Below are 70,169 nucleotides of genomic sequence, written 5' to 3' on the forward strand. Positions count from 1 at the left end.
GGAAGTGGGGGCTATGGAGGGAGAAGTCAATATTGAGCTTCTTCCTATTTACCATGGGCTTCACTGTATAAATAGGAGAGGATGAGAGCCCAGAGGTAACAGAACAGCTTCAGGTTACCGAAGTAACAATGTTAAGGAAACTCTTATCTCAGTCATGCATAAATACCCAGTGATGTGGCAGAAGACACCAGAGCAGATGCAGAGAACCATTTTGTGAATGGACTGGATTATTTAATAACATTACCTTACTGCAGAGAAAGGATTGTTAAAAAAAAAAAAAAAAAAGCCTTTGAGACAGTTTCTTAGCTTTTTAATTGTTGTTTCTTTCTAGTGGTCTTTGTAAGAGTGTAGAAGCATTCCTTCTTTGATAATGTTAAATTTGTAAGTTTCAGGTGACATGTGAAACCTTTTTTAAGATTTTTCTCAACGTTTTGAAAAGCTACTAGCCAGGATCATGGTGTTATAAGACATAACATTTTTCCTTTAAAAAAAATTTAAGTCCATGTGTAGAGTTAAGAAGCTGTTGTACATTTACGATTTAATACAATAATTCTAAAGGAAAAAAAAAAGAGAGATATACGGGAACCGGGAACCATCTATACTTTCCACTCAGTTTCAGGATAAAACTGCTCTAAAAAATTAAGTTTATTAATTAAATAAAAAAAAAAAAGGAAAGGAAAAGCCAGTTGTCTTTTGGAAACCATACAATTAAGGGAAAAAGAAATGGCAGGGGAGAGATTTTAAGATCCTGCAAGATTAAAGAATTTTTTGAAACATTCAAAGGATGCAAAAGCCCTTCCTCCTCAATTTCCTGCTCCCCACCCCAAAACAAGACACCCAGTAAAGAAACTATGTTTTGGGGACTTCCCTGGCGGTCCAGTGGTTAAGACTCCGTGCTTCCATTGAAGGCGACGCGGGTTCGATCCCTGGTCTGGGAAATAAGATCCCACATGCCGTGTGGCGCAGCCAAAAAAAAAAAAAGAAAGAAAGAAACTATGTTTGTTACATTGAAAGAAGATGTTCTTAAACTAGGACTCATAAAATTAACCTCAGACTGCCGGTCCTGCCCCCCAAAATGTAGTGACATAAGCAAATCTTCATCTACACACACAAAAAAATTCAGCTAATGAAATCCCCACACATAAAAGAAGAAAGGACAGGGAGGGGCAGAAGAAAAGGAAAACCTCAAATCATAATTTCCTAACTGGGGTTCTACAAGATAATTAAGCCCTACTGAGAGGGATTTTGGTAACTGTTCACTTAATTTTCCTAGGGATAGTATGTAGATACTATCATTCTAGTTATACATAAGGAAAGTAAATTTATTATATACTACGCATGCCTTAGTGCATTATGGCATACTGTGCTTATGGAATGTGCCTGAAAAGAATACTCCAAACTGAACTCAATATGCTTAAACAAATATTTGATGTTATTTTTTAAATGCCTTGAATCAGAAAGTGAAAACTCAAGAAGGAAAACATACCAAAAGCAGAAAAAATGAAACAAGATTTAACTCAGTAAAGAAATAAAAACAAGACTATAATAGAAATGAAAGTAAATTACAATGCCCCCAAAATGATAAAGTCAAATGAAAAATGTAATAGGCATTAAAGAAAAGCAGGAAAATAATCTAAGAGAATGAAAGTGAGATAAAGAAAGAAACAAAACAGGACAGAGAAGTACCTGAAATGGAAGAAAAAGAGGAAACCTTTCAGGGAAAGACCCCTGCCCAATATCCTCTGCTTTAGCCTCTGCCTGAAGTACCTAGATACTAGTATCATTTCCTGAGCTGTCTTACAGATGTTAAAACGCCCACCAAATGGAAAACGTTAACTACTTGCTGACCATGAGCACACAGCCCCCACAGGCCTACTAGAGGCTAAGAACTGAAAACGTTCACCCCTGTGACACTGCCCTGTTACCTCACCATCAACCAAAGAACTATGCATGAGCTGACCACATACCCTGGGACTCCTCTCCCTCACCTTGCCTTTAAAAGGGTTTTCCTGAAACCCACTGGGGAGTTCAGGTATTTTGAGTACTAGCTGTCCTGGACTCCTTGCTTGGTGCCCTGCAATAAACGCTGCACTTTCTTTCACCATAACCTGGTGTCAACAGATTGGCTTTACTGCGTGCAGGGGGATGGACCCAAGTTTGGTTCGGTAACACTGTAATTCAAGAAAACTTTCCAGAAATAAAAGGAAATCTGAACTGCATGTTAACAGGGTCTCCAGATACTAGGGAAAATTGGCCCACAGCATTAAACTCCTAGAGATACCCTAGTAAAATTATTAGACTTTAAGATAAAGAAAAGATTTCTCAGTCTCCAGTCCAAAATTTTTTTAAATTAAAAGAAAACTTACAAGAGAAAGAGCATGAATTAGACTGGCATCAAATATCTTAAAAACAATGTACCAAGCAACATATCAGTGGAACAGCATTTTCCAAAAACTGTAGAAAAGAAAATGTAAGGTAAAGATTTTCTAACCAAAGACAATAGGAAAATAGTTTGAAACAGGTAACAGGTCAGGGAATTCTGTATCCTTGAGCAACCAAAACAGGATTCAGAAAACTTTAGCAAAAAGATTAATGATAAACATTTTAAAATAATTACAGTATGGATATAAGAATAAAACAAAGATGAAGATGATGAGGGTTGAAGAATATGTGATACATTCTGAAAAGTAGAAATAATGCAGCTTAAAAGGAGAAGGGATCAGAAGAGGAAAGAACAAGTCCTGACTGTTGTATAGTGAACAGGTGGCAGTTAAAGAATTCCATTAAAAAGGATAAACTTCTTAATAAAATATTAAATAAAATCCCAAGAATTACAAGAATTTTAAAAGTTGTAAGTAAAGGGTAATCAATAGAACAAAAATATATACCTTTCTAAGTTTAAATAGAAATTTCAAAAATAAAAGAGCAAAAAAAACAACACATCATGAAAAGAAACTAAAAGATATGCAAAGAGACATGGATTAAAAATACACTAACACACACTACTCCCAATACAAAGCAGATCAAGAGGACCAAAAAATAAAGTTCAGAAGAATAAACATAATCAAGAAGGTATGGCAAATATTAGAGATATCAAACTTTACACCCTGTAAATAGAGACTAATCTGTTTTTCAGGCACACATGAAAAATGTATGAAGACTCATCATATATTTGATCACAAAGAAATAAGTTCTACAAAAGAAAAAAATCAGATAATAACAGCCTCTGATCAAAAGATATAAAACTAGAAATAACTCCTCCTAGAAGAACTGTTTTCTTTCAAAATCAATGCTATGAAGCAATTTATGAAGCTTCTGGCCTACACATGCTTTGAAGATTTGGTAGAATTCCCCTGTGAAACCATGTTGGTCTGATGCATTTTTGTGGCTTGGTTCTTTGATAAGTTTCTCTATTCTTTTCTTCAAAATTAGTTCTTGGATAAGACAACTCAACAGTATAAAGATAACAGTTCACCCTAATTTATAATTTTAAAACACCCCAGTATTACATAAAAAGCTTCTTGTGGAGCCAGACAAGTTGGTACTCAAATTCATGTGGAAAATCTTATAAGAATACTCAGAAAACAACATGCAAAAAGAAAAGCTACAAGGTGCGATTAGCCCCACCAGACATTTAAACATACTATAAGTCTCTCTAGTTAAAAACAAGGTTCTTTTATGGCATATGCATAGATAATTACTCTGATGTAGGGGTCAGCAAGCTTCTGTAAAGGATGAGAGGTGAATATTTCAAGCTTTGCAAGCCTCACAGTTTCTGTCACAACTACCTGACTCTTCTGTTGTAGCACAAATGCAGCCATAGACGATAAGTAAATAAACAAGTGGGGCTGTGATCCAATATAACATTACTTACAAAAATAGGGCTGGGTTTGGCCAGAGGGCCATAGTTTGCCACATCCTGGCCTAATGGAATAGAATGTTCAGAAACAGACCCAGGTAAATATGGAAATTTAGTACATGATAAAAGTGGCTTCTCAAATCACTAGGGAACTTCAATGTTGTGTTGGTTTCTGCTGTACAGCAAAGTGATTCAGTTATACATGTGTAATACATTCTTTTTTATATTCTTTTCCATTATGGTTTAATCATAGGATATTGAATATAGTTCCCTGTGCTATATAGTAGAACCTTGTTGTTTATGCATTCTATATTAGTTTGCATTTGCTAAACTGCAGAACTTTTAAATAAGTGCTGGGACAACTGGTCAGCCATTTGGAAAATGATAAAATTAGAACACTGGAAAAAATATTTACAACGTATGTCACAGGTAAAAGGACTTATATACCTAAATTTTTCTTTTAAATTGAGGGGGATAAAAATTACCAAACTCCCAATAGGAAAATGAGGAAAGGACATGGACAAACCTTATAAAAGATATAAAAACAACCCTTAAATAAGAAAAGATGTTTAGACTTACTCATAATTAAAGAGATGCAAATTAAAGCTATACATTTCTCACCTAACACTGGCAAATATTCACAAGTATGACAAGACATACTGTCAGTAAAAGAGTAAGGAAACAGGCACTCTCATATACTTCTGGTGGGAAGGCAAATGTGTACAACCCTTCTGGAGGAGAATTTGGCAATATCTAACAAAACTACATAAGTAGCTTGACGTTTTGATCCGGCATTACCTTTGATCCTATAACAACCTTTTTGTTTGTTCGTTTTTGGTTTTTTGGGGGTTTTTGTTTTGAATTTTATTTTATTTATTCTTTTTATACAGCAGGTTCTAATTAGTTATCTTTTTTATACATATTAGTGTATATATGTCAATCCCAATTTCCCAATTCACCCCTTTTGATCCAATAACACATTTCTAGGAATTTTCCCTGAAGATACACTATAATTAAACACTATGAAAACACATAAGCACAAGATAAACATATGCACTGGAGCCCTGTTTGTAATTAAAAAAAACAAAAACAAAAACAACCTGCATGCTCATACGTAAGATTCTAGCCGAATATACTATGGTGTATCAACACACAGTATGCAGCCTTATGCAAGAATAAGAAAGGCCTCTATGAGCTAATTCAGAGTAATTTTCAGGGTACATTTTTAGGTGAAAAAAAGCAAAGTGCAAAATAGTATCTACCTATATATTACCCTTTGTATAAGAAATAAACAGAAATAAGAAAATATACATGTGTGTACCTGTTCTTTAGTGCATAAAGAAACCCAGGAAGGATAAACCAGAAACTTAAAAAATTGGTTACCCAATGGAAACAGGATGGAAAGAACAGAGGAATGGGAACAGGACAGAAAGGATGACCATTCTGTATTGTTTTTACTCTTAGAACCGCAATACATGCTTTATATACTCAAAAAAATAAAATCAACAACGACTGGGAGAGAGAGATGGAATATCAACAGAAACAAACGAACCTAAATATATTTCAATTGAATAACATAATCATACTTAATGGTGAGGAAAAAATTAACCCAAGTGACTCTGGAACTCAGCAGTTAGAATATATAGCCAAAAACAAAAGTTAATTGTAAAGAAATATTCAGTATGGTTAGTAAATTTATTTTTCAGTGATATAGGTAAGCAATTCTAAAACTACTGAATATGCATTCTAGAACTGAACAAGTGAGTAAATATACTGTGGAAAACAGGAGTCATTTTTTCTCACTGTTAGAGAAGGGAGTTACAAATATGAAAAGGGCTACCTTAGAAAACTAGAATGAAATCTGTAAGACTGGACTAGTACTATCACTGTGAACTCGTGGTTTTTTAATACATAGAAAAGGAGGGAGTTTTTTTCACAGAGACAAAATTATACATATATTACCTAACACTGTTGGCTGAGAGAGCCTATAGAAGCAATGACATCCCAATAGCACTAAGCACACTTACCAACTAGATCTAAATACCATTCTTCACAAAAAGAAACCAAGGCTCCTTACAGAATTGACTAATTCCAGGGCTGACTATGGGAAAACACAAGATGAGCCTGGAAAATTTTTTTTTGCCCCAGAAAGCAAGAAGTGCTTAAAGAATTATGAGGACAGATCAAAAGGATACAGGACCCAGCTTGAAAGGGCATACAATGGCCAAGCTCTGAACAATCTGACCATCAAAATACATAATCATAATAACAGATTATAACCCACTGAAAAAAATAAGAAACCACAAGTCTATAAGTGAATAAACTGAAATTCTAATGAAAAGAGGACATTTATACAGTTTCAAAGTACCGCTCCACAAAATACTCAATTACAGAGAGAAAAAGGGTAACTTTATAGTGAAGAAAGCTCCCAGATACCACCTTCCTCAAATAATCAAGATGACCACCATTAGTAACAAGAGAAATCAAAATCATTTACTACCTAATAAGATGCAAAGAAAAAGAACACAGCGTCACTTCTGTGATATTCCTTTCAAAGATGTATAAACTAAATTTAATCATAAGGAAAGACAAACCTACATTGACAGACATACTACAAAATAACTGATCTGTAATCTTCAAAAGTGCCAAGGTCACAGAAGTCCAGGAAAGCCTGAGAAACTGTTCCAGATTGAAAGAAACTAAAGTATGACAACTAAAGGCGGCTTATCATTCTGAACTGGATACCTTTGCTACAAAGGACATTATTGGACCTTTGATGAAACTCAAGAGACTGAGGATGTATGTAATGTAATGTATCCAATGTTAATTTACTGATTTGATTCTCATATTATGATTATGTAGAACATCCTCCTTTGTAAGAAATATACACTAAAACACTAGAACATGACGGAGCATTCAGTCAGCTTTACTTTCACATAGTTTGAGAAACAAAAAGTTCTTAGTACTGTACTTACAATTGAGCTCAAGACTGTCTCAAAATCAATAAAAATAAATCCTTCAATGGCTGGTTTGCAATAACTAATACCAACACTTCAAACTGTGGGATCATAACCCTAGGAAAAAATTGTGCTGAAATGTTTTGTGCCTTTTTCACCACCACTGTCAGATGATTTTAGTAAACATCTCAAACCAGTACTGACTGAGGACACTACAGGCTCAGTGTCTTCCCCAAGCCATTCACTACTAGTTGACAGTTAGGGATTCATCCATCCGTCTCTTTCCTGCGAACTCTACCAGATCCGTCTGGGCAATGTTTCTTTTGGCAAAGTTTTTACTTTGAAATTAATTAGGTGATGGTTTCTTCTGGTTACCATTACTCTAATCCTTAATTTTTCATTTCCTGTTGTCTTATAGATGAAGGATTTAACATTTGCATTTGCCTTTTACTCCGAATTTTAAAAGATGGAAGCATGCTATAATATAAGAGATTTTACAAGGACTTCAGTAAGCGACTCCTGGTTTTCTAAAGGGAGAATGGGGTAGAAAGAACTTTCCTTTACTGGGGTAAACAGTTTTCATATGCCATCTATCTACAAAGATTGGCAGCTGGTTCTTTGTACTACTGGGTCATAGCACAGTGCATGGCACACAGCAGGCAGTCAGTAAAAATGTACAAAATGTATTATGGGTGATTCTATACTTTCTGTATTTTCTGAATAACCTCATCTAAACTGAATAATCTCAATTTTGAATTCAGTCAGAGCACCCAGGCAATTCAATAAGAAGGCACATGTTGGAAAATGTCTCTCAAGTCCTTTATTCTTGGCCAAGCATATCCAGTATTATTAGATCTTATTTTAGTAGGCCATGCCTTAGCTGACTCAACATATACTAAAATTGCTCAGAGAGGAGAGCTGCCATTTGTGAAGAGGCCTGTGAATTTAGAGTATTCGACTGAATCACACAAATCAGCCTTGTTAAATTTTTTTAGAATAATAATGTTCAATCCCAGTGAGGGTACAATGATATGCAAAACCCTCTGGAAAATAATTTGACAGGATATATACAGTACATCTCCTAGGAATATATCCTAGGTAATTAAAAATGACAGCAAAAAATTATGCAAAAAGATGGAGATTTGTTTTTAATAATTAAAAGTGAAGAGTTTAAGCACCCAGCAAAACGTTAAATTATGAGCTGTTCATGAAATATGGTAATTTCAAATTATGAGAAATTTTTAATGATAGGAAAACATTAACACAATAATTCTGAATAAGTGTACAAAGCACGTAAATAAAATAAAGCATATAAAGTTATATATATAATCATATATATACATAATTCTCAACTATGTAAAGCATATGCAAAGATTAAAAACTCAAAGACAATATGCCAAAATACTAAGAATGGCACTCCCTAAATTGAGGATTATTTCTGATTTTTCTTTCCACTTTTATCCCAACATTCTACAATACGCATGTACTGCTTTTATAATCAGAAAAGATTTTTTAAGCAAAACAACAATACAATAAGCTATCCTTCAGAGAAAAATCAATTTTTACTCAAGGAACTCCCTTCAACTCACTTGAATACCTGGATTCAAAGAACTCAGAGAACTAAGTCAAAAGTAGTTCTGGCTGTGACAGCAAATACCACTACCCCATATAATCCCGACAAAGCTTAGAGACAGCCATTCCTTCACACTCCAGTTTATTCTGTCTGTCCAGGAACTATTTTAGAAACAGGTGAATTTGTCATTCAGTGAACAGTAAGACGTGACCGACCCTTTTCTCATGGAACTTGGGATTCCGATGGGGGGAAAAGACAACAGACAGGAGGAAAAAAACAAACATGGAATGTAATTTCAGGCAGTGCTAAGTGCTATGAAGAAAAAATAAAGTAGGGTAAAGGAACACAGTGAAAAGCAGGAAGCTATTTTAGATTGGGTGGCCAGAGAAGGCCTCTAAAGGAGAGATATTTGATCATGTACGCTACTGGTGTAACAACATAAGTAGCATTCCTATTGCGTAATTGTCCTAGAAAACCCTATTTACAACTTAAAATACAGATAATCGTCTCTATGAAAATAGTTTCCACTTTATGAGGCAATAAGGTATATTGGAACCAGAGAGACTAGGTTTAAATCCTGGCTTTGCCACTTAGTAGGTGTGTGCCCTTAGGCAAGTCGCAAGCTTTCTTTCTCAGTTTCCTCATGTATAAAACAGACATAACAAAACCTAGTTCATAAAATTTGTTCAGAGGATTAAAAAAGACAATATATGGGAAAGGGCTTAGTAATGTGTCTAGCGTAAGTGTTAACTGTGAGTTCCCTACACACTTATGGTTCTTCCACAAAATGAGTACTATGTACTGAATGACTCTTTATGAAGAATCATTACTGAAGCATTTCATTATTGCAAGTAGACACATATCATATTTTTATCTTCCCATACCATGGACTCCAAAGTCCAAATCACCTCTGACTAAATGGTTATTAGATATTGGTGATATAAATGATATTGTCTTGATAAGACTGGTATCATTTTTACTAATGTCACACTCACCTTTTCTTTCTTCATTTGGTCATGGACTACCTCTGCTCCCATTTGTATCCCTAACTCCAAAGATTGGCCTCTTTTCAGTCACAGTTGTAATGGTTAATTTTATGTGTCAGCTTGGCCACAACAAACTTGGCCAGTTGTGTGGTCAAGCTTTAGTCTACATGTTGCTGTGAAGGTATTTTGTAGATGTCATTAACATTTATAATCAGTAGACTTTGAGTAAAGCAGATTACCCTCCAAAACGCAGGTGGGGCCTCATGTAGTAAGTTGAAGGCCTTAAGAGCAAAGATGCTGCCTCAAGACTGTAAAAGATAAATCTTGCCTGCATTTCTGCTTCTCTGCTACACAAATTTCAAATTTGCCAGTCCCCACAATCATGTGAGCCAATTCTCTAAAATTATCCATCTATCTATCTACTACTGGTTCTGTCTCTCTGGAGAACCCTAATACACTGGTCAACCTTAGAGTTGGTCCCCCTGCTTCCTCTCTTCATTCTATTATCTATACAGCAGCCAGAGGTCCTATTAACACATTAGTCAGATAAATTACACCTCTTGTCAAAATTCTCTAATGACTTCCCATTTCATGCAGAATAAAAGCCCCAACCCTTGGGATGCCCTACCCCCCGCCCCCACTTTCTCCACAGCACTTCTTACTACCTAAAATACCATGTGTTTTACTTATTTTCTTTCTTTTCCCACTAAAATTTAGGTTCTAAGACAGAGTGGCTTTTCGTCTATTTTGTGCACTCCTGTATTCCCAGCCCCTACAATAATCCCTGGTACACAGTAGGAGAATCATAAATATTTGTTGCTTGAAGAATAAGCAAATGAGTAAACAAAGTGTGATTTTTTAAATGTATTCTTTGGGCTTTCCTATGTTTTCCAGTTTTCTACACTGGGCATTTATTTGTACTATCATATACTGAGATAATGATACTGAGATAGTATACTATCCATATGCTGAGAATAATATAAATTAGAATAACCTTTTTGGTGGAGGATAGGTCAATGTTTTTGGGGGGTTTTATTTATTTATTTATTTATTTATTTTATTTTTGGCTGCGTTGGGTCTTCGTTGCTGCGCACGGGCTTTCTCTGGTTGCGGCGAGCAGGGACTACTCTTCATTGAGGTACATGGGCTTCTCACTGCGGTGACTTCTCATGTTGCAGAGCACAGGCTCTAGGCACGCGGGCTTCAGCAGTTGTGGCACGCAGGCTCCGTAGTTGTGGCACGCAAGCTCTAGAGCACACGGTCAGTAGTTATGGCACATGGGCTTAGTTGCTCCGCGGCATGTGGGATCTTCCCCAGCCAGGGCTCAAACCCTTGTCCCCAGCATTGGCAGGCAGATTCTTAACCACTGTGCCACCAGGGAAGCCCTCGGTCAATGTTTAAAAGCCTTAAGAAAGTTCATATCCTTTGACTCAGAATTTCTCCAATGAATAATACAACCTAAGAAATAAGTATAGACTAAAATTTAATAACCTTAATGTCCATGAGTAGGAGAATGATTAAATTATTGTACATCCAGACAATTAAACTCTACATAGTTATTTATTAAAAATGTAGACCTAAGTTTACTAATGTGAATCATATAGGTAAAAATGGGGTTTAATTCAGTATACATAGAATATAAGCCTATTTATAAACCAAACTAAACAAAACACACACATATACACACATACAAAAAAATGTCAAGAAGAAAAAACAATGAATGGGCACTAAAATGAAGTGAGATTATGGCTGAATGATTAATTTCTTCTTTATACTTCTCTACTGTCCAAAATTTTTGCAGTGAAAAAGTGTTACTTTCATAAACAGAATAAAAATAAATCAACAGAAATACATAAAACCAGAATTCTTACAAGCAATAAAAGTCTGTAGTATGAGGTATATTGTGTCATTTTTGTTGAAAAAGTAAAAAGGCATTTTTTTTAATGCGGTCTAAATCCCATTTACCCACCTCCCTATCCTCAAATTACGTATACTGTTAAACCTTACTCAACACGCACACTACGTTATCCATCACGCACATTGTTTTGGAAACCATAAATTAAAAGTGTTAGTAGGGCTTCCCTGGTGGTGCAGTGGTTGAGAGTCCGCCTGCCGATGCAGGGGACATGGGTTTGTGCCCCGGTCCGGGAGGATCCCACATGCCGCAGAGCGGCTAGGCCCATGAGCCATGGCCGCTGAGCCTGCGTGTCCGGAGCCTGTGCTCCGCAATGGGAGAGGCCACAACAGTGAGAAGCCCGCGTACCGCAAAAAAAAAAAAAAAAAAAAAAAAAGTGTTAGTAAAATAAGGCGTAGTTTTCATTTTCCCATAGCAGAGGCTCTGTTCCATGGAAAATATATGTGATTTCTTGAGTGCCTAAAAATATGTATATGATCAATGAAATTAATAAAGTGCTATTTCTTGAGGGCTAGTACTATATGCCAGGCATTGTGCTATCATTAAAACTTTCTCCAGGGCTTCCCTGGTGGCGCAGCGGTTGAGAATCCTCCTGCCAATGCAGGGGACACGGGTTCGAGCCCTGGTCTGGGAGGATCCCACATGCCGTGGAGCAACTGGGCCCGTGAACCACAAGTACTGAGGCCTGCGCGTCTGGAGCCTGTGCTCCTCAACAAGAGAGGCCGCAATAGTGAGAGGCCCGCGCATCACGATGAAGAGTGGCCCCCGCTTGCCGCAACTAGAGAAAGCCCTCACGCAGAAACGAGGACCCAACACAGCCAAAAAAACAAACAAACAAAAAAAACAAAAACAACTTTCTCCAAAATATGAATTTACTTGTTGCTTCAAATTCTGAGATCACCAAGTCACCCTATATTCAGAAAATATGACATGGAAATCACTAAAAAAAAAAAACCAAAAAAACACCCAAGAATTTCAATTCACAGTAAAAACAGGAAACACCATTTCTTTAGAAAAATGCTAAAATGAATCTTTCTGGTTGGCACTTTGAACCTTTGAACTTTCAAAGCTTATCATCATTAACAGGACACTTTGAAACCAGCATTATGTATGAAAGACAGCATGATACACCATGGACCATGACAAGCCTAAAGAGCTTAATAACTGATGATGATACTAGAGAAGTAAAGAAGAACAAAAGCTTGAAAGAGATTTCTGTGAGTGGGCATCATCAGATACAAGGAAATGAAACATGAGCATATGATCTCAAACCAATGGGGGAAAAGCTAGATCAGTAAATAGTATGCAGAAAACAGTGTGGCCATTTAGAAAGAATGTGGATCCCTGATTCATAGCATATACCAAAATAAATTACAGAGAAACGGAAAGATTTAAATATAAAACATAAAGCCAGGGCTTCCCTGGTGGCGAAGTGGTTGAGAGTCCGCCTGCCGATGCAGGGGACACGGGTTCGTGGCCCGGTCTGGGAGGATCCCACATGCCGTGGAGCGGCTAGGCCCGTGAGCCAGGGCTGCTGGGCCTGAGCATCCGGAGCCTGTGCTCCACAACGGTAAAGGCCACAACAGTGAGAGGCCCAGGTACCGCAAAAAAAAACAAACATAAAACCATAAACCACTAGAAGAATGGTAAAGGAAAAGAATGACTACAGATGGCCAAGAGGCACATGAAAAGATGCTCAACAATGCTAATTATTAGAGAAATGCAAATGAAAACTACAATGAGGTACCACCTCACATTGGTCAGAATGGCCATCATTAAAAAGTCTACAGATAACAAATGCTGGAAAGGGTGTGGAGAAAAGGGAACCCTCCTACACTGTTGGTGGGAATGTAAGTTGGTGCAGTCACTATGAAAAACAGTATGGGAGGTTCCTCAGAAAACTAAAAACAGAGTTACCATATGATCCAGCAATCCCACTCCTGGGCATATAACTGGACAAAACTAATTCAAAAAGATACATGCACCCCTATGATCATAGCAGCACTATTCACAATAGCCAAGACATGGAAACAACCTAAATGTCCATCGACAGATGAATGGATTAAGAATATGTGGTACATATATACAATGGAATACTATTCAGCCATAAAGAAGAACGAAATAATGCCATTAGCAGCAACATGGATGGACATAGAGATGATCATACTAAGTGAAGTAAGTCAAAAAGAGAAAGACAAATACCATATGATATCACTTACATGTGGAATCTAAAATATGTCACAAATGAATCTATCTATGAAACAGTAACAGACTCACAGACATAGAGAACAGACTTGTGGTTACCAAGGGGGACGGGGTTGGGGGAGGGATGCACTGAGAGTTTGGGATTGGTAGATGCAAACTATTACATACATAATGACTCCTGGGCATATAACTGGACAAAACTAATTCAAAAAGATACATGCACCCCTATGATCATAGCAGCACTATTCACAATAGCCAAGACATGGAAACAACCTAAATGTCCATCGACAGATGAATGGATTAAGAATATGTGGTACATATATACAATGGAATACTATTCAGCCATAAAGAAGAACGAAATAATGCCATTAGCAGCAACATGGATGGACATAGAGATGATCATACTAAGTGAAGTAAGTCAAAAAGAGAAAGACAAATACCATATGATATCACTTACATGTGGAATCTAAAATATGTCACAAATGAATCTATCTATGAAACAGTAACAGACTCACAGACATAGAGAACAGACTTGTGGTTACCAAGGGGGACGGGGTTGGGGGAGGGATGCACTGAGAGTTTGGGATTGGTAGATGCAAACTATTACATACATAATGGATAAACAACACGGTCCTACTGTATAGCACAGGGAACTATGTTCAATATCTTGGGATAAACCATAATGTAAAAGAGTATAAAAAAGAATGTATAAATGTGTATCACTGAGTCACTCTGCTGTACAGCAGAAATTAACACATTATAAATCAACTGTACTTCAATAAAAAATACATTAAAAAAAGAAAAAAGAATAAGTATGATTATATAAAAAGTAAAAATTTCTTTCAAAACCTTCTTCAAAGCACAAAGCATTATAAACAAAACTGAAAGGCAAATGTCAAACTAGGGAAAACACTTGCAATAAATGACAGAGTTACTGTATTTAATATATAAAGAATTCATACAACTAAGATTTTTTTAAAAGTCATTTTAGAAAAATGGAGAGAAGGTATGAAGAGGTAACTCATAAAACAAGAAGTAGAAATGGACAATAAATAAATATGTATTTTAACATTTTCATTTATCAGAATGGCAAAAAAATACAAAATTAAATTATCCAATGCCAGCTAAGGCATATAAAAAGGGAATCTCTCACCCGCTGCTTTTAGGAGTATAATCTGAGCCAGCCTGTCAAAAGTACAATTTAGCAACCTAACGTGTTTTAATGTGCACATTCTTTCAACTAAAGAAATAATCACAGAAGTATACAAACACTTAGCTACAATGATGTTCTACTCAACATGGATGTCTCAAAAATTGGAAGCAGTCTTGACAAGGAAGGGAGGGTTTCTTAAAATCAGTAATATATATATTAAATGGAATATTATGCAGTGATTTTTAAATGATGGTAGAAAGTCTTTTAATTCATCATGTTACTATTTATCACTTTTTATTATTAGTTTAAATTGGAACAAGTATAGGTTATTTTTAATAATATTTTTAAAGTAAACCTTAAACATTTTTAAATGATATCCAGAGCTTACAGAAATAAACTAGATTATAAACTGGTCCACCCTCCATGAAAACGATTTAGCCTCACCTATCAAAATAAATCACTGCCCATTTTGTGACAAATCACTGAGCTATATAGTTAAGATTTCTGTACTTTCTACACACATATTATAATTCAAAGAAGAAAACAAAAATGTACTCCTCGCCCTCACTGCCCCCAAATCTGTGGATGAGAAAAGTTGGTGAAATTTCCACTGGTGAAAGAGTTAGACTTTACAAAATCTGGGGACATGTCTGCAATATGACTGTAAGTAAATAAAGAGGGGAAATCCCTGTAATTGTTGGGTTACGTATCATCCTATGAACAAAAAACCAAAACATGCAATGGTAGACAACATTAACTGTTAACATTTGTTGCGGGGGGGATGGAAAGGAGAGATTATTACTTTTCTGTATACAGACAGTTTAATAATAAAACACTGATACTCCTTGACCAAGCAACTGTACTTCTAGGAATTTATTCCACAGACATAATCATGCAAGCCTAAAGGTATATGTTCACTGAAATTAGCAAAGTGCCATAACAGAAAAAAAACTGAAGCCTAAAGTTCCATTAATAGGGAACGGGATATATACATATTTTTTAATGATAAAGCCAATATGATGAAATATTATTGCATCCATAAAAAAGAACAGGGTTTATATGCTGATATGGAAAGATGGGCAATGTATCTTACTAATTGAAAAAGTTATTAATTGAAAAATAATATGTATAATATGGTTCTATTTCTATTTTTTTAAGTTTCTGTCTAAAGGATAATGGGAAACTCAGAAGTGATACTTTGGGAAGTGAGACCTGGGTCCAAAGGAAACTTTACATGTCTTTTATAACCTTCGGTACCAGTTGTACTATTTTTTTATTCTTTGAAACTTTTTTATATTTTTTTTTTCGCTGACATAAAACAGTGATTAGTCAAACTCCTTTTTAAAAAAGCTATCTTAGATTTGTTTTAAAATGCCCCAGAAAAAAACAAAGTTCAAGAAAGAGAAAGTTGGACTAAGAATAGCATAATTTTGAAAACTGTTCAAGGCTGAGTTGAATGGATCGCTTTACTTTTTGTGTGTTTAGAAATTTCCATAGAATTTTTCACATAAAATATTACTAAGAGCTTTGCTATATAATACAGATAAATCCACAGCTATTCCAGGTGAGTAACTGAGAGAGGCATTATCCTTCTAGTGACTCCAAAGTCACACTCTGGGGTTCCATGGGACATTAAAACACCATTCTTATAATCATTTTCATCACCACAATAACAAAGAGAACCTGCACAATTTGATGAATTCCCCCTGCCCAACAGGCAGGAGGAAGTCAGACCTTAAAACAGCAACAAGTGTTCTCTCTGGGTGGTGAGGTTACCAATGGATTATTTTTTTCTTAAGAAACTATATTTGTAAATTTTCTTATACAGGGGAAAAAATGTGTTTTTTAATGTTCATAAAATACTACACTCTACCACTGAAATGTTACTCCATGCCTTCACATTATTGGCCCTAGAGTGCAACAGAATAATGAACAAGAAATAATAAATCCCCAACGCTCATTTAAAAAAAGACAGAGACATTGAGTTGAAATAGCCATGTGTGACCTTAGGAGACAACCCTGAACAAAACAAGAACACCTGACAGCAGGGGCCATATCATATCATATGCCCAGTCTTTTATCTTATTCTTATCTTGCCCTGGACTCTAAGACTGGAATTCCCTCTTCTTGAATAGGGAACCAGGGTCAAGCAATGAAAGAAATGGATTTTCGTTCCTCAATAGCAAGCACTTGGTAAGTTGTAGCCGTTACCTCCCCTCTACCTCAGACAGACAGATATAACTATCTCCATGTAAAGGATGAGGAAACCGTGGGTCAGGAAAATTAAGTAACTTGCCTAGCGTCACAAAGCTATTAAGCATCAGGCAGAAGAATTGAGATTTGTCTGCTCCAGAATCAGGATTCTTTCTACCAAGCTATCTCCCTTCTCTAAAAAATATTCTCTTACGTTGGTAGCTGTTAAGTTCCAACTGTAGTGTTCTCAAACCAGTGTGCCTCACTATATATACTGAAAAGAAAAGAAACAAGAAAGGCAGATGTCAAGAAGTTCTATTAATAACTGCCCAGCACTATCCACAATGGAGCTAGGCGAGAGGCACTAAAACTTGATTCACATGACCCCTGCTGTCAATTCAAGCAATCAGTCCAACTCTTCAAAAAAGCTTATCACTAACACTCTCCCCAACTGAGAGCTTGCAAATGGCATTCCCAAGAAAACTTGTCAGTTCACTACATGGAACCTCTACATTCCAGGTGCATTAGCTTTCAACTTTTTAATGTTAAAAATAAAGAGGAGGAACTTCCCTGGTGGCGCACCGGTTAAGAATCTTCCTGCCAATGCAGGGGACACGGCTTCGAGCCCTGGTCCGGGAAGATCCCACATGCCGCGGAGCAACTAAGCTCATGCGCCACAACTACTGGGCCTGTGCTCTAGACCCTGTGAGCCACAACTACTGAGCCCGCCTACTCTAGGGCCCATGTTCCACAACAAGAGAAGCCACCGCAATGAGAAGCGCGCACCGCAATGAGAAGCGCGCGCACCACAATGAAGAGTAGCTCCCACTCGTCAGAACTAGAGAAAGCCCGCACGCAGCAACAAAGACCCAACGCAGCCACAGATCGATAGATAGATAGATAAATGTATTTTAAAAGTAAATAAATAAATAAAGGGTAATCGCTTCTACCCAAAAATGGCAGTTGCCAGGTTAAGGTCACTACAGCATGGTGACCAGAACACTGGCTTTGCAGTTATCCAGACCTAGGTTCATAACCTAGTTCTGCCACTTAAATAAATGTGTAACCTTAGGCAAGTCAATTCAATTCCATGACTTCATATATGAAAAAGCCAAGATAGATAACTTCTCCATAAAGGATTAAATGAGATAACCTAGTACCTAGGGCCCAACACTTAAAAAGAAGGTGGAAAATTAATGATACATGTATATAAATACATATATAGTCATATATATATGATACCTATATGATCATTATATTATCATATATATGATACATACATACATGGTCTGAACTCTTGATTATATGATGTAATAATCAACTGGTTGAATCTGGTTATCTGAACCAACTAAAATATTGATTCAGTTCAGCTTAGTTCAGAGACAAGATATTCTAGTTCAACTGTTCTAAAAAATGTTGAGCGTTAGTCCTAGTTCATAGTGTTTCACTTTTTTTTTTTTTTTTTTTGGCTGCGTTGGGTCTTCATCGCTGTACACGGGTTTTCTCTAGTTGCGTCGAGCGGTGGCTTCTCTTGTTGCAGAGCAGGGGCTCTAGGCACGCAGGCTTTGGTAGTTGTGGCTCACGAGCTCCAGAGTGCAGGCTCAGTAGTTGTGGTGCACGGGCTTAGTTGCTCCGCAGCTTGTGGGATCTTCCCGGACTAGGGCTCGAACCCGTGTCCCCTGCATTGGTAGGCGGATTCTTAACCACTGCGCCACCAGGGAAGCCCAAAGTGTTTCACATTTTTTAAAAGTATGTATGTATGTGTGTGTATATTTACATGTACGTGTGTGTGTGTGTGTATTTGGCTAACTTCATCAGAATTTCATCACACACACACACACACACACACACACACACAGGGACTTCATTTGTGGTTCAGTCTAGATTTTTGTTCACAGGTCTGCTTACTACAATGGGTTCCTTGAGAGCAGGGAACAAGTCTGTATTGCTCTCTTTTTATACACCCAGCACCAGTACAGGCCCTGGCACACACCAATTGTTCAGTAAATATTCAAGGAATTGAATTTTCAGAAAAGCCACTCAGGAAACTCGCTAGCTTTAGGATTCAGGAGGGCTCAGCTTGGCAAAGGGAATGCAATTTCCCCCACTATAGATATTTGGCAGGTTTTCTTTTTTTATTTTCAGATAATGACTAAACAAGCCACACACTGGATATCGCAATAGTAAAGTTTTCACAAACAAAACTAAAATGGAAAACTCTAGAAATAGTAGCATTCCAGTGTAGAGGAAAGAAAACCAATTTTGGAATCATGCAAATCTTGGGTTCAAATGCTAGCTCCACCACTTCACAGATATGTAAAGATTAACTTGGGTCCAATCACACATATCACCTCTGAGACCCAGTTTCTACATCTGAAAAAATGGGAATAATAATACCTATCTCATAGGGTTGTCACAAAGCTAATATATGTGAAGCCCCAAGTACAAGTGGTGGTGATTTTTTTTAAGTTTTATTGAGGTGAATGAGTGATTTTTATTTTTTAAGTCTTTACTATTCCTTTTCCCCTCTCACAGGTGGCAGAAACTATGCCAAAAGGTAACTACAGTACTATCTTTACTCCTGCTTTTCAGAAGGTACACTAATTCAGCCATATATCAATAGATAGGCTAACTGGCTAAAGATGCAGCTGTTCATGGGTCCAATGCGGTAATTTTAAGGGAGGCCCTTTCATGCAACTCCAGAGCCCCAGCAAAGTCAACCAGGCTCTTTGGAGAGCCTGTTCCTTCTCTTCTTAATATGGGCTTGCTGAGAGGCATGCAATGTGAAGCAAAAGTCATCTTTGTGATAAACCTAAGATGTAGCATATAAACAACAGGCATTCTTTGAAAAAGCCCATACCCAAATTAAATTTTAATCACTAAGTTTTAGCACTTGTTTGGATATTGGAGGTAGAGAGGAGAAACACTAGTGTTAAAATAATATGTAAAACCATGGGGTAGAGAAAAAGGAAGTCTTCTGGGTTCATATACATATGTTTACTTTCCATTCACAAATGGAACAACATAGAGTAATGATTTGCTAATTCCAATCAGCTGAGTACATATTTCACTCTACTGTGCTGCATACTCTATCATAAACTAAAGAAAATGAAAACTTAAGTAAATGAAACTCCCTAATACACCTCTAAAGACAATATTTGTTCCATTCACATTTCAGTGAATATCATTCAATATTTCACCTTATTTCAAGGTCCAATCAAGGCAAAGTTTACATTTTTTCTCTTAAATGATTTTCACTGGGAGAGATGAGTCAAAGAACTTTTAACACATTTGGGTTTCCATTTTCAACAAGGTAGGTACCCATATTTCCTCCCACTCACCCCACCTCCAGAGAATTCACAATACTGTTACTAAAATATATTGAATAATGCCTTCCGTCGGTCAATTACTTTTAACTGAATGCAATAAAAATAATCTGCACGTCCAGACCTCATTAACAACTACAATTCTTCGCCTGCTTAAATTTCTGGAAAAAAAAACTGCATCAGTCCACTAAAAAGAAAACTGTAACATTCAAGTAAGCATCTTCAGAGAAATAGAGACAAAGATGTACACTATTACTATAATGCAAATATCCATTATTTAGCACCAAGGAGAGCACATGCAATAATGTCTGCTATTTCAAGAACATTTTTGTTAAAGGTACATCACATGCAGGGAAGCCGCTTTTCCAAGGATAAACATACCTTACCCTGCAGCATCGCTGAAACAACCAATCCCTGGACCCTAAGAGTTGTAACCCAACTTTTTATACTGACCCTAAGACAGCTGGATCTTACATTAAATTCACTCTCTAGTTAACTGTGTTAGTGAGGTTCCAGCACAGTTTTCTAAAGAAAGCAGTCTGAATCAATAACCACACCAATGCTGCTCAGAATGTTTGCTCATAAGTAAATAAAAAGCATGATCCCAACATGAAGGAAATTTTTCTCCTTCCTGGCCCTCCCAGCTCCATTTAAAGACTGTAAACATGAATAGAAAGATAACCTTGAGAACAGTAAAGTCACCCATACCATCAATAATATCCCTCTAATTCACTTCCTGATTCTACAGTGTTTTCCTAAAACAGGGCAGTCTCAACAGGATGCCAGGAATTCAATATTGCTTTTAAAAGATATATCAAACTGTCTGGAATATACAGTGATGAAAACTGAATACTGCTACTGAAACCATACTAAATTAAATACATGCTTTCTCTAAACAGAGCTTCCCCAATAAAGTCACAATGTTTTTTCTGCCTTGGCTCTCTTACAATCCATCCCAACAAGTGAGGTCAGTCCAGCTGCACTCCTGCTAACAGCTTTTTTCTGGAGCAACCCCTCCCACACCCCAAAAGAGTTTTACTTTTATCTGTGGAATTCTCTGCCAGCCTCGGCCTGGAAAACTGGGTGGACCCTAAGGACAGGTGTGGGAGGTGGCCCAAACTGATAGTTATTGCCAGCATAAAGCTGTGATCTTTATAAGCTTCAATTTGAGGCTTTGTACCATTAGTGATTCTTTCTCCACTCCTTTATGGAAGGAGGGAGAGAAAGCAAGCCAAAAAGATGAGTTTCAAAATAGAAAAATCACCACTTGAATTATGAAATCCTCCCAACTCTACAAAGAACTGTTGAAAGTAGCCAAATGGAAAATGTCAAGGTTGTTTGGGTACATGCACAGCTATTAAACATGAGAATCACGGCTTCAAGGTAGGGGTTGGGGGGATAAAAAGCAGGAGCAGAAAAAGAGGAGCAGAACAGGGCCCAGCCAAAGACCCATTTGCTCAGAAGGGTCCCTCCTGGCATGAACTCCTCCATGTGGGGCACCCAGGCTGGAGGAAAGCAGAGGGTTACACAGAACATTTAGCAGACTTAACATTGGATTAAACACACTACTGCAAGTTTCAACAAATGTTCATGGTATACGTAAAAAACACATTTACAACAAGAAAGAAGAGAGGCACCTGGAGACATCTGACACTGGGCATGCTCTGCAGGCAACTCAGTGCGCACATGCTCTCTACCAGGTTGGCGCAGCCTAGCCACAAAGACCTTGGCACAGAACACTGCAGGATGACAAAAAGGAAGGAAGAGAAGAAGAAGCAGTTAGAGGCCGCAACAAATCACTCCTTCACACAGGCAACTTGAATGTTAGTTGGGCAGGGGGTGCACCCTTGGCAGCTTGGAGGTCAGGGGTGGTAGTCCAACAAAACTTACTGAAACCTTGGGAGAGGGCCCACTTTCTGTCCTACGGAAAGGAGGTTTCTGCTGCCAACTACTAACTCCTCAGGATACAGTGAACAGAATCAAGAGGGAGAGAAAGAATGTTTAAATGAAAACCACTAAAGGGAACTGTAAAGTTTGAGAGCAAAACAAGATTATGGTGCGACTGTCACTATAACTTCATAAAAGTAATGGTTTTTGGTCTATGGCATGTAATTATAATTGCTATCATTACATCACCTACCATGTGCCAGGCACTTTAAATGTGTTCTCTAATTCCCACACCACAGTGTCAGGAAACTGAGGCTCAGAGGTAAGTCATTTGCACAAGGACAAACAGCAAAGGAGGGTAGTGTCAGAATTTCAAACCTTGATGGCTGCTATTAAAACCCACATTCATTCCACAAGACTATGATGCCTCTATTATCATTGATCACCTGATATTTTATCATCTGGGTACAGTTTTGCACATCCCTAAATAAAATTACAGGAGACCTAGAGACATAAGGCAAAAAGAACAAGAAAGATAAGCGATAGACTGATTGATAGATACAGGAAATAAAAGAGCTGATAAAAACGCATCTGATTTTGAGCGTCATCCACATCTCTGCCTTCCCAAAGGAAAAAACTTTAGAATAATCATGATTTTCATTTTGGACTTTGCTTACAAAGTTCATTTGACACAAGTAAGAATTTAAAAAGCTTCTTTCATTTACCCATTCCCATTCCTCTTTCAAGAGCTTGCTGGTTTTAAGGGAATTAAGAAAAAAAGTAAAATATAAACATACGCATTATGGCTACTATTTTTAAACCATTAGATTATTTACGGTATTCAATAAGTACTTCTTCAGACCTAAGGTCAATTAATTTACTCTGCCAAAATCAATAATCATGTCAAAAAAAAAAAAAAACCTGAAGGTGGGTGTTTGGGTTCAACCAAAATACTGCAGAAGCCTCAGACCCAACCTCATAAACTTGTTTATTCTAGCTATAATTAGGATGGTTAAATATACTCACTTTCCTGGGACAGTCCAGGTTTACACTGGTCCCAACATAACTTTCACTCTCGAAGTGTTCTGGTTTGGTAGATAAATTCTATGGTTACCCCAACATTAATATAAACAAAGTCCACTATGCTTGAAATCTGACCCGATTCCTTCCTATCCAGCATCTGTACTTTCTAGCTATATCTCACCTATAATGTAACTAGAGTATTGAGATTATTTACAAAAGGTATTTAAAGAATACAAAACCAGAGGACTCAAATGGAATTAAAAAAACTGAGGTTTTTGGTAACAATGAACATGCCACACATTTCCAATAGTGTGCTTTCATTTCAAAGCTTCCCATAGCCAATACAGTAAAGTATATCACTGATACTCCAGTCACACATATTTTGCCACTCCAACACTTTCATAGAGTGCCATAAAAGATGCTGAATAAATGTTTGTATAATATCATGAAAATAGCTGCCATTTATCAAGCTCTTGTTTATGCTAGAGAGCTGACATAGTAAACCCTCAAAAAAACCCTTGTAAGACAAGTATTATTCCATTTTACAAATGAGGAAACCAAAGATCAGGAAAGGAGAGCTTGATTTGTTGAAACAGCAACTTGTCTAAGGTACAAGAAAACAAGGGCTAATTGATGGCGGAATTAGGACTACAAGTTAATCCTGTCTGACTCTAAGCAAACATGTTTTCTTTTAACTACAACAAACTCTCTCTATCCAGAGATACCTAGCAAAATGTTTAGGGCAGAGAAACACATTACGTATGTATACACAGATTACACACATTATTTAATTTAAACAAACTTCCAACATCCTCATAGCTCAAGTTAAGTTTCTTTTTTGGAATCTTTGTAGTTATCCAAATCACAGAATCACTCAGATCTGAGAACAGAGTTTAAGGATTATACTTGTATTCAGCAACTAATACCAAATTAACGGCAAAGCTCATCTGCAAATCAATTTTCATTTACTCACTAAAAACAGAGTCCCTCTGCAAGGTTTAACATGTATTTGCCTCAAAGGGTAAAAACCATGAAGGCATAACGTACTGTACCCTGATTAGATTCTGCTAATAACTTGAGATCCAGAACTTAAAAAAAAAAAAAAAAGGACCAATTTTCACATTCAATAAATCAAAGAATCATAGACTGTGAAAACTGGAAGACCAATTAGTTCAAACTTCCACTCCTGATTTCAGAAGTGAAGAAACTAAAGCCCAAAGAAGAAAAGTAATGATCTTCCCAAGGTTTCCTAATCATCTAATGATCAAATTAATACTTATAAGAATATGGAAAACAACATAAAGAAAAACTTCTGAGAACTTAATTTCAAAATATTAAACGTTTATTACAAGTATTTTTTAAAACTTGATATTGAACCTGTATATCTAGAAAAAGATTTTTAAAGGACCCTTTGAGGGTCCAGTTTCCAAGAACTTATCTGTATAACATCCATGGAAGATACTTTGGGGTATAGAGAGTGATGCCAGTGTTCATAAACAAGTATTAGAACTGCCCTACTTTCACACTCAATTACCCTGAAGCTAAACAACCAACCACAGTGCTGAAAAATAGTCTTTACTCAACAGAAAATGCCACTCTAGGAAATACATCCATCTTTTAATAAAGTCTATACCTGCTCATCTAAATAAGGCTCCTCTTAGGTCTAATGATCCAAGAGGACATTGATCTAATTTGAAAATAATGGCTAAACATAAAAGTTCCATATTTATCAACCTAAGAGCATTAAAATACAGCTCTGACCACAAGCAGTAATTGATTCTTAAAGCTGCTAATTTTAAACTTAGGGACCTGGTTGAAAATCCATGTTGACTATTGTGGAATAACTATTATCCATCACTCTTTAACTGAATAATGTAAAGATTTCTTCATATAAGCTATAATCACAGTGCAGACTATTATCTCTCCTTTTCTTTTTTTTTTTTTAACGCTAACAGTGGTCTATGTTTAAACTTCTGGAACACTATCTCATTGTTAAAATATGTCTGAAGAACTTACCCTGATACCGTGGGTATTTACCAATTTTAACAAACACTTATTGACGTACGTATTAAGCTAACAACAATACAAACTAAGCCTCTTTCTTCTTGAGACTTCAGCCTGGAGCTCAAGAGAAACCCAGAGGGATCACAGTGGGGATGCTTAAGAGAGGCCTTTCAGGGGTAGAAAACCCCTAAGAAATGTTTGTTTTAATTTCACATTTAGCTACTTGTAATGACCAATATTCTAATTTAGGGTTGTTCACAGAGAACAGGAAATGATTCACATGGGATTCTAACATTAACAGCAAATACCCAATTAGACTGATTATATTTGTATGTTCTATAGCCAAAGAAAATAACATTAATCAAGGAAACTGATAGTGTTTATTAATTTTGTCATACCCACTGTATAATCAAAAACCAAATTCAGGGCTACCATGCTGAGAAAAACTATAAGACAAAAAGAATAATAGCTTTTGGCATTTTTCAAAAGCAAAAAGTTATTAAAAGAGGTAGGAGGGAAATGTCCTAGGCTCTCTTCCTATTGCCATAGGAACCACAAATCAAAAGGGAAAAGTGGCTGCAGGCACCTTGCCTCTGATTGGCTAGCTTTAAGAAGAACTCACAAAAGCTAACTTTGGTCTGTGTCTAGATGGAATTGTTTTGAATATCTTGCCCTGATTCCTTCTCAAAGAGGCAATTCTTTTAAAAGCTACTCAGAGGTATTTTATGTTAATCGTCTCTTTAATGTCACTCTGATTTAGAAATAATGCCCTATAAATCCCAATTTTTTTCTTTCCACAGAACCATTACCAGCTTCTTCCATCATCACGATTAAGATAACCAAGTTGAGGGGCTTAAATACTATTCCATTCAACAAAAAACTTACCTGACCTTATATCTGCAGACAGAAACGCAATGAAGATATTCTCTCTCTCCTCCAGCAGCTTACAGGAGGGAATTTTGAGAATGTGCCATGTAAATACACACACACACACACACACACACACACACACACACACACACACACACACACACAAACACACACACAGTCTTAACACACCCAAAGGAGGAAAATGCCTGAACTAAGCCATAAAGGATGAGTAGGAGGCAGCCAAGGGAAAGAGAGACACACATTTCCGGCAGAATAAACAGCATTAAGCAAAGCCAAACAGCTAAGAAATGGCAGTCCTATTCAAGTATCTGCAATTAATTTAGCATGACTAAAGTATTTAAGTGTGAGATGAAGAAAGCCTGATAGAGAGGGGCCAAATCACAGAGGACTCCCCTAATACCATCCTATCGAACTTGAGACTTCATCCTGTAGGAAAACAGCTCTTAGGCTGCGTGCTATAGCTCACCAGTAAACAGCCAATCCTTCCCAGGTGTGTGGTCCAATTTTTTATCAACGTGTATGAGATTTTTTTCCCCCCCGCAACTCAGTATACCTACTGCTTCAACAATATGTGTCACAGGAACAGAAGCAGGTCATGCAACACACTGGCAAGGGTGGGGGTGAGGTTCTTAGACTAAGAGGAGATAAAGCATAATATCAAGCCAAAGCCAAGCCAATTCAAGCAAGCATCAAAGAAAGATGCTGTTCTCTAGAACATGTGGGGAACATTTGCCACATGCAAGAATAGAGAAAAAAGAAGTTGGCTCAACAGTAACCCAATGATAAAGAAAGGAAGTAAACAGTATACAAAAACTGTATATGTATTTTTATAAATATTGTGAAATAAGAGTGTTTAGAATGGTTTAATTCCTTCAAATGAGACATCAAAAACTTTAACATTCAAACCATTGCTAGAGACATTGATGAGACAACTATTAAACTTTTAAGCAGAGGAATGACCTTTGGCAGCTGGAGTGAAGCATGTTAAAGAGAAGTTAGAAAGATAAGTCTATTAGAGAGACTAAAGACAGCCCCTCATTTTTATTTTACAACTAATGCAAATTTCTTTCAGCTGGGCTACAAAGAGTAGAACAAGGGCTAACACTTACCTTTGGAAGTACATGTCTAAAGTCAATTTTTTTCCAATAAAACTCCCACCATAATACAAAGAGTGCCATGATAATGAAACGGGAGCTACCAAATACAGAAGGAATGAGAGAAAATATCTTATTTCATAGTAATCACTTGGCGATAACATGCTCTCCACTGGGAATCTCTATCCAGGAGTGGGGATTTGGTCCTGAAGAATGATACAGTAGGTGGGCTCAAGGAGATTATGTAACTCCAGGCCTCTAAACCTAGATGTGAAAGCTATAGAGTATCCATTCCGTTTCTGCTGGAGGCTGTCCTCATCTCAAAGCAAATAAAGCAAGAATTAAAGTTAATCCAAATTAGGAACTATCCTATTGTGTCTGAATTCTCAGACTGTTGCTTTTCAAGAAGCTGCAGTAGTTGTAATGAAAACAGGGCCACAAAGCTTTTAAAAGTGTCTTCTAAGAGTCACAATGTAGGTTTCTGCTCTTATAATGTTTGATGGCAGCCTACAAGAAATAGCAAACTCTCACCAAATAATTGTATTGTTTTTAAAACTAAGAACCATAATAATCAGGTTGTAGAATTATGAATTCTACAACCTGATTAACTTTTGTTAAATCATAGTTTAAAGCTATTTTCCAAAGTGTTTTAAAGAACTGAACACTGGTCCATGCCTCAATGTGTGAAAGGCTTTCATTTCCTTATAATGGTATTTTATTATAACAGAACTTGACAGTAACCATGTGACATGTAACCAAGAACGTTAATGCTTTAATTCTTAGCAACTGTACTGTAGAACTACATATTTATAGATAAGGTACCACAAGGTATTTTCAGGCTGGGATATATGTTAAAGGAAGAAAAGGGCATGGGGAGAAGGAGGCAGTGGAAGGAGAAAAGAAAAAAGGATAAGAATGAGGAAAATTGAAATCTACTTTCTGCCAAGTTTTAGAGATGCAAACCCAACCAAACTGTAGTGGAATCAGGATTCAAAGCCAGAGCCCAAACTTTCCTTAAATCCTACTACTAAAAACAAAACAAAACAAAAAAACCAAAACTTTCAATGTCCAAATATCTCATCTTATATGATTATCTAAAATAAGATACCAGAACCCAAAACTAAAATGGATCTTCACAGTTTTCTTTGGTAGAGGGACGAAGGGTAATTTTTCTTTTATAATTTCTATTCATCCATATTTTCTAATTTTTCTCCAATGAACATCTAGTACTTATAATAATATTTTAATACTACATTGTATAATTTTAAGTGATGCTTTATTTTTGTTTAATTATATAACTAGTTATATAAGTTGTTACAAGTTACAAATAGTAACTTGACAATTTAAATAAAAACAAATTCTTTTCCCAAGAATTAATTGAGTCTATCTCAAATACCTGTGGTTTAAAATGCTGAGTACTAGAAAAGTATTTTACCTAGTGACCTTCAGAAACAGCAGTGAGCATCAAAATGGTAACAGCTTATTCCTGAGTAATTTCAAATGAAAAAAAAATCATCCTTGTCCACTTCACAACTACCACTCATGACTCAAAACTGTCACCACGTTTTTTCAGCACTCTAACAGAAGCTGGAGAGAGGAAGGATTAGATGTATGAAGGGGGAAGCAGAATCGCTATTCGAAGCAGCATGACAGAGAACAGGATGTAACAAAATAATCTATTTCCGGCATAGCCACATGGGTCCTCAGTTGTACTAGGACCTGTCTGAGGTTCAACTGCCAATAAGGAACAGATTCCCCTAGCAAGCTCCAGGTCAGATCAGTTTGAACCCAATCCCAATGGGGTTTATCCAAGATCCACAAATCCTGAGACAGCAGAGAATTAAACAACAGTTAAATTAAGTACATCTGAGCCTTTAGGCAGTTAGCATCTCTGGTCCAATTAGGAACATTTTTCAGGACTAGGGGAGACCAATAAACTATAAATTTAATATCATTTTCAATAAAAAATGTTAAATGTAAATGAAATTTACAAAAAAGGATAATTTGGGAAGGAGATGCAAATTTGTATTTGCAGAGTGCCTACTAAGTGCCAGACACTGTACAGCTATCGTGATCTCATTAACTGTCACACCACCTCTGGACAAACAGGTATCTTAGTTTTAAAGAGGAAGAAACTAAGGATCAGAGACATCAAACCACTTGCCAGAGGTCAAAAGTAGTAGACTTGCAACTCTGACTCCAAAATCCCTACTTTCTTCCCTGAATTATACTACCTGTCACTTCCTTTGCTAGACATTAAACTCCCTAAAGCAGCAATTTTCCCCTGATTTACTTTCAAATTTTATCTGCTTGTCACTCATCTATACTGCTGATGGGAGCGTAACTGGTATAACCTCTCGTGTGCAACTTATAAATACATACTCAAGACTTGAAAAAAGTGCACATCATTGATTCAGCAATTTCATACGTAGGGAATTATACTACAGGAAAAAAATAAAGATATGTCCAAAAATATAGCTAAGAAGATGTTCATCACATGACTGTCATAACAGCAAAGGAAAAAATGCCCAACAATAGACTGGTTATTACAGATCATCCAGAAGACAGAATATTATGTTTCCACCAAATAAAAATCATTTTTATAGGAGTATATTTATTGACCTAGAAGTAAGTTATATAAGAAAAGGAAGTTACAAAAACACATGAAAGAATGCTCAACATCATTAATCATTAGAGAAATGCAAATCAAAACGACAAGGAGATATCATCTCACACCGGTCAGATTGGCCATCATCAAATCTGAGTGCACTGAATGTAGGTGAAGCTAAGCAGTGATGTTTGACACGTCAGGTGTATTAAATGCATTTTCAATTTATGATATTTTCAACTTACCATGGGTTTACTGGGACGTAACCCCATGGTAAGTTGAGGAAGATCTGTACAACAGAAGCAGCAGCCAAGGAACCAGTAGGAGAAATAATGGTTTTTATTTAAAGACAGTCACGGCATGGAAGCAACCTAAGTGTCCATCAACAGATGAATGGATAAAGAAGATGTGGCACATATATACAATGGAATATTACTCAGCCATAAAAAGAAATGAAACTGAGTTATTTGTAATGAGGTGGATAGACCTGGAGTCTGTCATACAGAGTGAAGTAAGTCAGAAGGAGAAAAACAAATACCGTATGCTAACACATATATATGGAATCTAAGAAAAAAAAAATGTCATGAAGAGATTAGTGGTAGGATGGGAATAAAACACAGACCTACTAGAGCATGGACTTGAGGACATGGGGAGGGGGAAGGGTAAGCTGTGATGAAGTGAGAGAGTGGCAGGGACATATATGCACTACCAAATGTAAATTAGATAGCTAGTGGGAAGCTGCCGCATGGCACAGGGAGATCACCTCTGTGCTTTGTGACCATGAGAGGGGTGGGATAGGGAGGGTGGGAGGGATGGAGACGCAAGAGGGAAGAGATATGGGAACATATGTATATGTATAACTGATTCACTTTGTTGTAAAGGAGAAACTAACACACTATTGTAAAACAGTTATACTCCAATAAAGATGTTAAAAAAAAAAAGGAAGTTATAATACAATGAAAAAAGTTCAAGAAACCTTAAGTGAATAAAGCCTACAAAATCAGGACTTACATTATATGATATCATTTTATTTAATAAAACACATATAGGATACAGAATTAAATACAGGTGATTTTTTACTCTTTTTGTCTACCGTAGTTTTTCAGATGCAGCCAATATAAAACTGACAATATAGTATTCAAGTTTCTCACTCCTTTCTCCTCCAGGCCACCTCAAAACAGAGTAACTGGCATTTCCACACTATTACTTGGGGTTCTGGCCCTAGCAACTTTTCCCTTGGTTCAGGCCCATTCTCCAATGAATGTGGAGAGCAGGTGGGGTTAAGCTAGCTATCAGGTTTGGTTGCACTCTGAGGTGACAAAGACATTACCCTAATAGCTGAGGATACCCAGCCAGAGAAAACTCTTCACCAACAGTGTTGCCTTAGGAGGCTACCACTTCTAAACATCTGACAATCTATACTCCACACTGCATGACACCTGAAAAGAATTACAGGTGCAAGAACTAAAACTCACCTTGTTTTGTAGACTTCATCTGAGAACCAAGAGACATCTGCTCTCAATATCTATACCAGGGCACCAGCCCTACCCTGAGTCAATCCAACCTCCCCTTCTTTACCATTGCAGACGCAGGTGCTGGCGGCACCCCTTCCTCGTCCTTCTACCAACTCTCACAAGCCAAAAAGCTTTAATCAGAGAATTTCTGTTAGTGCCTACACAACAAGATCTGACTACCCTATAATATCAGTACTGAACCAAAATCCTTACCCTACTTTCATGTAAGAGAGTGCAAAGTTTATCATGTTTTAAAAAGAACATTAGAGTTTATTTCCTGGCAGTCTTGTGGTTAGGACTCCATGCTTCCACTGCAAGGGGCACAGGTTCGATCCCTGGCCAGGGAACTAAGACCCCACAAGCCGCTCGGCATAGCCAAAAAAAAAAAATTAGAACATACAGAAAGTGGAAACTTTTTTTCCCCTGATATAATGAACACTCTCATTTTTTCTAGGAAGAAATATCACTTTCAGAAAGATGGCTTAAGGAATGTTACTGCATCTACTCTCAATAGGTCTGACAATTATAGTCAGACCACACCATAATCCTACTTTAACTCTTTCATTTTAAACTGATTATTCATTCAAAAAGTTTACTGAACATGCCAGTATACTAAATGCTTCAACAGACAACACAAGAATTCTGAAAACCAAATATTCTGGTATCAAAATTATTTCTGGAAATAAAGCTATATTATTTCCCAGTTCACTAAAGGGAGATAAATGGCTAAATTCCTAAAGTATAAAATACTTCAAAGAAATGCAGTTTCACTGCTTTCAAGAGTATTAAAACTCAACCTCCACTAATGGTATTTTAAAAATCACTTCCAAAGACTTTCAAAGCTTCCACTATCTAACATGCTTCCTGTCTCACTGTACCTATCGAACGAAAGTTGGTCTTGCTAAGAAATCTTTTGAGATCAAACCTTGCACCATTTAAACAAGCCCTCTAATATTTTCTAAACACTGCTCATTTCTCGAATACCTATTTATTTTCAGAGACCTAACCAGCCCCCATTCCAAAGAAACACATATTCCAAATTAGTAGAGTCTCAATGTTTAAAATTTTATACACACACACACACACACACACACACACACACACACACACACAGAGGGATGTATCTAGAAAAAGATCGTAATCAAAAGTTTGCTTCTTTAAGCTAGGAATAGCATGAAAGTGAGTGGTCCAAGCAAACAGATATACAGGCATTTATCAACCCTTAATTAAATGTATAGTAAACTTTGCATTTGCTCTACTTTCTCATATAATCCCCATTGTTCTCATATCCTAAGCAGACCTTGGTTTCAAGTAAGAATGAAGTTTTGTGCCTCACAATCCATTGGGCTCTAAGAACAAATGAATCTGTCTTTCAGCCGGGGGCTAGGACTGCCTTAGTAAGGATTCCTGCTGCTTGCTGCACAGCAAGGTTGTCTTTGATTCCCTTCACACTGTTTCCTGAAGGCAACTGGGTAAGGGGAGTTCTTACCGCTTGAAGCCAGAGATTTCATTAAATTCTGGAGCTGAAAGGGACCTTATAGAGACCATTTTGTCCATCTTCTTAAAATGTTTTTCTAGCCCAGGTCTTCTAAATATCTCACGAGGTGCTTTTGGTATGTCCCCCCTTGAAAGCACCTAGTCTCAAAAGCAGATAACTGCTGCGAGACACATGCTACGATAAGGTCAACCTATACGCTACAGACCTTTGTGCAGGAGTACATATGAACACAGGTAGACTACAACACTCTGGAAGTTCTCACACAAAGGAAGTAATGAAGTCAAGACGTAAAGGCCCAATATCAATTTAAGAGATACTGGACTACTTTGTCAAAAACGCTATGAAGCTCCATTGTTTTAATAACTTTATGTATGACTCAGCTATAAGTGGTCAGTCAAAATGTTCTACAAAGCACAGAACACAGATGTCACCATCATAATAAATTTTTTATTAACTCTGAGAAAATACAGAATTGAGAGGAGGATCAGAAGACAAATCTCATGCAGGCATTTTTTTTTGCTGCATTTAAGACAAAAAAAATATTCCATGATCCACATTTCTTTTAATCAACGAATTAAAAGTCTAAAGAGAAACAATAAAAACAGCTACCAAGATTGGGATGTGAGCAAAAAAAGGTTGAAAGGGTGATATTAACTTTTACTTTGAAAATAATCAAATTCAAAAACCAAAAATTGGTCTACAGGGGCTTCCCTGGTGGCGCAGTGGTTGAGAATCTGCCTGCCAATGCAGGGGACACAGGTTTGAGCCCTGGTCTGGGAGGATCCCACATGCCGCGGAGCAACTAGGCCCATGAGCCACAACTACTGAACCTGCGTGTCTGGAGCTTGTGCTGTGCAACAAGAGAGGCCGCGACAGTGAGAGGCCCGCGCACCGCGATGAAGAGTGGCCCCCGCTCGCGGCAACTAGAGAAAGCCCACGCACAGAAACAAAGACCCAACACAGCCAAAAATAAATAAATAAATAAAAATTTTTAAAAAATTGGTCTATAAACCACAAGAAAACACAAAGTACTAAATTTTCCTATAAAATTTGTACTTTATTTCCAAATAAACTAGGTGTTATATTTCCAAAATAATTTATAAAAATAAAGTAATACAAGTAATTGATAAGACAATTTACCAATTTACAATGTAATGCTTTCAGGTCCTCACAGTGCTTGTACAGAGTAGGAACTCAATAAATATTTGCTAATTTAACATGTAAAGTCCAGAAGGTTACATGCAAAGCAAAAATTTGATTCAGAGGCTAGAGAAGAATGTAATGTTGTAATTTTAAAGGGCTGATGGTGGACACTTGTTTTTTGTTTTGTTTTGTTTTTGCGGTACGTGGGCCTCTCACTGTTGTGGCCTCTCCCGGTGCAGAGCACAGGCTCCGGACGCGCAGGCTCAGCGGCCATGGCTCACGGGCCTAGCCGCTCCGCGGCATGTGGGATCTTCCCGGACTGGGGCACAAACCCATAACCTCTGCATCGGCAGGCGGACTCTCAACCACTGCACCACCAAGGAAGCCCTGGACACTTGTTTTTTGACTACATCACCTAATCACAATGTGATTAGGTGAATAAGCACATACTCGGGAATAAGCACATACTCCAAGTTGAATCCAGGACTTCTACGGAAGCCACAAGAAATCTCTTTCCCCACTGAGCGTGAACATAAGAGGATGAAAGCTGGAACTGCCCTCATGCTACCACAAGGGACAGCTGGTTCTAGGAGGTACTACATTCACTCTGAGGAAGAAACCTGAATCCACATCTACCTCTGGATTTTTCAAATTATAAATTCCCTGGTTCAGCTTAAACCAGTTTTGAGTTGGGTTTTCTGCCACTTTCTACTGGAAAAAAATCATAACAAACCTTAAATATTTAGTTCAAATAAAACAGGCAAAAGCCAAAAACGTATTTGACATGGCCAAGGTCTTAAAGACAAAGAATATTCTGCAGATGAAACATTCTTAAATTTATATTTATTTTCCTAGGAAGTTATTTTATTCCACTAAAAGTATTCAAAACTAAATGTTCTAAGAATATCCCATTCCTGCTATAACACAGATACTAGAGAAAGAAAAAAATATGTAACAGGGTAAACTAAACAAAACACTAAGAGGAATGCAGAAAGAAAGTACAGCAGAAAAAACGAGTCCTGATTTTCCAAGGAGCTCTGATACCCAATACTGAGAAACCTGACCCACCGCTTTATAGGCATTTAATTCCAAATAAGCAACGAGGTTGGTAGTATCAAGTGCAAGCACCAAATAAATACATAACCTTAGAGCAAGGAATATATTTATCATCTAAGATTACAAAAGTCCTGCAAATTGCTACAGACACAGAATATCACTATTACAAGCAGCGCCTAACCTGTGCCCCTCCTGTAACAACTAACCTTATTCTATGCATTTTTGCGTAACTTTAACCCTTCCTTTATCTTATTTTACTACATTTATTTTTTCCTTTCATCTTCATTTATCCACTTATTTTGTTTTTATCTTCCTACACTGTATGGGTCATTGTAATCACTCAAATTCTTTTTTTTTTTTTTTGAAATAAAGTAAGTTTTAAGTATATACTAACAATAGCAAAAGTCATTACATTTCTGAACTGAGAAAAAGAAAAAAGTTGAAAATTTAAAAAACTATAGAAATAAAACTCTAATACTGATAGTCAATACCATAAAATGTGTCATCACTGTCCAGGCAAAACTGACAACCACATGTGGATATTCCTGCAGCCAGGTTACTGCTTCTCTATCAGCTGTCAATAAATTATGCAGTTTTTAACTCAGAAAAATGCAAATGCAAAGAAGTTCTGTATTTCTTCAAGAATCACTTACTTGGAAAGGAGAGAGAATATCACAAAAGTAAGAAAGCACCATAGCACAGTGGACACAGCATGAGTTTTGATTTTTGTTTTATTTTGTTAATTGATAGAGAAACACACTAAACTTAAATCCAACAAACCTCTGGATGTGATTACCAATTTATAAGAAATACAAATGAGATCAGAATATGTAGACCTAATAAGAACATAATTAGCAAAATCCAAATTTGGGGAAGTTACACAGAACAAATGACCAATATAGTTTCTTCAATAAATACATAGCAAGAAAAAAAGATGGGAGAGGCAATTTTTATAGATTAAAAGAGATTTGAGAGACTATTAACTATATGCAATGTATGAACCAACTCTGTCTCCCGAATTGAAAAAACCAACTACTAAGAGACTTTATGAGAAAAACAAGACAAATTCCAACAGAGGGCAATACAATATAACCGAGCAGTGCTCCGAAAAACTGTCAAGGTCATCAAAAACAAAGTATGAGAAAATGACACAGCCAACAGGAGCCTAAGAACACACGACAACTGAATGTAAGGTGGGATCCTGGATGAAATCCTGGAGCAGAAAAAAGACATGAGGTAAAAACTAAAGACAGCCGAATACACTATGGACTATAGTTAATAATAATGTGTCAATAGCAGCCCATGACCACGCTAATGTAAGATGTTAATAATGGAGCACACTATGCAGGGGAAGGGGGTGTATATGACAATTCTGTACTACCTGCTCAACTGTTTTGCAAATCTAAAACTGTTCTAAAAAGTAAGGACGATTAATTTAAAAATTATTTGTGAGACAATTAGGCAAATATAAACACTATTTGATATGAAGGAATTACTGTTAAGTTTTTAGGTATAATAATGGAACTATGTGCTCTATATGTGTGTGTTTTTATCAATTTTTTGTTTTTAAGTCCATATCTTTTACAGATACATACTGAACTACTCATGGATGGATGAATGAATAAAGTTAAAAGGGTAGACTACAGCAATGTTTCCCAAGGTTTAGTATTCAAGGTGATTTCTGGTGACACGTAAGGGTGTTTAAATGTTTGACAGCTATACATTTAAATACATTATAAAAAATATACAGCTAGCACATCAAACCCATGATTTCACAGATTTTCACTGCTTAGGGTAGGTTTCCCTTAGGAAAAAATTTATTAAGACTAAAAAAAAAAACCACTTAGGCAGAGGCAAGTTAAGATTCTAGATTCACACTATGTGACCTTAAGCAAGCCAGCTGTTTCGAGGAGTACAGCACCTGGTACATCCAAAGCAGGCACTCAATAAATATTAACTACTGCACTACTGATAAAAAGCCAGTCTATCAACAGAACTCCAACAAAGGAGAAAAGACTGGAACTGGGGAGAATGAGTTAAGCACAGAATGAGGGAGGAAAGGAAGCATGAGGGCTTACAGAGGCAATTTGGGCAGGGGCAGGCAAGGCTTCCCCTGTTCTTCTCAATCTCCCCAAATACTGACAATCTGCTGATGCCCATCTACAACCTGGAAACTCTGGAGAAGAGTTTTTCTTTTCTTACCCCAGGATGGGAAAGAGCACAAGGCTTTGTAGAGATAAAAAGAAAGGGAGGAAGGGAGGAAGGGAGGAAGGGAGGAAGAGAGGAAGGGAGGGAGGAAGGAAGGAAGGGAGGAAGGGGGGAGGGAGGGAGGAAGGGAAGAAAGGAGGGAGGAAGGGAGGAAGGAAGAGAGGGAGGAAGGGAGGGAGGAAGGGAGGGAGGAAGGAAGGGAGGAAGGAAGGAAGGAAGGGAGGGAGGAAGGGAGGAAGGAAAGGAGGGAGGACAAGAGAAAGAAAGGGAGTGAAAGAATCACTATGTGACCTTGAGCAAAAAAATAATTCTCTTCTCCAGTCTCCATTTCCTCACATGCTAGAATGTGGAAAATAAGTCTATCTTTCAAGGTTATGGTGAAGATTAAAAGGAACAGTAGATGTAAATCTGGCATTTAACGAGTGTTAGTTTCCTTCCTCCTTACTTTGGCAGGGTGATAAGAGAACCCTTGGTGAGTAAAAGAAGTTGGGGTGAAATACACAAAAATAGTAAAGAGCCTTGGGTTGTATCAGTTTTGAACCAAAATAAAGGAGGAGAGGAATTCCGGGGTCAGAAAGTTTGGGAAATACTGGGAAACATATTATTAAAATGACAATTACCAAGTGAATTTCTAAGAGGAGGAGATTACTGTGCAGCATTTACTAAATTTACTTGACCTAAGGAAGCAACTCCCCGTAATAGTGATCCTATTAATCTCACACACATACACACACACACACACACACACACACACACACACACACACACACGAAAAAAAAAAGGGAGGGGGGAGGAAAGGAAAGGTTAGCAGTTTACAGCAGCTGACAAATCCTTCAAAATGACAGCTGCAGTATTACTATCTGGACAGATCAGAAGTCAATGTCTGGTTTAGAGGCAGAGGGAAAGAAGGGATGCTTTTTGATCTTCTGAAAGGAGTTACTGATGCCAACAGCTTAATTTTCATGACCAAGTCATTTAAAACTAAGAGATGATAGTGAAACAGAAAACACCAAGTATTAAATGGAGTGAATGTATTCATTTTAAATAAGTACATATAAACTTCTGATACAAGATGGTTAATTCTCATTTGTCCTCCTAAATTTATTCCTTAATTCAATCAACTGGGCAATTGTATGGCATGCACTGTGCTAGATGCTGGGACTATGCTATGAACTGAATATGACATGACAGACATGATCCTTGTCCCCATGGAGGTTACCTTCTTAATAAAGAAGCTGACTGTCTAGTGAGGGATTACGCAATACATTTATCAATTACAATTATGTTAACAGCTGTGAAGAAAAAGAACTGAATGCTGGAATAATATGACAAAGGGAATCTAACCTGTAGGGGTACCTAGGGGGCCCAGACACAATCCCTGAGGAATTGATGCTTGAACTCAGCTCTAAAGGACAATCAGACGTTAAATGGGCAAGAAAGGAGTTAAGGGTGAAGCCTCCCTGATAACAAATAATAGACGTTAATGCTTGTTAGGTCAAGACAGAATCTGGTGCACTGGAGGAAGGGGTGGGGGAAAATCACTGTGACTCAAGTATGGAAAGCTAGGGTGAAAAAGAGCAAAAATAGACAAGACTCAGGAGGAAGACAGAGGTGCCAAGGCTGCGGTTTCTGACTCTGCAACTGAAATCATCAAAGGAATATCAAAGTAAAAGACAATGGCACTGGAAACCTGGCTAGGGTGCTCTCCACAAATATAAGACATTTCAAGGAATTTCTATTAAATATAATAGAGAAAAAACTGGACTGGAAACAGGGTTCACTGCACGTAAACAAAGAAAAGTCTACCTGAAAAGTAGAAGAATTCCCAGCAGAACCTCACTTCCTAGGTCAAAGCAGCAAAGGCTAGTAGGAGTGAGTGTCCCTGAAGCTGTCAGTGAGGCCATTCGAGACGGATCCTAACGTGCTTCATAAAGAGCACCAGAAGCCAGGGGCAAGCCAGAGCAGTGACCTGGCTTAAGCTTGCCGCAGACAGTCTGCTGAATAAAGCAGATACTCCTGCAGCTGGCTTCTAACAAAAATGGCCATTTCAATCACAAACGGGCAGCACTGCCCCAGCCACAACAAACTCAGAAGTTCCTCACCCTGGTGACTTCCTTCTGCCACTCCCCAAATGCACCTGCATCTAGAATCAGCAGAGAAGACAGCTAACCTACATATTTCCCTTTCTTCACGAAACATAAATAGCCACAAACCTAAGAAAAATATGTCCAATATCACTAGTAATTTAAAAAAATAAAATTTTAAATTCTTTAACCAAATTGGGATTTTAAAAAATTATTAATACCTTAAGATGGCATAAACATGGAGACAAGAGCACTTTCAGAGACTATGGTCAGTTTGATATGTCATGTTCATATGAATAACAGAAAGTGGGTAAAACCTTTGGCTATATAAAATACACAGGCACATTTTTTGTGTACACTCTTTGACTCAACAATTCCACCTCTTAGAACTTACCCCAAGGTAATACTCACAGATTTGTTCAAAGATTAAACTTCAAGAAAGAGCACCAGCTTTAAGTTGCTATAAATTAGAAATAACTTAAATGTCTAATACAGGAGTGGTTTAACTACCATTTGCATATTCATGCATATTTGGCACCCCTTCAAAATGTTATAAAGAAATATATGATGGTTCAGAAAGATGTCACAAATATTGTTGAGTTTTAAAGGCAGTTTGCAAAATAATTTTATGTGTGAAAAACAAATATGAAACATACATGAAAGAAAAAAATATGTATATGAAGGCAGAGAAGTAAACCAAATATTAACAGCAGTTATCAGTGGAACTTTTTATTCTTTTTGTTTCTTATTTTACATAATTTTCATTTTCAATTTTCCTATAATAAATATAAATTACTTCTGTAAAAAGAAAATATAAGTTTCTTACTCTACTCAACATTTTTTCAAGTTTTTTAACAGTACTGGGCTAATTGGGTAACCATGGGAAGTAAAAATGAATCTTGATCCCTATCTCAACCAAAAAAAAAAACAATTATTTTGAGATGGTAAAAACATACCGCTTCTAGAAGACACAGAGTATCTTTAAGACCTTAGAGGAGGCAAAAATTTCATAAACAGGACACAAAAACTAGTAACTATGAAAGAAAAAACTGATTAATTCAACTTCATTAGTATTAAGACCTTCTACCCATCAAAAGACAATATTAAGACATTGGAAGTGCAAGCCACAGAACAGGAGGTGTCTGCAATATGTATGTCTGACAAAGAACTCGTTTCCAGACTATAATAAAGAACTCCCACAGGGCTTCCCTGGTGGCGCAGTGGTTGAGGGTCCGCCTGCTGATGCAGGGGACATGGGTTCGTGCCCCGGTCCGGGAGGATCCCACATGCCGCGGAGCGGCTGGGCCCGTGAGCCACGGCCGCTGAGCCTGCGCGTCCGGAGCCTGTGCTCCGTGGGAGAGGCCACAACAGTGAGAGGCCCGCGTACCGCAAAAAAAAAAAAAAAAAAAAAAAGAACTCCCACAAATCAGTAAGAAAAAAGACAACTCAATTTTTTTAAAGGGTCAAAAGATTTGAATAAGCATTTCTCTAAACAAGATAGCTAAATGGTCAATAGGCACAAGAAAAAAATGCTCAACATCATTAGTCGCTACGGAAATGTAAAATAAAACCACAATGAGATACTCTTTCACAACTATTAGAATGGCTAAAACTGAATGAAAATGTCAGGTGCTGATGAGGACGTAGAGCAACTGGAATTCTCATAAACTGTCAGAGGAACTCTAAGAATGTACAGCCACTTCGTGAAAAGATCTGGCAGTTTCTTGAATAACTAAACATACATCTACACTCTACCCCAGCAATTCCACTCCTAGGTACACACAAGAGAAAAGAAATGTCCAAACTAAAACTTGAACACAAATGAACTTCACGCAAGCTTTATTCATAACAGCCAAACACTGGAAACAACCCAGATATTCATCAGCTGGCGAATGGATAAGCAAAACTGTGTATACTCGTATAATGTAACACTGCTAAGCGATGAAAAGGTACAAACGACTGATTTAAGAATGAATCTCAAAAACATGTTAGGCAAAATAAGCCAAACATAAGAGTACATGCAGTATATGCATACTGTACCCATCCCATCTATATGAAATTCTAGAACACGCACAACTAATCTACAGTAATAGAAAGCAAGTTACCTGAGGCCGAGGATGCTGTTGAGGGGACTGCAAAGGGTAATGAGGGAAGTATTTTGGGGGTAGAAATGTTCTATATCTTGATTGTGGTAGTGGTTACATGAGTATATATAGTTTTCAAAACTCAAACAGTATACTTGAAATGAGTACATTTTATTGCATGTAAACTATACATCAATAAGCTGATTAAACAAACAAAAAAAACATAACTACAATACAGATACCAGTACACACTCATCAGAATGGCTAAAATGAAAAGGATTGGCAAAGCCAAGAGATAACTGGAACTCTCCACATTACAGGTAGGTGTCTAGATTGTCTCAAGTGCTTGGAAAACAGTTTAGCAGAATCTACTGAAACTAAACATATGTCTATCCTCTGACCCAGTAATTCCACTCTGGGGTTTTTATAACTGAGAGAACCTAGTGTTTACGTCCACCTTAGAAGTGTTATTCATAATAACAGCCAAAAACTGGAAACAAACCAACTAATTTATCAACAGTAAAATAAATGAATCATGGACTATATATACAATGGAATAATGCACGGAGGGAAAAATACTGTTATACACAACAAAATGGATGAATTTCACGGATACAGTAATGGGGGAGGGGGAACACAAGAGTACATATATATGCTGTATAACTCCATTTATATAAAATCCAAAAACAGGCATAACTAACCTATAATAAAAGAGGCCAGAATAGACCTTTGGGAGAGTCTATTGACTGGGTGAGGCACAGACAAGAGAGCCCTCAAGTGGCTCTAGCATGTTTTCTATCTTGATTTGGGTAGTAGTTACACAGTGTAGTATACACATATGTAAAAAAAATCATTAAGCTGTACACTTAATATCTGTGTTCTATACTGTATGTAAGTTAAAAGCAATAAAATATATATATATGCAAATGCCCTTTTATCTATCTTTGTTCATCCCTTGAAGCTGGATGCTTTTCACACAGTATCCAGGTGTGGCCTCTGTCAGTGTGAGTCACTCTCATTCCCAGTCTACTCATTTACATGTTCTTCATGTCCACCTCCCTCAGATTATCTGAGCTGGTGGTGCTACTAAATATCTGGAGTAATGGCACTGGAAATGGGACTGGAAAAAGTCATGCCCTAACCAGACAGGGAAGATGTCCAAAATACTTATTAACAGTATATATGGTTTTAATAAAGGTGTAATTTCAAGTCTACAGTACAGTCCCTTGTTGATTCACTATCCTTTTGATTAAATTCTTGCAGAGATTGTGGGGAAAATTAAATACAAGCAGCCAACATTCTGAAAATAAGTACTAGCATTGCTAATATTTTTGCTTGTAAGTTTAGCTCCACAATTATAAGGAAAGTGACTTTTAAAATCATAATATAAATATTCACTTTATAAACAACTTTCAGAAATAGAGCCATGTCAGGGTTAGACTTTGTTGAAGCATGTTATTTGCATATTGCAAAACTAAACACAGTGACAACGCATGAAACTATTACTGCTGTCTTCCAAAATTAACCAACAGATTAAAAAATATGTGGTTAAGTTCCAGAAACTGTAATTAATTCATTCATAATCAGTTAATTCATAACTGATTCATGAATGCAAAGCTTTCTAGAGACAGGACTTCATGTTTTGAGTCTGATTTACATTCTCTTCAATACATACACATACATACTCATAACTATCAATACAATCTACCCATTCTACATTTAAAATGTCTCATCTCCTCCTCTTCCACACCATCTGTTACTATCTTGTGATTTCTTGCCTGGAACATTACAACAGTATTAATTGGTCTCCCTGCTCCACTGCATCCTCCAAACTGACTGCCAGAGTGATCTTTCTACAGCACAGATTTTGCTCAAACTTTCAAGTCATCTCTCATATCAAACCACTCCCACTACCCTCACCCTTCCTCTCCTGCAGGGATGACAAGCTCAAAAGTAAAGAAGGCCTTACAGGAGCAATGGTGACCTGGAAAGTACAAGACTTGACTCAAAAAGGCAGCCACTACTCAGCTCCAATTTTCAGGCAAAACCAGAGTGTTTTGACATGAAATGTCTAGTTTTTAAAAATCTATGCAGATCAAATAAAATACATCTGTGGATCTCTATCTACAGGCTACTTGTCTGTAACTTATGACCTACAGGATGACCCAAGATTCGGTTATAATCTCTTTACAAATTTATCTACCCCAATCCGTTCACACAAACTACACTCCAACAATCCACAGAACTACTTACTCCCAACAGACAATACACACCACTGCCTCCCAGCTACTGTTCATTTGGTTACCTTTGCTATGATATCCCTCCTCTGCCCCAACACATCCACATCCATGTCTAATTTTTGCTCAAGCCCCAAAGGGTAACTTTTTAAAAATTTCCTTTATGAGATTTCCTTCCTTTTCTAGCTCCCACACAACGTATGTCCACCTCTCATGATCCTTAGCAGTTCTCACATTAAACTATACTTTTTTACGTAAAAGACTGTAAGATTCTGGAAGCAAGGTACACATCTGATTCTGTTCTGTATTCCCCACATTACCAAACAGTACCTGTTCAATTACATGCTCAATATTAACTGAATAAAGCTATTTATCTGCCTATTTGCATAACAATTAGTACCTCAAATAGATGGCCATTACACAGTATGATCCCTTAGATTTTGAAAATCAAAAGGCTAACAGGTTCAGAAAAATATCCCTGTAATATTACGTTTGAATCAGAACTAACATGAACACATGGTTCATTTTAAATATACTTCTTAGGTCTGTCCACTGAAAAGGTCTAGAAGCAACAACAACCCAACAGTATTGATTTTGTTTCTAAACACCATTCCCCACTAAAAGGAACCAGAGCTTCTTAGAGAAATGGTTGATTCCTGATATGCAGGGAAAAGTAGAAAACCAAGAAACACACCACAACTGATGGGCTCATGTTAAAAAGGAAGCAGGAGCTACCTTGAAGGGGCTCTCATTAGCCAAATCTGAACATCAATAAAGATTGTAATTGACTGTTAACACAGTGAATAAATAAAATCCATGCGAGTACAGTGATACACAAAAGGAAGGAGGAGAAACGAGATGGCCTCTGTGAATGCTAACAAATATAGACGAAATGACAGAAAACCACAATTCGGTAACTTACATTGTAATAACTGATTTCAGGCTCAGGATGCTAAAACCACTGGGTGAAAGGCTGTAATGGAACAGGATATTTACAAGGTGCCAAAATATTATCCCATAGTCCTTTGTAATAATAGAGGATAAAACTGTACCTTAATTGGAGAGATCTGGCTGCTGCCACCTTAGTCAAGGGATCAAATTTAGCATAGCTCATAATGGGATAACCTGTCATTAAGTGCCTCCTGACATGACTCAATGCAAAGTACACTTCACCTATGATGAAGCATTCTTGTCATTCTTGTTAAATGGGGTGCAATCAAGCCTCTCACATAACTTCCAGTTTACAGCAAGTATAGGAGCTAGAGAAACGAGTTAAATAACACCACTAAGAAATATTCAAACAAGTGAAGAATGCTGCACACCCTACAGGACAACTAACTGAGCTGGACTCTTAAAAAAAAAAAAAAAAAAAAATCAATTCCAGGAGAGGGAAAAGGGCAGAGGGACAGTTAAAACAAAAAGAAATTAAAAAGACATCTACAACCAAATACAAAAGGTGAGTTTTATTTGGAACTGGTTTTTTGTTTTTTAAAGAGGGGGTGCTAGAAAAGACATTCTTGGGTCAACTGGGAAAATTTAAATTGAACTGAATATTTGTTATTATATTATGGAATTACTTTCATTTTCTTAGATATAAAAATAGTATTGTGGCTTTATATATGTATAAAATACATATGACTATATTTAATATTTGGTTATATATGGAGATGTATACTATATACATGGTGTGTGTGTGTATGCACGCTCGCTTTTAGAGAGAGACTGTCCTTATTCTTAAGAGATACATGCTGAAATGTTTAGAGAATGAGGTATCTTGTTTGCAACTTACTTTCAAATTGTTTAACAACAAAAAAGGGTACTTATTTAGGGAGAGAAGGACAGAAAGGGAAGGAGAGGGACAGAGGAAGAAGGGGGGAAGAAGGGAGGGAAGGGACGACCAAGGGGGGGAGCAGAGAAATGATCCAAATATGGCAAAATGTTAACAACTGTTGAGTCTAGGTGGATAGAGTATACAGGTGTTTGTTGTACAGCTTTTTTCCCCAACTCTTATATATATGAAATTCTTCATAATAAAAAGTTATGGGGGGAAAGAGAGAAGAATAACTTTAAAAGCAACCAGCTTAAAACCAATGTAAAACCTTGAGAGTGTCAGGAAATAAGAGTACTCTCAAGCAAAGCCTGCGAGTGTAAACTGTTGCCATGTGACTGGAGGACAATGTGGCAATGTCTAACAGATTTTTTAAAAGCACCTATCCAGTGACACTCCCAGGAATTTGTCCTGAAGATATACTCCTCCACATGTGAAATGACATACACGTCAAGTTATTTTTTACAGCATTATGTATAACAGCAAAAGACTGGAAATAGCCTCTACCTATAACAGCCCAGACTGGTTTCACAAATTATAGCACATATAATAAATCAGCGTGCATCTTTTAAATTATCTCTTCAAAAAACATGAGAGCTCTTTGGAAACTGATATGAAAGATGACCATGTCATATTTTACATTAAAAAAAATCAAGGTGCAGAATAATCGTATAGCACACACCACATATATCAAAGCTACACAAGAATGTGGTTGAGTAGCTGGAGCTCTTTAGCCGAGAAGTGAGACTTTTTCTTCCTTACTGTGTACTCCTTTTTGCACCTTACGAATTTTGTACCAGACATATATAATGTATTCAAAAAAGGTTTTGTTCAGAATTGATTGACTTTAGCTGTAACGAAGTCTTCACATCTCCATGCTTTCATTACTAAAATATAATTACAGTGGAGTTATATAGCACACCTGGGAATTAGGGTCTGAAGTCAGTACATAAGGTGAAAACAGCATATAGTAAAAATCTGCCTTAAAAATCTCTTAAATATATGCCACACTGGACCAACACACCATCTCAATAATTCCTACACAGCTAATTTTCATACCACCACTTGAACAGTTTGCTGTTTCTTCAACTGACTAGCAGATTAAATAGCTGGCTTGTACTTAGGCCTCATGTTGTGATGTTAAAAATGTTTCTTTAGGGGGCTTCCCTGGTGGCGCAGTGGTTGCGCATCCGCCTGCCGATGCAGGGGAACCGGGATCGCGCCCCGGTCTGGGAGGATCCCGCAGGCCGCGGAGCGGCTGGGCCCGTGAGCCATGGCCGCTGGGCCTGCGCGTCCGGAGCCTGTGCTCCGCAACGGGAGAGGCCGCAGCAGAGGGAGGCCCGCGTACCACTAAAAAAAAAAAAAAAAAATGTTTCTTTAAAATACCATAATCACACTCATCACAGCTAGATGAGAAGCATTCAGGAATTGAGACAGGCTGAGAGAGAAGAGCAAATTTCCATTCCCCATTTCACATTTGGTCCAGAATGTTCACTGTTTAGGTTAGTTTTCCCTTGTTTTTGTCACCAGATGTAAAGAAATGAATTTGATAAATGTACGTAAGATGTGTAGTGACAACATGGTGCTTTCTAAAATACATTTCAAAAACTGTACCTCTATTAATTAAACAAACCACTACAGTGGAAAAAATGTCACAATCCAAATATAATGTACTAATTTGCTGATTGGGAACAGGCTGTAACAATCCCCAGATCAATGTGAGAAGGACAGAGTAGTAACACCTCTTGAGTGTCATCACATATGATCTCATAATCTGAGCTGTAGCCCATTCCTTTATATTAGCATTTCCATAAAGATATAGATTCTTCAATCTTTACTCCAAGTTATCTTCTAACTCCAATAAGTAAAGTTAGCTACCGCTGAAGCTAAATAAAAACTCCCAAATCTTTCTATCCCTGCTCTCCCTGGTGAGCGCCAGATCAGTATTCCTACTAGATACTTCTTTTAGAGGATTCACCCATAGGCTACTCAAATTCACTACAAACTGAACTCATTCTTTCTCCTCCCTCCACTCCCCCCGGTCTGTTCTTCTAGTATTCCCTGTCTTGGAAGAGAGAACAAACAACCATTCTGGTGCCCAAGGCAAAAATCTAAAATTTATACTATATTCCATCCATCTCTTTCTCCTATAACCAATCCCCAAGTTTGGTAGGTCCTGCCACCTACATCTCTTTTAAGCCCACCCCATCTCCACCATGCCCACTGTCAATGCTTTGGTTTGCCTTCATCATTGCTCACTTGAACTAACTGGTCCCCCTGCCTTGAGTCTCTTCAATCCATCTTACAGACACCTGAAAAGTTAACTTCTTAAAATGCAAATTTGGTTACATCACTCTTTCTATTTTAAGAACAGAAGGATCAAGAACAAGTCCCAAAGTAATGATATAGTAAGCTAAACAAAAGCTCATTTAATAACATGACGTAATGCAAAGAGAATGTACTACCAAGCACATTTTTTATGAGTATATTCCTATTCTACCACACACTATATGACCAAATTAAATAAGCTATTAAGTGTGTTTCAGTAGAAAGAGGCCTCAGGGAAGCAAGGAAAATTCAACTGCCTTCTTAAGAGTCAAAAATGAACACAAAATGGATCCTAACAATGATAAAGGTGCCTTAAGGAAAACAAAGAGTTTCCCAGACCTAAAAAACAAGAGCGCGTTCAAGCTGAATGTAAATATTAACATGCTTAAAATGAATGCCGTAATCAGAAAAGGATTTGGGAAGTAGAAACAAGCAGAGAAGCTGAAGGAAGACAGAAAAACCATCCATCCCTAAAGTAAAAGCTGAATGAGGTTGTCTCAGTCCCAGGCCAGCAAACATGTCACTTCCCTGGTCAAGTCCATGCTAACGAAACCACCTGACTATGATCTGACCTGGTAGGTAAAGTCTACCCCCTGGACAAGAATGTTCTGGTCATTTGGCTTGAGTCTTCAGGTCCCTCTAAATATCTCTTCTCATTTGAAAAACTTAAACTGGCATGTTAAGTAGGATCTAGTAAGGAAGTCTACCTATCAGAAAAGTTTATATTACTCATGCCAACAAGCACATATCATTATAAATTAATAAACTGGAATTCTGGCTTTACACATCAGTCTTGCACAGCTGGTTAATGAATTTAAGTCTAACCGTGGGATAAGGTGCTGGCTTTCAGCATGCTGACAAGATCAGATTTCTAAGGGTGTTAAATCCAAGACCAGACCTAGGAAGAAGGTAAATTCTATAACTGTATTTGTGGCTATTAAAATTAATTAAAATTTAAAATTCAGTTCTTCAGTTAACAGAGCCACATTTCAAAATAGCCACAAGTGGCTAGTGGCTACCATATTGAACAGCACAGATAATGAATACTTCCATTATCCAGAAAGTTCTAACTGGACGGCACTGTTCTGGAAGACAATCTTAAACTAACCCTACTGTGAGTCCTCTCGGGAAACAGGCTGAGATAGTCTTGGATGGCTAACACAGAATCTGAGATCTAGACTATTTTCTACAGAAGGTACAAAATAGACACTCAGCAACAATTGTTTCCTTTCCCTTTGCAATGATTTCTTGAAATCAGAATACAGTTTTAGTCTTCAGGATTTCTGCCCCTCTTTTTATCACTGGATGGTATTTTAAACTTGAGGCACAGCCATTAGAAGCACATTCTCTGAAACCAAACTGCTTAGATTCATATCTCATCTTTGTTTCTTACTAGATGTGTGACCTTGAACATGTTCCTTAACTACTCTATCCTTCAGTTTCCTCATAAGTAAAGTGGAAATATGGGTACCTACCTCATTGGGTCACTATGAAAATGAGTTTATACATGTAAAGTGTTCAGAATTGTGCTCAACACAGAGTAACTGCCCATTAAGTGTAAACTACTACTACTTTTCCTACTACCACCACCCTGAGAGCTCTTCACGTGACAAGCGTGAAAAATGCTCAACTAGAAGAAATACTAACAAATATAAAACTTAAAACATGGATCACAAAGCCAGAGTGTCAGTCTATGATAAAAAAGTTGTTTTTTTTTTTTTAAGGGTAAAGGAAATGGGTAATCTGGAGTGATTAAATACCAGAGAAAGTCATGAGTTGCCTGACAATGTCTTACTTGTAAGGCTGATAAACCACAGATCAAAAAATGTCTACACAGGGACTTCCCTGGTGGTCCAGTGGTTAAGACTCCATGCTCCCAAGCAGGGGGCCCAAGTTCAATCCCTGGTCAGGGAACTAGATCCCACGTGCCGCACCTAAAGAGCCCGCATACTGCAATGAAGATCACATATGCCGCAACTAAGACCAGTGTAGCCAAATAAATAAATATTAAAAAAAAAATGCTAAGAATGTCACTGTTAAAAAAAGAAGAAGTCTACATAATAAGCTACTGAACTATTTAAATAACCAATAAAAAGTAAGGAGGAACTAAGAAGATACAGGTTTGAGTTCACTAGACCAAATGATACTTCCCTGTATAAAACACATTTTGACATGTAAATGTATAGCCTCTCTTATACTTCCTAAATTACCTTAGGTTCACTTGGTGAACTGACTGAAGATCTTCTAATCTTTTCATTGAGAAGGGAGAGCACCAGATACAATTAAGATACCATGCCAAACAAAGATCCATTATGTGTTGTCCAAGTGGAAACCCACTGTAGAAAACCGCATCTTACTCTAACAGTATATAGACAATATGAAAATCCTGAAGTTGAAGTACAAACTTCAGCAAATGTAGTCAGATGGAAAGAGCCAGAGCTCTGGAGACACACAGGCTCAAGCTTAAGCTTGGCCCTGCCATGTACTAGCTGTATGACCCTGGGCAAATTGTACTTAATGCTCATGAGCTTCATTTTACAATCTGTAATATACACGTAAAGCATGTGCCAACTAAATAAGAAATATGTGTAAAGAGCTTACAATAGCGCCTGGCACTTAGCAGATGCCCAGTAAACAGCAGCTACAGTTATTAGTAAATCGTCCTGAGAAGACCCTCCAGGAGTCCTAAGAATAAAAGATCACTACTTTACATGGTTAACTACAAAAATTATTCTGACCAGGTAATAACTATAAATCATGGGATAATGCCACAAAATTGTCATTTGCTTTCCAAATTTTATAACCTATTCCTCAAACAAACGTCCCTTGTTTACTGTACTGTATTCCCTGTTAGGCTATGACTACAAAACTTTTGAGCCTATTTAATAAAAATAACTGCATTTCTTACACTGAAACAAAGTTTTTACTAGCAAATACCTTCACTAAACCACACCCAAACATGAACACTATGAATAAATGTCTAACATTTCTTCTTTCGCTATTATAATGGAAAAAAGTAAAGAAATTTTAAGTTTCTCTCAGTGAGCTGAGTTCTACATAACAAAACAATACAGGGTAATTGCTTACCTGGACAATATTTTGTACTTCAGATCCACCAATCCAGAATGAATGGGGGTATTCCCTTTCAGACTAGTCTGAGAAAAGACAGCAGTCAAGCAGCTTCCAAGATTCTTTCCGCTTACTGTATCCAGCTTTCTTCAACAAAATCCCAAACATGCACTTCGGTAACTGTTGAAAGACAGAAAGCAATCCATACACCCACCATGGCACCAGCGGCAAAGGATAGCCACCAAGAAATGGAAGGGTCAATGGAGTGGTGGATCTGAAGCACAGAAAGTTACAACCCCTGAGTCAGCTATTTGGTATAAAAGGTCTGCAGTAGCACTGCTCATCTCTGTGTTGAGAGAAGGATAAGAAATTCTACATAACAAAGAAGGAAACATCCCTAATACTATTATTTGTTCATGATAAATATCATGCAATTTCCAAACGCATGATAAAAATTTCTTCTATAATGCACATAAATTGTCCCAGATCATTCAGCTACAATGAATTTTATCCATTTTCTAAGACAGCTCCTCTACTATTACAGAAACTTTGTCAGCCAAAGTTAATATAGGAGGGCTCAAATGTCTCCCAATCAAAATATTTATTTAAGCACCTAACAAGAAATCTTTTGGTTTGCCACCACATATAAGAAATCAAATCTTCACATCTCTCAAATCTTCCACCCTCAGCTGAAATACAGGACATTTTAAGACATGTGACATAACTTTAAGAGTAAACTTCTGACTCAATAAAGGCCAATCCCCCACAATGGCCAGTCACTGGGTAAATTAGGGAAAATAATAAAGAACACTAATAAACAATTTACTAGATAACACCTTTAAATACATAAGCCCACTCCACATTATAACATTCTTTTATTACCATACCAACTCTTCCATTAGACTGTAAACTCTAAACAAACTACAAGGGAGAGAGAAAAAGATATTCAACAGGATGACATAGATAAAAACATAAAAATCCAAAGACTGAAGCTGCTTGCACATAAATTTGCTACTTCCTCAACTGTCACAATAGTGCCAAAATGTTCCGGCAGTAATTATAATACCTACCTTTATTGAAGGGTTACTAATGGGGCAGGCCTTTTACATTCATTACTCATATTTAATTCTCAAAATATATGAGAAGAAATAACTTGCCCACAGTCCCACATCTTCTAGGTGGTAGAGCCCATGCCCTTTTCACAGAATACTGTGGCCTCCCAAGTCCACAGTCCATGGATCAGAAAGACCATGACTCCTGGGGCAGAAGAAACCAAGCTTTAAGCTAATTGACGTCAGAAGGGAGAACCACAAAAATACAGAAGAGTTAAGTTCAGCCTAGCTGAACTAAAATACAACAGAACTTGTTGAGACATCCTGAAAGGGCTAACTCCCCTGATCTAGCCACTTAAAAGCATTTCAGTAACAAAAAGCCATGCAATTCTAAGGCCCACAATATAATTTTATAACAAAACACATTACAACGTTGCCCAAGTAGACTTTGTGTTTAGCAGCAAAGATGTGTCTGTGACAAAGAATCCCAAACCCAGTTGAAACCAAGGAATTTTTAAATTCCAAGATCAATAAATAGTCCACAGGCAAAGACTAAAGATGTTCTGATTTTTCATGTTATAGGCAAAGCAACTGAGGTGACTGACTGAAGTACAAGTCTAAGATTAGCCTCTTCATAACAAACGGGTGGAAATATCTTAATACCCTCAACTTAAAGGCATTATATGAGTAAAATCACAAGCAAAGAATAATTGCTCAAGCTCTTCTCATTACTCTAGAGCCTAAGAATAAACTAAAAACCCAATTTTGACAAAAGCTGCTAGTGGGCTAGTAGTTAACTGCTAGAGCAATATACTCTGCTTTTCAAAGTATAACTCACTGCTATAACCAAAATGCCGAACAATTATAGCAAAACACAGCCACAACAACTTGACTAACAGACTCATTTCCGAACCTCTTGCGTTGTCAGGGCTTTTTCTTGTATTAGTGAGTTAATTTTCCCCCCTTCCCTTCAAATAAACATTTACTGAATGCCTAATTGGTGGCAGGCCTTATGCTAGAGAAACAAAGATTAATAGATGCCAGACCAGGAATGTAAGGACTGACTTCTTCCTGTCCCCTGCCCCTTGCTCTGAGTCTCCTAAGCAATCATTTCACAGAACCAAAACATATTTTATTATTAGTTCCCAAAATTGGTTAAGTGTTCTGAATTTAACTCTCAAAAAAAAAATTACTCAGGTTCCTTTTTCTTAACAGCAGAGCTCTCACTTAATTTTTCTTTTTGTTCTGCGGATCAGAGGTTTGCTATTAGAGAATGGTTTCCTATATTCATTGTACTTAGGTATTTGCACATCTCTCTACTCAGTCATCTTTTTCAATTTACATGTTAATGTCCCACTGTTTCTACTTCACTGCTTTCCATTCTGTGAAGGTCTTCATTGTTGACTAACCCTGAGAGGGAATTTCCTAAAAAATGTTTCCTGCTGACATCACTGAACTCTGCAATCTTTGAATTTTGTTAAAACAATAATAAGATCCAGGTTAGAGATACCCTACTGGACTGTCAGGTCTTCCTGGCTGGTCTCTCATTTGCCTACAAAGACAAGCTTCCTGTTAGGCAATTGCGATCAGCAGAAACTGAACTGAGGGTAACAAGCACTTTCTTGACCAACAGGTTTTTCCCCTTTTCTCAACTAATTCAATGAACAACAATACAACTCAGGAGGAAATCTTGTAGGATAGTCACCACTTATTCTGTCAATATCACCAGCTTTGCTAAAACAAGAAAAAGAATTTGAAAATCCTAATTTCCTTGTCTAAACTAAATTGATCAAACATAAATCACAATGCTCAATGTTAATATGAACAATTACCAGTCTCTTTCTACCAGGATACCTAAAACAGGGTTAAGTGGGTTCTCTCCACAGATCGAGTACAAGTCTAATTATGGCTAATTGGTAGTTCTTAGTAATTGTAACAGTACTTCCCAGATTTCCAAGACAGTACTGATTCTGTATGATTTCATCATCTCCCCCAAAGATGCCTCGTTAAATGCATGGCTAAAAGCAACTGAATTTTAGGCCTCTGTAAAGCTTCACAATTAAATACACACACAAATCAGGGGGGAAAATTAAAACCTTCCTCACATCATCTGCCTTGATTGTGCTTTACAAAATATGGTCCCTGTACTTGTGGGGAGAGTTAGCTTGGCAGATAGTTGCTGAGACAAGCCTTTGCAAGGTCCTTTCACATGCATCTCTCATAATCCTCCCAGCACTAGGAACAATACCTACATTTATTTCTACACATAATGAAATCATACCAGAGAAACGTTAACTTTCTTAAGGTCACACAGCCAGCAAGTGACAGCTAAGATACAAACTCAGGTGTTTCACTCTAGAATCCATGCCCTTTATGCTAAATCACGCTTCTCTAAGGTCACAGGATACTTAGAACTTATCGACTGTTTGGCAAGTTCACATCAACAGATATAAAAGGAGTTTGGTTTCCTCAGTCCTTCTATCAACCACTGTCTAGGATGTATATAAACAATCTGTATGTGTATAAAAGTCTGTAAATAATGGTTAAAATGTCTATGAATGTCTGTGTACCACATCCCAGCCTCCTTTTCCCCTTAGCAGTCTTTCTCTTCTATCCAGCTCCACCTGTGTCTTAAGATTATCAAAAGGAAATCTTAAAAAGTTTTCACAGCATGGAAAAAAAAAAAAAACTTAACATTAATTTAAATCAATACCTACTGCACACCCAAGTGCTAAGTGTAGTGAAGGATTCAAAGGACAATCCGATACGGCCTCTGGAAGAGAAGCTTAGACATGATCAAACTTTTATGACACACAGGAAGGTCTGATAAGTCCCATAAGAGTTAGGAACAAATTATCATAAGAACTAGTGATACAGGTGAGAATTTCCAGAAAAGAAGATGGCTAAGATACAGGCAGACAGCAATAATACACGCAAGCAATCAACAGGAAAGTTCAATTCAACATTTACTGAACACCTACTACAAGAGGCACTGTGAGGAGTTTATCATTTAATAGGGGACACACACAGGAAACTATAATACAAGCCCAGAATATGTTAACTGCTACGAGATAAAGACAAAGTGTCAGAACTCATTCATTTCATTTAACAATGATTATCATATAGGCAGTGCTATAGATAAAAAACCAAAATGGTATCTGCCACCATAATATAAACTGACATCAAAAAGAGAAGGCATCTAAACTGTGTTCTGAGGGGATAGTACTTTATCAGCATAGGTGGAAGAGAGATTGTTGAGATCTGACCTAAACCAATTTGGCCAGAGCACCAACTATTAGGTCCGTCCCATAAACATCAGTAGCCTTAAATACATGGGTTTAGGTCAGTTCATATCAGTGCTGACAAAGGAAACAGTGAGCAGAATCTGAAGAACCACAGACCCCCATGCTTTGGCTGAAATACAGAATAAGTGAGGAATGTGAGAAGAAAAAGCTGAAGAGAGGCTGGATTTGAATTACTAGTACTTGAAATGCTTTCTTTCCCTTAAACTGTAAATATCACCAGATGGAAGCCAAGATCCCAGGTACCTCACAGCGCAGAAAAGTTTGTTTCTAGAATTCATAGAACCAAACAGTACTACTCAGAGAAATACACGTGCTGTCCTGTAAACCTATGTAATGGGTTAGCAATTCTTCTGTGCTATTCAGAACTCGCAGTTTTCAGGGGACAGCAGTCAGGGACCAAAGAGTGCCAAGACTTGTGAGCAGGATCATGTTTATCCTTGTCAAATCTGAAAGGACATTTAACCTACTCCAAAATCAGGAGTAAAAATTTATAATATTTGAGCCACAGCCTCTTGAGGCAGGTCAGTGAGGTCTATGCATATGCATGTGATTTATTTCATTTGGACCCTACTAAAACTTCTGTCTACTTTATCTGCATTTGGTAAATCAACACATGGCTAGAGGCAGATGAGGATAAGTGACGGTGACAAATAAGACCCAATTTCTTAAAGGAGTCACTAAACCCACTTATTCCACTTAGAAAACCAATGACAAGGTGGGGCGGGGGGACACAAAAAGATAAAAAGATAAATATTTCCAATAATGTCACTTAGTTTCTTTCATCTCCTTGGCTTTGTGGCCTGTCTGTACTTCAATAGCTCTAAAAATAGATTTGATATTACAACTTCTTAGTAAGATCCAATATATTTTACCTATATCACTACATTCAACAAGTAATATAGCCGTTTAGAGATAACACAGAGGAGAATGACTCACTTAAGGTCACTTAGCAAAGAGGGGAACCATTCAGAGGCTAACAACAGAGTATAAACTACCCATTACTTGTGTAAAGGGGGGAAGGGGTACGCTCACACCCACAGAGGAAGCAGGATTATCTTTCCCAAACTTTTAACATTAACTTCTGCTATCTTCTAATAGGCAGGACTAACCATCTTTTTCCAATTAGCAGCTCTGTGAGTGCTTTCTAGTAATAAGTGCCTGAACATAAACTCATACTACTTCTAACTCAAGTGTTAAATATCATGTGATACACAATGCACAGTTTTCATTCTTTCCAGGGAAGTCCACCACACTAGACAAAGTCTGGTAAACTTTTGTATATTTCCAAATGGATTACTACTTTTCTACCTCATTAATAATAAAGCTAATTTTACCAAAGTCAGAAGTTTGAAAAACAGTCCCACAAACTAGGTAAAGTATTGGGTGCACGTAAAGCCATGAAAGTCATTTGGTGGTTAAATTATTCACTATCAGCAATCGTAAATTCAGTTGTCTCGATCAAGAGTTTATAGTCTATATTAAAGACTGAATCCTACGAGGTAGATCAGCTGGAGAAGCACTTTTTGTGGACCTGGCCACAGGCAGGGGTAGGAGTCACAATGGGGGTTATATTTTGAAGATTTAATTATTCTGCTATCAGTTTTACTTCCTAGTAAACTAAGAAACTGCAAGAAAAAAAGGAAGAATCAAAATCAAAGAAAGTAGAGGAATGATTAAGAAATTGGTGAAACCCAAGAACTCTGTTTCCTTTCTTTGAAACAGCAAGCTCTGGAATATCAAATGAAAGTTATCCTGTTAACCATTAAGTACTGAACTGGTACAGGCAGCACAATCACAAATATTTGAGTACTGAAGCTGACTCATAAAACTCTAAAAATATTTCATGCTTTAGGCTTTCAAAATACCATCAGTTTAACCCCTCCCCCTCCTTTCATCATGTTATTTTGAAATGTAAATGTTTTTAACCTAGTTCTGGAAACTCTAATTAAAATGCAGTGAATACAGAAAGCCACATGCAATTAGATTTCAAGGCATTATCATTCCTACATCTGATCCTGGATTTAGTAAATCAGTTGTTAAGTACCTGTGCTATCAACTACACTAAAATAAATACATATATGTTTATGAAAAGAGTTGCCTAAGAGTCTTAACTGCTTAACTGGTAGCCCTTTGAGGGAATATCAAAATCCGTATACAAAAAGCCATTGTAAAAAAAAAAAAAAAAAAAAAAGAAAAAGCCATTGTAAAATTGATCTAGAGAACTACTTTGTTAAATTTTTTGTTAAATTTTCTAAGAATCCCAGTTTAGGGGGCTTCCCTGGTGGTGCAGTGGTTGAGAATCTGCCTGCTAATGCAGGGGACATGGGTTCCCTGCCGGTGCAGGGGACACGGGTTTGAGCCCTGGTCTGGGAAGATCCCACATGCTGCGGAGCAACTGGGCCCGTGGGCCACAACTACTGAGCCTGTGCGTTTGGAGCCTGTGCTCCGCAACAAGAGAGGCCACGATAGTGAGAGGCTTGTGCACCGCGATGAAGAGTGGCCCCCGCTTGCCACAACTAGAGAAAGCCCTCGCACAGAAACGAAGACCCAACACAACCAAAAGTAAAAAGTAAAAATAAATAAATAAATAAATAAAATGCATCTCCATTAAAAAAAAATCCCAGTTTATAACGTCCTTGAAAAGGTTGAAATATCTTTTCAGATCATAGACAAGTACAATCATGTAAAATCAAAACTTATGAGCACTGAAAGCCAGTATATTTAGGCCAGAAATTTTTTTCTACATCCTTTCAAAGACATTATATGGATCTCACTGTACTTACTCTAATTCTTTTGCAAACAAATACTATTTATTTATTTAGGCCACACGGTGCAGTTTGTGGGATCTTAGTTCCCTAACCAGGGATCGAACCAGGGCCCTCGGCAGTGAAAGCACTGAGTCCTAACCACTGGACCACCAGGGAAGTCCCTAGTTATTTTTTAAATGAATGGAAATGGAAGGAGCACTGAACAGCCAATTTCAAAGAGATACCAAGTTACAATTTTTTGCTATGCAGTACTCCTCCTGTTGTAAGTACATGTGTTATACATACATAAGAATATGTACTATGTATGTAACTCCAATTAAGATATTTTACCAAAATAACCCCATACAAAATTTGAAGAATATCAAAGGCTCGACCTCAAAAGTTTGATAATTTGTACTGAAAGGAAAAATTACTTAATAAATGAACATCAAAAACTCATAAGTATCAGTATCCCTTAGAAAGCAACCATACGTGCGCGCGCACACGCACACGCACACGCACACACACACACACACACACACCAGAAACTACCAGAGCTTTTTTTCCCTCTAGTTTTCAAGACTGCTGGAGAAATCTAGTGAATTATGCAAAGGACAGCAAATATTAAGCTGCCTCTGTATTTATGCTACTGTACTTCCATTTTTAAAACATGCATCTCAACTCCCCAGATACCATCATCCACAGAAACCATGCAGCTATCCAACAGACTTTCAGTGTCACCATTTATTATTTATAGCATTAAATGGGGGAAGTGGCTCTGATGTCACCAACCCTACCCAGTGGAATCACTGACTCAATAAACATTTTCACACTGGAGAAAATCTGGCTAGGAAAACATTTTGCTGTGTTAAGTACAGTCTTTCACCTTTCCTCTCTACCCTGGGGTAGAAGTTGTTACTGTGTTAGGAGAGATACAAAGAAACTGTCAAGGTTTCCACAGGAGGAAAACCTGAGCATGTCCGTTTGCTGAGGCAAAGACTTCCCCCTCCCAACTCTCCAGAGCCCAGTTTGATTTCCCTAACGCTCAAATTGGCAGGTAATAGCTGCCATATTTTACTTCTTCCACCAAATCATCCACCAAGTAGGAAATTCTTCATTTCTACTAGCCACTCTCTCGTGGTCCTGTTTCTAAAAACCCGTTCTGACTCAAAGTCCTAAGGCGGAAGGGGGCTGGGGTGTTCGCGGGGCCAGGAAGTTTGGCCTAGCTACCAAAGGTTTCTAACAGAAGAGTGATCGCCGCCCCAGGGCCCTAGGACACCCCCCCTCCCCCTTTTTCTAGAAGAAAGAACTGGCGGCAGTGATGAGGACAACCCCTCCCCCCTCCTCCCCAATTTCCCAAAGCAGCTTTGGAAAACGCGAAGTTACAGTTTCTCTTTTCTGGGAGATGGAATCCAGAGTACCTGGAGCCTTGCTATGCAAACATCCCTCTCGGCCGAGTAAGAAACCCTTTGTCCGAGAAGCCGGACACCACAGGGGGCCGGGAAAGAGGCCCCTTATCGGCCACATCTTCAAATCCGAGAGCTCTCCACCTCCACCCCTGTAGGGCCTATGCCGGCATCCTCACAGCCCTAGGTTAAAGAGAGGGTGCTGAGACCCCTTCTAGGACGCGGAGGCCGAGGCCCTAACCGATCTTCTCGGTACCCTCTCCCATCAGCATCTCACTCGGCCTGAGTGGGGTTTGCAAGAGCGATGCAGGCCTGGACCGGAGAAACAGAGAAAAAAAGAAAAAAACAAAAAAATCCCTTCTAAAGGGGGAATGAGATGCTAGAGAGAGTGCGAGCTAAGGCCACAGCATAAGCGAGCGAGGGTCGTTCGAGACATGGGCCCAGAGACAGGAGGAAGGGAGGGAGGAAAAACGAGGAGCATGGAGGGGGCCGGGCCAGGTCCGGCCTGAAATCTCGAGGGATCCGGAGGAACCGCGCCGGGCCGGAGGCCAGGGAAGGCGGGGGGCCCAGGTCCCGGCCGAGGCAGCGAGGAAGGGCCAGGGCCGACCTCGCGCCGGACGCTGAGGTGGGCAGGCCCGCCCGGAGCCGGACGGACGGAAGAACGGACGGTCCAACGGCCCGCACTCACCATGAGCTCGATGGTCTTGTCCTCAATCACCGAGTCGGGCTCCATGGCGGCCCCGGCGGCCCCGCCTCGCTCTCCCCGCGCAGCAGCGAACAGCCCGGGCGGAGGAGGCGACGGCGGAGGCGGCAGAGGCGGAGGCGGCTATCGCACCCACTCTAGCTGCCAGCCCGCCCGGGCCGCCGGCAGCTCCGCCCTCCCCCTCGGCGAACGCAGTACGCAGAGCTAGGACTACAGCTCCCAGCAGGCGCCGCAGGCCCTGTAGAGCGTTGTGGGAACGAGAAGCCGACAGCACGCCAATCTCTCCTGACAGCTCGCAGCTGAATTCTGAGCCGAAAGTAGCACTGGACTGTGAATACGAGACGTGCAGACCTAAAGAATTAAGGGCTGCCTCAAGGTGGGGCCTCGGGAGCCATACGACTACATGTCCCAGAAAGCCCTGCGCTCCGGCTCTCTTTCCGGCTAGTTTCTCCTGACTTCCTGGCAGCCCAAGGCTACCCAGACCCGGACGGAAACTCGGAGGCAACTCTTCGCTTGACAGATATCCTGCGTGCGCGACTGATTTCCGCACATGCGCGGTCGGTGTCTGCAGGGCCCACGACGCCTAGGTAGCGGAGCGGCTGGTCCGCTGTCGTCTATGGTAGAGTGAGGTGTTGGCGACAGGTGGGTTCTAGATACTTTTGGAGGGGATGGTTTTGGGGCTCCAGTGTGGGAGGGGGCCAGCGAAAGAGAGAAGCTCGGGCAAAGCTCAGAGTATGGGCGTCCCAGGAGGGAGGGGTTTGGAAATTTAGTTGGGGAAGAGGAGGTTTATGGTCTGTATGCACCACGTACTGGGAGGAGCTGAGAGGTGAAAGGGAGCCTGTGTATATTGAGCCCCTCTTATTCATTTGTTCAGAAAATGTTTTTTAAACTTCCAGCCTCTGCCGGGTACCAGTCTAGGCACTGGGAATCAGCTCTTGAACCTTAACAGACAAGGGCTCTTTTCTCATGGAGCGTAATTCTAGGGGGGGGCGGGGGGGGCGGGGGAAAGACAGGCATTAACCACAAGAGTGATAGGTGCTAAGAAGGAGCACAACTGGAGATCTGGAGACTCCTTCTGGTGAATCCTGCCTCCAGCTCTATGTGAACTTTGTCAGGTCTGTCAGTACCCTCTAACCAAAGACGACCAGGGGGCACACGGATAGTTGAACAAGTTGGGTTTCTGACTGGTTGCAGGAAGGGAGATCACACACCATGAAGAGCTGTGGGGCATCTCAGTAGGAGTTGTCAGGTCATTTGGAAGAGGGTTTAAGGAAGTGGGGCTTTACTCTGGATAAGATGCTGTCAGGAAGTGGAGGTGATTCTATGATTGGGTATCTCGATAAATCTTACCTAGAAGGAAGGAATGCTAGACTGAGGCTGAAGCTCTAATTGGTAGAGAAGCAGGAGTCCGTCATTAGCCAGGATGGGGGTTGTTTGGTCATTTTTTATGGTTTGGACAATGTCATGTTTTATCTGTGTTCAAATGTAATTAAGGAGCGGTCTTGCTTTTGTATTGATCTATCATGGTCACAGAATGGCTTCATCTAACATTTATGTTCCGTGAAATTATGTTCAACAGGGGAACACGAGGCCTAGCTAAGAGGGAGGCCTATCTAGTAACATTACTGCCTGTCTGATTGTATCAAGCCAGCTTCCAAATGTCTGCTTTTCTTTCTCAAGTGTTTTGCATTCTCTGCACCTGTAAGTGAAGGGACAAGATGACCTAGAAATCTTTCCATTTCCAAGGACCAAGTTATTACAGTAATTTGTATGCATGCAGGACACAGTGTAAGTTCCGTGTAGGTAGAGTTTTAAGTTTTATAGTCCTTATCTGATGCTTTCCACCAGAGGAATTGAAAGAAAAGCAATAGGAAGAAAGAGCACAGAACTGGAAAGTTATTGCCAGTAATTTGCTGCCTGAATTTCACCATATCCTTTTGCCTGTCTGAGGCTTGAGACATTGATTAGTAAAATAAAGGGGCTGAAATAAATGACCTCTGTTTCAGTTACCTATTGCATCATAATAAACCACCTCCAAGACTTAGTAGCTTAAAATACCAGTGCTTTATTATTCTTTACAATTGTGTGGGTTAACTGGACTCAGCTGGGCCCACATAGTATAAGCTGAGGTTACTTATGGGATTACGATCAGCTGGGAGCTCATCAAAACGGGTTATCCTCGAGGGCCTCTCTCTTTACCTGGTTTCTTACCATTCAGGCTTCTGCATGGTGACTAGCTTCCAGGAGGACAAGCCCCAGTGAACAAAGGCTTATGAAGTCTTTGGTTGCACCTCACTTGCTAATGTCCCATTGGCTAAAACAAGCCATATGGCAAAGCCCAGAGTCAGTGTGGGAAGGGACTACACAAGGTTGTGAATACAGAGAGTCATGGTTCATTGGGGGCCACTAACGTAACAGCCAATCAAGACCTCTAAAGTGCCAGCACTTGCCACGGACCTAGCATATAGGGCTAGGGTAGGAGTCACAAGCTGAGTATGAACCCCCAGTATGTATGTTTATCCTGCACTGTCTTTTTTATTGTTTCAAAATTCAATAGTCTCACAATTTAAAATCCAAATTTCTAATTTCTCTTGAAAAGTTAGACTAGCTTGCTGTACTGGATCTGCAGGCAACAGTATGCAGGGGTTAAGTAGCAATTACCGTCTTTATATAAAGCATTTACTCTATAGATTGCCACTGTTACCACTGCTCCCTGTTGCCTTATATCTGCAAGCTTTACTCATTTAAGTTGTATGCTTAACCCATATAGATATTTGAGTTTGCAACTCTTGGAACTGTAATGGAGATAACTCATGGTTTCTCTCCTTTTATTAAAACTATATCCCACCTTAAGAGGAAAAAAATACTGATATTATTGGGTCAAATTCCAGGAGCTCAGTAAGATGAAAAAGTTATGTATATGATAGAAGTCATTCCCAAGCTGTTTAAGAGGCAAGCCAAGCCTAAGCTTATCACTTTGCTCTCTCCTCTTCTCAAACAAGAACTCAGACCCTCGGGTATTTTTATTGCTTTAGGCTTGATGCTGACTGGCCATTAGATTTGGTCACAGATAAAGGCAGAAGACCTTGAGTCATATTTTCCCCCCAGTTTTTCAGATAGATCTGCACTGGGGTTTATATGACATGCTAACAGCAAACTGGTACAGGTCCACAATCCCTTAACCAAAAGCCTGAGGTCCGGATATGCTTCAGAATTCAGAATTGTTCAGATTGTACAAAGGTAGTATGATGTACATACTGTATATATAATGTAACACTCCCACTGGGGTCTAAGACAGCATTTCATAATCAAATACATTTATTTTTCTGCAGCAGAGCATATGGGTACCTGTTATCAATGTATAGCCTCTCAGTTCCAAATCCAGCCTTCTTTTCCATGCTGGGAAATACTGGAGTGGGACCCTGTAAATATTTCTCCCCTGCCAGCTGGCACAGTGCTTAGCTTTGTCAATAGAGAGCCCTAGAGGAGAACAGCCAAAGGAAGGGTCTCCTCTTCCTTGTTTCAGAATACTTTCTTTTCCTTCTTGCCTTTGTGGCACACAGTAGCAGATGGTTTGCAGAACTGTATCCCTTTCTCTACACACACACACACACACACACACACACACACACACACACACACACACACACACACACGGCTAGAACATCCAGAGAGTGCCTCCCAGTGAGTTCAGTGGCACCTTAGTGGGCAGTTTCCTGCTTTCCAGCCCCAACCTGTAGCCCCTCAGCAACATCATCCAATGGGCCATAACTATCCTCTCTCTAGCTGAATCTCATCCTAGCAGTGGGGGTGGGAGGGTTCTTCCAAGTTTGTTCCTTCCTTGAGTACTCTGCCTCAGCCCTAAAGGTAGTAGCTTCTCCCTATAACTGCTATTTCTGTATTCTTTAGAATTGTCTTTACCCCCTTAGTACTTAATACCCTGTTACTAGTTAATAATTTTTTATATTAAATTTTCCCAAAAGAGAGTGTGGCAGATGTGAGGGTGTGTGACTTCCAAGACTAGATCGTAAGAGTCATGGGTTCCTCCTTGCTCTTTCTCTCTTGGGTTACTCACTCTGGAGGAAGCAAGCTGCCGTGTCATGATGACACCTAAGCGGCCCTATGGGATGTCCATGTGGTAAGGAACTGAGGCCACCTGCCAACAACCAGCACTAACTTTCCAGACCTGTGAGTGAGCCATCTTGGAAGCCATCTCCTCCTGCCCCAGTTAATCCTTCGGATGACTAGCCCCATTCAAATCTTGACCTCATGAGAGACCCTGAGCCAGGACTACCCATCCAAGCCATTCTTGGACCCCTGCCCCACAGAGGCTGTGTGAGATAATAAATGTTCATTATTTTTAAAGTGCTAAATTTTGAGATAATTTGTTATGCAGCAACAGATAACTAACAGAGGTACCCCCCCAAAAAAGAGCTAGTTCAAAATACTGAACTCAGTTCTCTTTTTGCAGGGGGGCAGGGATCCTAGTTCCCCAACCAGGGATTGAAACTGTGCCCCCTTGGAAGCACAGAGCCTTATCCACTGGACCACCAGGGAAGTCATGAACTCAGTTCTCTTTTTTTAAATTTTATTTATTTATTTATTTTTGGCTGCAATGGGTCTTCGTTGCTACACGCGGGCTTTCTCTAGTTTTGCCGAAAGGGGGCTACTCTTTGTTGCAGTGCGCGGGCTTCTCATTGTGGCGGCTTCTCGTTGCAGAGCACAGGCTCTAGGCGCACGGGCTTCAGTAGTTGTGGCTCGCAAGCTCTAGAGCACAGGCTCAGTAGTTATGGCATACAGGCTTAGTTGCTCCGCGGCATGTGGGATCTTCCCGGACCAGGGTTCGAACCCGTGTCCTTTGCATTGGCAGGCGGATTCTTAACCACTGTGCCACCAGGGAGGTCCCTCAGTTCTCTTAATCAAGGCACTTTTAAACACTTGGTAGGGCTTTTTGTCTTTCCCTTTCTTACAAATACTTTTGAAGGTAAAGGGTGACATTTTTTTCTTTTGGCTGTGTCGGTGTTAGTTGCAACACGCGGGCTCTTCGTTGCGGTGTGTAGGTTTCTCTCTAGTTGTGGCATGAGGGTTATCTCCCCCTAGTTGTGGCGCGTAGGCTCCAGAGCACGTGGGCTCTGTAGTTTGCAGCACATGGGCGTGGCATGTGGGATATTAGTTCCCCAACCAGGGATCAAACCCCTGTTCCCTGCATTGGAAGGCAGATTCTTTACCACTGGACCACCAGGGAAGTCCCAAGGGTGGCATTTTAAAAGGGTATATTTTGACCTGTGCTGGGTTTTCTGAATTCAAATACATTGTAGAGAAGGATAGTGCAGTGAAATTTTGACTTAGCTCATTACCAACTAACGTAAAGAACAAAATTCTCTTGAAGGAGAATCTTGTGAAACCAAAGGAAAGAGAATGTTGGGAAGGAGTATTGAAGGTAGCAGCTCCCTGTTTTATCCACATGGCAAGGTTTCATGCCTTGTCCATCTATGTATAGAATCTAGAAAAAAAGATAGTTATCATGAAATACATATGAGCACATTTATTTGAACTGAAAAACAAAGCCAGACTTTTTCTGAGAGTCTGACTTGGCTCACTGGTTTGATAGGTGGCATAACAATAATAGATGTTAGATGAGGTGAATCTTTAGTTCTATAATTTTTAGGAAAATACATTTAAAGCACATGAGGAAAAACATTTCATCAATTAATGTTTGGCAAACATGTATTACAATTAATATTTGTATCTTCCCAATCCTCTTTTTTTTCTTTAACTTATCAGGTTACTTAAGACCACCAAGTGAAAGAGTACAAAAAGGTTGTATTAGAATAGAATACACTGTGCTGCCATGGCAAATTAACTCTCTGTATCATTCAGAATTCAGTCAGAAAAGCAGAACCACTAAGGGTGTTACTAAGGGGCTTTTTTTTTTTTTTTTTTTTAAACAAGAAGTTGACCTCATGTAATTGTCCAAGCAATCTCTGTAAGATTGCAGTCTTTGCAGTCAATGCTGGATCTTCAAGTCTACAGGGCAGGCAGTCAGGACAAGAAGATGGATGTAAGGTGGGGGAGAGCAGGCATAAGCCAAACTGGAATCCATGAGGACAGATGAAACCTGTGTTAGTTCTTATTGCCCCCGACCTTGGTGGTATGGATGTTCTGCAGAGGCTGGAGCCCTTTGCCAGAGAACTGAACACACACAGGCCTGCCCAGGAATTAAAGAAGCTGAAAGAGGCTTTAGGGGAATGTGGAGTGATTGCAGGCAGGGCGTTTCCTTACGCCAAGGAGGTGAGTGAGCAAGCAGATCAGTGACAATGTATATGGGCTGCAAAATGACTACAGTTTCACTTCCACCTTCCAAATCCCCGCACCAGACCGTTTGGTGGCCCACCCTGATCAGAAACGTAGATGAACAGAATTCAGGGAAATGTAGTTTAGCTTAGTCAAGCTGACATATTACTAAATGTCCACACCCAGGAAACATAGTGACTTTATATACATGTCTTGTTCATACAAGGTCTAATGGAGTCAGCTAGCCCTCCATCTTATAGTTTTCATGGTCTCCAGTATTGCTGGGGCAGAGGGGAAGCTCACCTGCATACTCAGAAACACATTATTCCTGCTCACTATTCATTGGTCAGCGCCTAAGCACGAGGCCCTAAGAAACTGCAAGGGAGGCTGAATTTGGTGAACACAAAGGAATTTTGGTAGATGATGTGTGCTATACCAGTAAAATTAATATTCATTTAATAAATCTTGGTAAAGACTTTTTGGTATATTTCCCAGAAATTGAGAAAGTGACTTTCTCCAGTGAATATACAAAAAAATCATTTTACTAGTCAGGTGGTTTCCAAAACTTTGCTTTCAAAAAAACTGAAGGAAGATTGCATTGAATTTTAATGGTAATTTAAAATAATTTTGCTAACAGACCACTATGTAATATTTGACATAATAACTTGGAAATAATCTTCAAAATTGCATACCATTGCTATGAGAAATGTTCATTCTTATATGAACAAGTCTTCTTAGTACTGACCATGGGCACTGGTTCCTCATTCATGTCTGAAAAAGTAAGTGCGGGGGCCAAAGGCTGAGTGGGGACAGCCTGTGGCCACAGAGGGGACATACCTGTCTTGGGAAGGGCTCATACTTCCCAAGTTCTGAGGGGCAAAGATGCATGGTTTGTGGGGACCAGCTGTAGATACCACAAAAAGATTGTTTTGAAATAGTTGCTGACCAAGAGGACCATCTGGAGGGTCAGGGTGATCTCAACAGGCATGCCTTGTTGGGAGAGTACACCACAGGAAGCCCTAGATTAAGAGGAGGGGGATTTCAGGTAGCTAACCAGAGGAGGTGGTATCTCTCATCTGAGAATAACAACCCCAAAAAGTGCCCCACGAGAGCACTTTGACATGAAATACCTAGGACGTACATGTACCACATTATAACTGGGCAAGTCAAAGCATCTTTTCCCCTGCCTCAGCTTGGGTTCCCCAGAAGCAGACCTTGAGTCGAGGATACTGTAAAGGGATTTATTAAGAAGTGCTCCCAGGAGAAACCTGTTAGAGAGTGAGGAAAGCAAAAAAGGGAAGTTGTGCTCTCAGGCAGAGTTCTACAGAGAGGAGTTTGAGCTGCAGGCTGATCCTGTGTGGTGCTCCAGAATGTAAATTACTCCTCAGAGTTTGTCCTGACTTGAGGGGTGAGAGCTTGGCTTTCCTAGTCCTAGATCAGTCAGTCTGCCCCCAGGCACTTCTGACTGTGCAAAGCATCACCAGCAGGAGGACCATCCTCCAAAGAGTAGTTGGTGTGGGCCTTTAGAAAGGAAAGCACACAGAAGCCAGGAGAAGAGGTTAAAGGAATCTAGGTTTGAACACTAACACCATCTGCTACAGATAATCCTGCAGACTGCTCAAATCTACTTGTAATATTTTACATTAAGTTCACCTCGTTCCGACTGCTTCAAGATTGGGATTGGTTACAATGTCTAGGAGAAAATTTAGAAGAAGAATGTTAGAGGGATGAGCACTAGCCCCCGCTGCTGCAGTTGTTGCCAAGGCTGTAAATAATAATTTGTCATCTTCCTCTCTCTGTGTTCTAGATTTCCTCCTTTACCCTTGACTGTAATGCTTCTGCTGTTGTAGGTGGCTTGCATTGAAGGGTGTCCCAGACCTTTGTCCCTGAGAGGTCTGAGGCCCTGGATACCCATGCCTTTATGAAGCTGGGTTTGCTGTGATTGGCCATTCACCATTACACCTGGCCTGGGAGTACAAGATCTCACTGACCTAGTACCTCTAAGGGACCATACACAGCCCACAGTTCCCACAGGAGAACTGGACAAAGTCCTGCTCTAGCTCTTCTTTGTAATGATGTATTGCATCTACCTGGTCTTCTCTCTCTGAGTCTTCTGTTTCCATTTCTGTCTTATTTCACTTCTGCAGTCCCAGTGTATCCATATTAGTTTCCTGTGGCTATCACAACAAATGACCATAAACTTGGTGGCTTAAAACAACAGAAATTTATCCTCTCACTGTTCTGGAGACCAGAAGTCTGAAATCAAGGTGTGGGCAGGACCATATTCCCTCAGAGTAAGAGTTCTTTATATATTTTGGATATTAATTTCTTATCAAATATATAATTTTAAAATATTTTCTCCAATATTTTCACTCTGTTGATAGTATCCTTTGATGCGCAAAAGTTATAAATTTTTTTGTAAATATTTTTCTTTTGTTGCCTGTACTTTGGGTGTCATAGCCAAGACATTACTGCCAAATCCAATCTCATGAAGCTTTTTCCCTGTTTCCTTCTAAGAGTTGTATAGTTTTAGCTCTTAAATTTAGGTCTTTGATCTCTTTTGAGTTCATTTTTGTGTATGGTGTAAGGTAAGGGTCCAACCTCATTCTTTTGCCTTTTTTACCTCTTCCAGTTTCTGGTGGTTCCTGGTTCCTTTTCTTGTGGCAGCGTAATTCCAGTTTCTATCTTTGTCTTCACATGGCCTTCTTCTCTTTGTCTCTGTGTTTCTCCTCTGTGTCTGTATCTTGTAAGAAACCCATCATCGGCCCACCCTAATCCAAGATGATCTTAGCTTGAGATCTTTAATTGCATCTACAAAGACACGATTCCAAATAAGGTCACATTCTGAGATTCTGGGTAGGAATATTTTGGGAGGCCGCTCTTCAACCCACTACAATGTCCATTCTAATCTCCTTTGCTATAAGCAATTTTATTACCAATCCTTTTGTTCCTTTTCCTTAGAACAATCTTTAGCATCCTCTGCCACATCCCATTTAAAGCACTCCTCTCAACCCAGTGAGCACCAAGTCCTGATCTATTGGCTTTTTAGCTTATCTATTCATTATTTTCTTAGTGGTTGTTCCAGGGATTGCAATATACCTCCTTAACTTTTCAATTTACTTAGAATTAATATTTTAACACTTCACCTAATATACAGAAACCTGGCAACTGTATGGATCCATTTATCCCTTCCCATCTTTTATGCCATATATGTCATAGGTATTATGTCTACATACATTATAAACCTCACAAGGCAAAGCTATACGTTTTGCTTTAAGCAGTATTATGTATTTCTCTTAAAAGTCAGAGGGAATAAAATAGTCTTTTATGTGTTAACCCAGTTATTTACCATTTGTGATTCTCTTTATTCTTTCCTGCATATCCAGTTTTCCATCTGGTGTCATTTCCTTTTAGTCTGAAGACTTCACCATTTTTTGCAGTACCTCCCTGCTGACAGTGAATTCTTTTGGTTTTTCTTTTATCTGAAAATGCCTTTATTCATCATTTCTTGAAGGATATTTTAGCTAGATTTAGAATTCTAGGTTAAGAAGTTTTTCTTTCCACCCTTAAAGATGTTGGTTTTCTATTATATTAGGTTCCTGGGGCTCCTATAACAAATTACCACAAACTTCATGACTTAGAGCAACAGAAATATATTCTTTCACAGTTCTGAAGGCCAGAAGTTCAAAATCAAGGTGTGGGCAGGGCCACACTCCCTCCAAAGGCTCTAGAGAAGCATCCTTCTGTGCCTCTTCTAGCTTCTGGTTGTTCCAGGCATTGTTTGGCTTGTAGTTTCATAACTCCAGTCTCTCCCTCCCTCTTTACATGGCCTCCTGTGTTTCTGCTCTTCTTTTTTTTTTTTTTTTTTTTTTTTTGTGGTACGCAGTCCTCTCACTGTTGTGGCCTCTCCCGTTGCGGAACACAGGCTCCAGTCGCTCA

At 38.7% G+C, this 70,169-nt stretch overlaps 1 long non-coding RNA gene and 1 pseudogene across 2 annotated transcripts; one reads left to right on the top strand and one right to left on the bottom strand.

Moving 5' to 3' along the window:
* Positions 1-537, top strand: part of LOC102984732 (heterogeneous nuclear ribonucleoproteins A2/B1-like) — a 1,487-nt pseudogene extending 950 nt beyond the window's left edge.
* A 21,267-nt stretch (positions 538-21,804) lies between these two features.
* On the bottom strand, positions 21,805-60,353 carry LOC102984533 (uncharacterized). Of its 2 annotated transcripts, none has more exons than XR_448867.3 (3): positions 59,922-60,353; positions 50,742-50,903; positions 21,805-21,906 (listed from the first exon to the last, which is right to left on the bottom strand). It is a non-coding gene; the product is annotated as an uncharacterized lncRNA (long non-coding RNA). The 2 variants fall into 2 exon arrangements; XR_008615730.1 differs by lacking the exon at positions 21,805-21,906 and adding an exon at positions 22,058-22,122.
* Positions 60,354-70,169: the final 9,816 nt, after the last annotated feature.

This window comes from Physeter macrocephalus, chromosome 2 (genome assembly GCF_002837175.3).
Source record: "Physeter macrocephalus isolate SW-GA chromosome 2, ASM283717v5, whole genome shotgun sequence".
In the NCBI taxonomy this organism is placed as follows: Eukaryota; Metazoa; Chordata; class Mammalia; order Artiodactyla; family Physeteridae; genus Physeter; species Physeter macrocephalus.